This window comes from Malus domestica, chromosome 13 (genome assembly GCF_042453785.1).
Source record: "Malus domestica chromosome 13, GDT2T_hap1".
In the NCBI taxonomy this organism is placed as follows: Eukaryota; Viridiplantae; Streptophyta; class Magnoliopsida; order Rosales; family Rosaceae; genus Malus; species Malus domestica.
The window spans coordinates 21,009,928-21,081,553 of NC_091673.1; the positions used below are offsets into that span (position 1 = coordinate 21,009,928).

The following is a 71,626-nucleotide window of genomic DNA, read 5'->3' on the forward strand; positions in this document are numbered from 1 at the left end:
AGTTTGGATTGAGATAGCTTCAAAGATGTAGGCTTCGGCCGAACTGTGTCGCTCTAACCCTACTTTTCATTGTGTTGTATGAGTTTATGGTTGTGAGCTTTTGTGATTTGTTTCAGACGAGTTGTTGGAGGTCTGGGTGACCATTAGGGATTTTTAGTGACTTGATTATGATTCATAAAATATGATTTTATATTTAATGTTTATAAATCGAATCGATGGTTGGTTTTTTTATAGTATCATATACGTAGAATTATTGTCACTCACACGAGCTTCGCGACTTATCCTTGTTGTTGTTTGCCCAATGCAGCATTCCCATGGTGTAGGGCCATTGTGCAAGTATAAATAGTTACAAGGAGCTTTGGGGTAGTAGATAGAGTTCAAGGAGCATGGAGTGTTAGGTTACCCCTATACTTTCCTTAAACATATGTGATTATTGTTATTATTAGTTCAGTATTTCAGTTTGTATTTCTTGGCATCCCCCTATAGTTTATTGTCTTGTGTCGATCCTAGACGTATGTCGGGATCGGGGCGTGACATTTGCTGCCCAAGGAAAAAAGTTGATAGCTTAAGTGATGGATATTAGCCCCATTTTCTAGCTCATTGAGATGAAATTTCACATTAGGGTTTTAAATGTAGCAGTTTCATGGAAGATAAAGCCCCATTGGAGATGTTCTAACAAAATGTCTATCAGTTTTAAAAAACATTACAGATGAAATATGTATTTTAAATTCAAATCCATGATAACAAGGGTTTTGTAACTCATTGCTTGACATAGGTACAAGTCCAACACAAAGGCTCACGTTCACACCTCCATCTTGATGTTGTTTCCTCCATCAGTACATCGTCTTCTTCTCATCACCCCACCACCTATCTATTTCCCCCTTTCTGTCTTTGATCAGGGTTTTGCACTATCCAGGCTGCACATCATGGGATGTGGTGTGGTCAGTTCGTCGTTATGGGTCGATGCTTGATCATCGTTATGGGTCGCGATCGTTGTTGGTTGCAGGTTCTCTCTCTCGTTGTGAGCATCCCTGACGTCTTAAGGTCATCGGAATAACGTCGTGAGGTTATGGATCGTCAATGGGAGTTATGCACTTTGGTGAGTGGGCTGGTTGCGAACGTTGTAACATTGCGGGTTGCTGTTGGTTCTGTCGCCAGGGGTGATCGTTGCTTCTATTCAAGTGGATAGGGTATTGGGTTCTACCATGCATTCCGAGTTCGAAATTCCATTTTCTTTAAATAAACTCCCCTTCTCCTAAATAATTGTAATAGTTTCGAATTCTTCCCCCTCTTCTTAATAATAAAACTTCAAAAAAAAAAAAAAAAGATAAATCATATCCTAACCTATCCAATTGAATTGTTTACCGCAAACAAGACCAATATCCCAAGATTCCCAACTTATTCTTTTCAATCCTAGTCTAACCAACCCTAAATACAACAACTTATCTTCTCTGGCCCACCAAATTTGGTTCGATTTCAGTTTCAAATCACTCACTTAACCAATGTAATATTATGAAATCGATTTGTTCAGTTTAAGGATTAGAGAGTAGCATAATAGAACCAAACTAGTACGTTTAAGTGAACTATTTGGTTTAGTGACTAGAATGGTTTGATAATTTCCCTTCATAAACAATTACCCTAAATTTGTATACTCTCTAACATAAATTAAAGGCGACCTTTATGTGATGGATTGAATAATAACTGAGATAATTTCTTTCAAAATGAGAAATTTTTAGAAAGAAAAAGATTTTGTCAAATTTGTATGGTTTAAGAGTTTTAGTTTTCGATATTAAAGTGTAAAATTCAAACTAAACTGCTCAAATTAAATAGATTTGACCAGTTTGTACGGTTTTATGTTGATTCTACAATTACATTTATACTTATTTAAACAAAGGATCCTCTTCAGATCCTCTTTGTGGGGATCCAGAGGATCCATCAATTACAATTGTTCATCGCATATTGTGCAGTCAATTTTCGTTAGATACTATTTATATTTAACTTTAAATTTAAAATTTAAAATCATTTATGATCATACAATGTATGATGAACGGCCGTAATTGATTGATCCTCCAAATCCCCACAAAGAGGATCTAGAGAGGATCATTTTCCCTTATTTGAGACCCAACAATAAAATTACACTTTGCAATTATCACAAAGTCACAAATAATGACTTAACTCTATTTTGTTTTTTAAACGATAGATTTGATTAGGGAGCTGACGGGATTTGAACTCATGCTGACTTAATTGAAATATTATATTTAGAAAACTAGATTTTAATCCTTAAATAAGATGACGTTTAGAAACATGTCTCATACAAGATTAAAATTTGATTTTAGTCCCTAGATTTTATTTAATGCCATCATATTAAATGTCTCTCTTTTTTATTTATAATTTTATGGTGTTCATAAATTAAATTTCATAAAATATTATAAATTTTAATTCTCATTATGCTAAGTATCTTATATAAGAAAATATTTTCATAAAATATTTATGGTACACATGTTTTTGCATATTTTCTTATGTGTCACTAATTCATTACAATATATTTAGGTACAAACAGTTTAGTATACTAGGTTAGTATAATATGTTTAGGTACAAACATTTCGCTACACTAGTTTATTATAATATATTTAGGTACCGACATTTCGGTACACTAGTTTAGTATCATATATTTAGGTACGGAATTTTTCGGTACACTTATGTTTTTGTATATTTGCTTATGTGCCACTAATTCACTACAGTATATTTAGGTATGGACATTTCGGTACACTAATTTAGTAAAATATTTTATAGGGAAATTTTATTTGAACTCATCTAACCTCTTTCTACACCCAACTTACTCTCTACACCCATATTATTTTTAATTAAAGAATTAATATCTCTTTTAACCCAAATTTATTACCTAAAGTACCCTACCAAACCCAATTAAAAAGTGTGACAACCCGTTCCTAGTTCTACGATTTTATAAATTTCAAAATAATGAATTTACGAAAATGCCCTAAAGGTGAAGGTTTTGACTTTCATTGACCAACGTGTAGAGGAATGTATGACTTATTCACTTAGCGCATTTGTATAGTATTCGTTGGTACGAACGCATAGGCGAGAGCCATTTGCGAGTCCAAATTATATCAGTATAGTTACGGACATTTGAAGTTGTAAAACCTATAGATTGTGGGAATTATTTAATTTCCAAATGTGGGTTAAAGGTTAAATGAGTTAAAATAAAGGGGACCAATCAGTTTTTAGAAAGAAAAAAAAAAGAAAAAAAAAGGAAGGTTGCCTGATGGCAGTGAAGGAGAGGAGAGGAAGACAGCACAGGAGGGAGATGGACAAATTGGGAAAGGGGAGAGGAAGAAATTGCCCAATCAGAAAGAGAAGAAAGGAGGGAAATGAGGGGAATGGGTCAGGTTCCTTTGACTTGCGCGATGACCCGGTTCCCTTAGTGTTTTCCGCCCAAATTTCTGGCTATCTTCAACCCCCCATCACCACCAAACCTCATCACAACATCTTAGTAGCTAATTGTAACCAAAATCGATGAGTTTTAATCCCAATATTTTAGAAAACCCACCAACGGGTCCGAGTGATTCTCGGCTTCGAACCACCATTTGTGAAACAATTTCCTTAGATCACCACCACCAATAGACCCTCCATGAACCCAGAAACAAAACCCAATCAACCTTGGGGACGTCGGAGCTTGTATGGAGTCGAATCAATAACAACTCACTTCTAGGGTGCCAACGGTTTTTAACGAAATTGAATCTCTTCCTGGCCTAATTGGCCTTGGTCACATGTATGAAAGTTGCTCCCCTAATTGAGACCTACAATTCTATAAATTTTGCTAATTTTGGGAAATAGTTGGATTTTCTGGCGAGTCGGGGCGGCCAACCGCCACCCACGGCGGCGCGTGGCCAGGGGGCCGTTGATGTTATTCTTAGGCTAATTAGATGCCTTGAGTTCAGTTTTGGTAATTGTATGACATAGGTTGATTGTTGGAATCTAAATTCTCTACGTTACATTAATAGGTCATTGTATGAATCGACGATCCGACCGTTAGATCGTCACCAAACTTTAATACGTTATAGTACGTAATATTTGAGGACCATAGGAACTTACGGATCGGGAATCAGATATACGGATCTTCCCGAATTGGATTTGTAAGTTCATAAAATAAAACATTGACCGCCACTTGAATTTGTGATTGGCGGAGATCCAACCGTTGGATCGTAGTGGCATTTTAGGATGTTGCTTTAGAAGCACAGTGTGGATCTTTGGAAGTTACGGATTAGAAATCTAAGTTGCGGATCTTCTTGATCGAGTTATAGGGTCGTGGACCCTACCGTCGATCTTTGACCGACAGTTGACTTTTGATCAATGGGTCTTAAATCATTCTAGAACGTCCTTGGGGATGTTTTTTATGTAAGTTATGTGTTATATCGATAAGAATTCTGAGACATTATTTGATAATTGTTATAGGCGATGATGGTTCGTGACGTCTCGATATTCGTGCTAAGGAGTCGTAGCGCGAACCTCAGGTGAGTAGGTCTTTTCCTTTCTATCGTGTATATTATATATATATATATATATGATTGATAATTCCACAAACGTTTTTAAATTGATTATGCATATTACCTACATATAATTACTGTGAATGCTTTGAAGTACTAGTGCGAACTACGAATGGCTTGATTCCTGTTTAGGGTAAGTAGGCAATCTAACGAGACGCTAGATGTAGCCATACAATAAATGAGACTAAATAATTGCGACAATAGCCTTGTTTGGGGAATTGAGCAATGTGAAGGAGATTGGTGGAAAATGTGAGATTTAACCTTATGATTTGGTGATTAAATGTTGTTCATAAATCAATGTGTGAAGAATCAAGAAATTGAAGTAAGGAAATGTAAGTAATGATAGTTAATTAACTAGTGTCTAATTGGGTTTATCACCGATAATTATTTTCGAAAATAAATAGTTTGGGAATATGGCGTTACAGCTTATGCATTTTATGTCATATATATATATATATATGTATGTATGTATGTATATAATTGAAAATGCTATGACATGGTTGAGTATTAGATTGCATCATGGTATATCCATATGTATATTACTTGCACATAATCATTGTGAACGCTTTAAAGTCCAAAGGTGAACGCAGGAGAACCAGGTAAGTTCAGGTGAGTTTATTGTGTTAGTTGAAATGATGAACTTATGGCATGGCTACATGTATGTTTTAGGCAACTCCAACATTGTCGTACAAGTTGCAATGATAGGTAACTCCAACACTGTCGTACAAGTTATCCATGAGTCGTACATGTTATAATAGATGTAGTTAGAGCTCATTATCCTGTACCCCGGTGTTAGTGCTCCGCATGTGGCCAAGGCCTAGCCTTCATGTGATTATTCACCTCCTACACCTCACGCTCACCTTGGATCCAAGTAGGTGCAAGCCTATCGTACATACCACTTTAGGTGGTTCCGGCTCGTAGGTGACTTGCGATACTTCGCACAGCGTTCACGTGATCGTAGCAGTTGAGCGTATTTGTTTACACCCAGCCTGTCGTATAGACCACTTTAGGTGGTTCCGACTCATGTGCAGGAATTGGTAAATGAGCTATATAAGTGACTCCGATTTATGTGCTAGCATTGATTGATGAGATATAGATAAGTCGTACAGGTCACTGTAGGTGACTTCGACTTATGTGCTAGCATTGATTGATGAGATATGGATGAGTCGTACAGGTCACTATAGGTGACTCCGACTTATGTGCTAGTATTGATTGATGAGATATAAATGAGTCGTACTGGTCACTATAGGTGACTCCAACTTATGTGCTAGCATTGATTGATGAGATATGGATGAGTCATACAGGTCACTATAGGTGACTCCAACTTATGAGCTAGCATTGATTGATGAGATATGGGTGCAATCGTACAGGTCACCATAGGTGACTCCGACTTGTGTGCTAGTGTGGGTTATTACGCACATGTGTTATTTATATTGCTAATGAGATGTTATGTCGTGGTATACTTCTGGATTTACCGTTAGTATACCTTTGATTTCATACTTCTACGTAGTATAATTTTCTGGAGACTATACAGGTTTTACAGCGAGGGGTTACTACCCTTGATAATTGAAATGATTTTGAAATTCTTTGTTTGCCCACTCACACTTTCTATTTTGCACCCCTCCAGGTTCTAGTAGCAAAGTTCCGTATCGACGAGGACTTGTGGCACTCCTAGTTCAGGTGGTTCCTTATGATGGTATAGTTATTATCTTACCTCACTGTACTTTATTTATGCTATGTAGCACGTGTGAAGTGGGTTCATTCCTGCTCACCAGCGCACTCTAGTATTTAGGCACCTTTAGGTTCAAATTTATTCATATTTTTCCACATCATCACACTTTATGACTTCGTCACCTTCCAGGTGTCGGCCAACACAACTCGATTCGGAGTTGTTGATGCACAAAACAGAAGGTCCTGGAACAACGTAAATCCGACCGTGAATTTGCAAGAAATGTAAATAACACAAGATGTATCATGGTTCACCCCAAGGTTTGGGCTACGTCCACACTGATATGTATTTATCTGTTTGTGAGGGAGAGAGATAGAGAGAGCTTCTGAGGGTGAGAAAGCCCTTCCATGGCCTAAGAAATTGGCCTCTCCTAATTGTGAGGGTGAGGGGTCCTTTTATAGAATAAGGACTCATCACTTATTACATATTTGCCCCTTCCTTTATCACATAATTACATTTAAGTCTCTTGAGTATTTGTACAAGATCTAAATACGAGGCCCTAAATATGGTATAAACATGAGTCTTTGTGGACATTCCGGATCGAGGTGTGTCACTTTTATAGCACAAATACAACGCCACGTGGTTTCTTGTGTTAACAAAACAAGAATATATGAATAACAATACACACATAGTTTTTTTATTGACACAAGAAACCAACATGATATGGTATTATCATTCTCCCCATACGCATATAAATTTCTCCTTTATATAAAAAATCATGGCCAAAATTTGAAGCAACTAAACGAAAAACAAACAAAAATTACATCAACTTTTAATCCAATTGCCCCAAAAAGCAGTAGCTATCACGAAATAACATAAGAAAAACAGAGGCAATTTGGTGATGTGGCGTCTTCTTATTTGGTAAGGAGTAGTGGGGCCCACCATCACCAAAGAAGTGGAGTTCTCTTGCTTTCAGTACGATGCGCACCAGCTCACTCACTAAACGCCCTTTCCCCCTCTCTAATCTCTCTCTTTATTTTTGAACCATAACCAAATAGTAAGGAGAGCTTGTCCAAACTATTACAAACTCAAAATGTAATGTATCAAATTCAAATCTGCACAAAATGGGGTTTTTGAACTTTAATCTTTGAAGAAGATTAAATTTAATAAAAATTTGGTGTTAGATTGGATACTGATTTTAGTCCTATAATGTGTACTTAATTCAAATTTATATTTTAATAATTAATAGATATCTTATTTAACCGCAGAAGCCGTCAGGAACTCCCCCAAATGATTGCACATTATCACCCCAAAACCCCCATGTAGACCAACTCAACTCCATGCATTTCAATTTTTCTTAGGCCCCGTTTGGGATTGAGGTGATTTTAAAAAAAGCCACTGTGAAAAAAAGCTGAGGGTCATTTTTGTGTTTGGTAAACTGAAAAAAAAGGGCTTATTTTGGAAGCTGCTGTGAGAATAAGCTGAAAATCAAAGGAAAAGCTGAAGCTGCTATTTGCTGCTTTGAAAAAAAGTCAGTTTTTTCAAAGCACACGGAGCTACAGTGCTCCTTTAATGAAAAGACACACTATCATCCTGCTTTTTTTTCCAAAAGCACTTTCACAAAAAAATTTACCAAACACTCTACTGGCTTTATTTCACAGCCGCTTATTCTCACAGCACAGCCGCTTATTCTCACAGCAGCTTTTTTTCAAAGCACAGCAATACCAAACCAGCCCTTAGAATGTAGAAAGATGAGTATTTGGGTTTCAATTTTTTTCCGTCAACGTTCTACAACAGTTGTAATGAAAGTATTGATATATAAGACCCTTTCTATGGAAAGTATAAGTATTAGTAATTTGTTTGGCTTTGGCATATCAGAAAGCGAAAGCTGTTTTCATGCTACCCTATCCTCCTAAACGAAACCCTTCACTTCAACCTCATATTACAAATTTGTCGTAGTTCTTCTGATTGACATTTGTTTTCCTTCTAATAAATTGCTTGGGGTAGTGCATGTTAGTGAGTGCAGGTTAGATGAATTTATTTCATCAAATTAAATTAAATAATTGCAGCAAAAAAACAAATACACACACACACCGAAACACAAATACCATGGAAACTGCTATAATGTTGTACGCAGCTCCAGTAGAAATTTGAAACATTATCAAAAATCAAATAAGATGCAACAAAAAAATGCTGAGAAAATTTTGAAAAACAAAAAGCTCTGTTTCTACAGAGATCAAGGTGGGAGGGGAGACAAATGACTAAGAAGATTTTTTATTTTCGAGTTTCTTTGAGATTTTATTTTATAATGGGTGTAAAGATAAATATACTTTTTGTCACATCCCAGCCCGGACCCCCACTATATTTCGGGCTCGACTCCACCGTAGCACGATATTGTCCGCTTTGTCCCCGACCAAGCCCTCACAGTTTTGTTTCTGGGAACTCACACGAGAACTTCCCAGTAGGTCACCCATCATGGGATTGCTCTTGCGCGAACTCGCTTAACTTTGGAGTTCCGATGGAACCCGAAGCCAATGAGTTCTTAAAAGGCCTCGTGGTAGGTAGAGATGAGAATATACATATAAGTAGGGGTGGGTTCGGTACGGTTACCGTACCAAACCCCTTGTACCAATTACCATACCGAAATTTTGGTTTGGTAAAATCTATTACCATTACCGTACCAAACTTTCGGTATACCAAAGTTCGGTATTGCCAAAAGTTCGGTTGGCATGGTATGGCAATGGTAATTGCCATTTTGTTTTGGAACAAAATTTGTTTTTGTTTTTTTAACCCAATTCAAGGGCAAAACTTTTTTTTTGTACCTTTATCTCATACATTATAGATTAAATTCATCTATTATTCATCATTCACAATTCACACACATAATAATTCAAATGATGCATCAAGATTCATCATGAAAATTAAGCTTACAATCCAAATAGAAGTTACGAATCAAAACAAATAGAAGTTAACAATCCAAATATAAATTAAAGTTTCAAACCAAATGAAAATTGGAAGTAAACTTCAAAAAGGAGAATTCATTGATCAGTTCTTCAAGCTTAAGATGTCGAAGCTTTTTGGGGAAGTCATTGAACTTGTAGAAGATTGAGTTTGTGTCAAGTCTACATTACAAACAAAGAAAACATATTAATTAGTAGCAAGAAGAATTAAAGTTGAAAACCATTTAATAACAAATTTACTAAAAAAATTAAAGCATATCTTTCTTGTTTTCTCTTCTTCCATTTCCTTGTAAAATTGAAGCATATCTTCCTTTGGTTCCTTGTAGAAGTTTACTTCATCTGCCCTAAGCCAACCACTAGTACGCACTAGTGCCTCCATTATTTTAGGAGTCAAGGATACCCTAAAGGGTCCACAACCCTCCTCCCTAGGCTAAATGCATTTTCACTAGCAAAAGTAGAAGTGGGGGTTACAAAGATATTTTGGCTATTTGTGAAAGAATTAGGAACTCTTTTGTGTTTGATTTCCACAATTTCAAGAGATCAAAGTCACCAACAACAATGCTAATATAAGTAGGGTTTTATTTTCAAATTATTGTAATATTATAAATATGTGTTATATAATTATCTATTATATAATTTCTAAATTATATATTATATTGTATTTTCGGTATGGTACGGTAATATCGTGGTAATGGTATCCATTACCAATACCGTACCATGAAATTTCGGTACGGTACAATACCGTACCATTACCGATTGGTACAAAAAATTTGGCACAAAATCGGTATGGCACGGTTGGCAATTCGGTTGGCACGGCAATTTGGCAAAAAAATCCACCCCTACATATAAGGCTTCCAGGATCCACTCCCCTAGGCGATGTGGGATGTTAAAATCTACCCCCCTTAGGGGCCTGAAGTCCTCGTCGGCACACTTTCGGCCATGGATTGGCTCTGATACCAAATTGTCACATCCCGACTCGGGCCCCCACCACATCCCAGGTTTGACTCCACCGTAGCACGATATTGTCCGCTTTGGGCCTCGACCACACCCTTACGGTTTTGTTTCGGCACACTTTCGGCCATGGATTGGCTCTGATACCAAATTGTCACATCCCAACTCGGGCCCCCACCACATCCCAGGTTTGACTCTACCGTAGCACGATATTGTCCGCTTTGGACCTCGACCACACCCTTACGGTTTTGTTTCTGGGAACTCAGATGAGAACTTCCTAGTAGGTCACCCATCATGGGATTGCTCTCGCGCGAACTCACTTAACTTCAGAGTTCCGATGGAACCCGAAGCCAATAAGCTCCCAAAAGGCCTCGTGCTAGGTAGAGATGGGAATATACATATAAGGCTTGAATGATCAACTCCCATGGACGATGTGGGATATTACAAAAAGTCTCTATCATGTATTAGAGGAAGGATCTTTCTTAAACCGCTTACACTACGTGATCAACTGTATAACAAACATATGGTGTAATGTATAAATATACGACAATCATCTATGTTTCAATAGTACTTTTAAAATAATATATTAATTGGAAAAGAGTTTTTACAAGTATTGAAAACATCGTCGTATCGTGTTGAACAGAGATGAACGACATAATTAATAATTTTATAAACGGTGACAAGAGAGACAAAATGGGTATAACGTAGGAGATGGTATAAGTACATACATACCTCTAGGTTTTTATACTCAACCTTCCTTGTGCCTACCTACCTACCTTTACATTACTAAATTCTTCCCTATTATATTCTCTCTTTTTTTCTTTCTAATTTTCTATATTTGTGTATTTATTACTCATCTTAGTTTATTTAATGTGCTCATATTCTCCTTCCTTACTTATTTATTATGCAGGCGGCGGATAATATTTAAGAACATTTACACATATATTTAAGTTATAAAACTATATTTTAGGAAGAGACGAAGTTTTTTATTTATTTTAGAGAAGAACAAAATTTATTTATATGGTATGCAATGTCAAGGATATTTTTAGTTGTTTTTGCATTTTAAAAATTTTACTTCTCTATAATTAAAGGATGGGTCTTTATTTTCTTATTTGTACTATTTTTTTTTCCTCTCCTATCTTATTTGTCATTTTCTTTCTCTCTTTCTTTGGGCTAGTTTGGTATTATTATATTTTTTAGAAAAAAAAATTATTTCTGATGTACTATGAGAATAAACAGCTATAAAATAAACTTATTGAGTGTTTGGTAAACTTTTTTTTTGTAAAAATGCTTTAACAAAAAAAAAATAGTGTCCGAGTGTGTGGTAAACTTTTATATAAATTGCTGTGAATATGTTAAATGACTAAAAATGATATGGTGTTTAATGTGATATAAGAATTGTCAAAGAGAATAATGTAGGAGCAATGATTGTAATTTTGTAAAATGTGTGAGGGTATACTTGTCATTTGAAATTACTTAAATAGACACTAATTACTATGCTTTAAAAAAACATTTTTAGAAGCATGGTAGACCCTGTTTTTGTTTTTCTACCATCATTGGCAATAGTTTTTTTTTTTTAAACATTTTTTTTTGTTTTACCAAACATATTTGATGTTCCAGATATTTTAATAAGCTATTTTTTTAAAGCACCACAATTACAAACCAACCCTTCCTATCTTTCACTCTCTCTCTCTCTCTTCTCCCCCTTCTTCCTCCTTCTCTTTCTTATTTCTTCTTCATACTTCTCTCTCTCTCTCTCTCTCTCTCTCTCTCTCTCTCTCTCTCTCTCTCTCTCTCTCTCTCTCTCTCTCTCTCTCTCTCTCTCTCTCTCTCTCTCTCCTCATCTTTTTCTTCATTTTGTATCATAGATTTATGAGTGTTTTTCTCTTTCTTAAGAACGATTGAAATTTTAGGTTTTTTATTTTGTTTTTTATAGTAGTTGAATTTGAGGTTTGGATTGGTTTGGATGCATGAATTTTGAAACTAATTTTACAAAAATGTTGGAATTTTGAAACTAATTTTGCAGAAGTGCTAAAATTTTTGAAAACTGATCTTGCAAAAGTACGATTTTTTAAACTAAGTTTGCAAAGCGTTGAAAATTTTGAAAATGATCTTGCAGAAATACTTTGAAACTGATCTTGTAGATGTGTTGGAATTTTGAAACTGATCTTGCAGATGTGCTAGAATTTTGAAACTAATCTGGCAGAAATGCTGAAATTTTGAACTAATTTTTAGAAGTGCTAACAAATTTTAGATTGATCTTGCAGAAGTGCTGAAATTTTGAAATTGATCTTGTAGAAGGTCTTGCATGAATTAATTTTTACAAATCTAATATCAGTTTGAAGTTCTTACAGATGGTGTCAGTTTGTAGTTTTGGTTGGTTAAGTAACAAGTCTATTGGAGCATGATTGGAATTTTAAAATTTGATCTACTTGTTTTGGCTCCTTGAAATAATTCAAAACTAGTGGGGTCCTATGAATGTATTTTGTGTTTTTGTCTTTAGGTAAAGCTCCCTAATATTTATTAATCAAATTCTTGATCACACTTGCAGGAATAGATCAGCTATCACCTCAAAAGATTTCTTTCCAACATTCAATGGTTATGATGTTGCAATCATATATATAAATGATCTCGAATTTCTACAGTTGCATCGGCGCATTTATTCTCATTTAGAAAGATCTTAATCATTAGATTAATCTACTAAATGTCAATCATTCCACGTCAACATATTGTATAAATACAACATAATCATAGAACACAAGAGAACAGTTGCAGGAGATTGGGAAGGATTTGCAAACACAGAGAGAGAGAGAGAGAGAAATGGGCTATGATGCTGCGTAAATGGTTTGATACAATTACTTTGACGTGGACTAATTGAAATTCGGTAGATTAATATAATGGTTAAAATCTTGATAAATACAAATGAATACACTGATGCTAAATACAAAGACTCGTGATCCAAATATAAATGGTGGCCACTCAATTCCACCAATCTAATGTAATAGAAATGGGTGACGGCTACAGAATTAAATTGAGGAGTCAACCTTCTTGATTAGATTCAATCGGTGATAGGAAAGTTTGAGATTTCTTTTGTATAAAATGTTTTCATTATAACACATTTGTTAATATTATTTTGTTATTTCTCTAAACACCGTCTGAGGAGGATCAAACCTAGAATAATTTTTCAACACTAGAAAATGAAATGTCATTATTAGACTATCACCATTGTCAAATGTCTATACGCTCTAATTCTACGTAACTATGAGCTTAATCAAGTCGCAGAGAGCAGTATGCCCCATCACTTGCATCCAAGTTTAAATTTCTCTTGTCGTATTTTAGGGCTTCGTTTAGTATAGAATAGTGGGTAAATTACACTTTACACTCTCGTGTTTGGATACATTTACAAACTCATACATTATCTTTTTCCCGGTACAATAGTTGTCTTTCTCACATGCGCAATAGTAAGTTAGTAACTACCAACTACACAAAGAAAAAGTTGGAATTCACATAACAACCAAAGAAAAATTGAATTAAAAGCTAGGGAAGGGAAGGGAATCCGTAGCTTTAGGTTATGTAGCAATGGATGGATAGTTAGTGGTTGTTGGTCTCTATCTATGCCAAATTTCCCAAGTGGAATTGTGGGTAGAGTGAGTTATTGGCATGCCCACTAACACCATGATCACTAGTAAAATTGGATGAATGCTGTGATCCTACATATCCACTATCATGACAATTTGACCTAAGGCACCATCACTATGGGAATTCGGTTCAAAATTCCCTCCAATATATCATGATAACGAGTGTTTTAATTTGAATCGATTTAATCATCAAGACATTTTAGTTTGCGATAGGACTTATTAGAGGCGGATCCGCATAGGAACCTGGGTGGCCATAAGAGCCTCCGAAGGTTGGACAAAAGCTAATGAAGGTCCTTTGGGGACTTGTCGACATTTTTGTGTCCACTAAATGTTCGATAAAATGTACGTCCAGCATATCTTGATAGTAGTCCGCATGCATGATACATCGTCACATTCGGCAAGGGTCTCAACACCACTTGAAAAGTCGTCATCTGTCAGAATGCACGTAGTATGACTCGGCAAAAGATGACATGCGCGCTAAGTGCTCGACAAAATCTTTACACTTGCTCCCTCTGAGGTTAGATTTCTAGATCCGTGACTAAACCTCATCCAATGTACACTACCTTCCATTGCCACCTTAAAAACTCAAATACACATATTCCTCTCACTGGGAAACCATTATACATACATTTGAAGTAGCTATTTGTTAGTCTTATCCCAAGCCAATAATTCCTGCACTGTGAATATTCAAACATTCAAATTTTGGAGCACAGGGAGAGAGGAGTGGGACCAACCGAATCTTAAATTGGTACTATATAATTATGCATGTGCAGGCCAGAAATTAGGGATTGAAATGTTGTTTTAAAATTTTGGTCGACAAACGACAACCAAAGGCCTGTCTATTTTGGGGAGCCGTCTCACCAACAAACCCTGTTGAAAAATTAAAGGCATTTTGTCTGCGCTCTGTAGTTTTTCCATACCTAATAACTAACATAACACATTCTCGTTTCAAAACCTCTAGACTTCCCAAAAGTCATCGCATATGGGTTTTTGGTTTTGACCTTCAAAATTTTTGGTGCAGAAGAACCTAGGATAAACAAACATGTCCCTTTCGATTCCTTGTTATGGCGGTTTTATTTTTCTGATAATTATGAGACGGTGATTTAACTAGGTGTCATTTAAACTCAAGATTTATCGACATGTAGTTGTACTATAAAGTCAACAAGTTATAATGAGATGAGTATCTTTATAGATTATACTAAGTTAAATGAAGTTTTTTTTTTTTTTTTTTTTTTTTTTTGGTGTGTGTGTGTGTGTTGGAGATGATAATTTTTACAGGCATATAAGGACATGTTTGCCAGCAAGCAATTTGAACTGCAACTATTTTGATCCTAAGTTCTCGGCGTTTACTAAAATATGGAAAATAGAAGTATTTCACTCCTTAACTCTCCTCTGCGTCTACCTACACATGAGGAATTGGTAAGTGCAAGTTTTTTCTTAAAATCCGTGATCAAATACCCATAAATAAGTAATCGGATCAACAAGGACTTTCCAATTCATTCATTTTACTATTTCTGTGAAGTGAACCAGCCCTAAAAGAGGAAGTCCTCTTAAGTACATAAGCCCAAAATACGACCGAGCAAAGTTCCAAAACAAACCCAATAGAAAACCTAGACCCGGGTCCATCAAAATCAAAACCTTTTAAAAGGGGAATTGGACTCTTGAATTTAAGAAAAAGCATTATGATGGTCCATGTGGATGCTTATGCAGTCTAAATGTCAGAATTTGTATCAAAACACCATAAATTTGATAATATAATTGGTCTATTCTTTGTCAGCTTAAGCTTTTGGGATTCGTTGTTGTCTATCATGGTATCAAAGCATTGTTTGCAAGAGGTTACGAGTTTCAACACTGCATTCCCTACTTCTTTGTTGTTTGTAGTCTTCATTTGTCTGCTTCTCCATGTGCAAGATAAGAGCGCACGTGTGGTACAGTATCTCATTCCTTGACAAATTAAGCCTTTAGGGTTAGTTGCTCTCTAACAAGCACGACCACACGAACAAGAAGAGTGACAGCGAAAACACTAATAATGTGAGATGAGAATAATTCTTCTATGAGCAAAGGAGGAGGAACCGTGTAAAATTGAAAAATCAAGGGATTATAATCAAAATTTAGGGGTTCGTTTGATATCATTTAGTTTTAGGAAAACTAATGAAAATGACTTGAAAACTTTGAGTTTTAACGATAAGGACAAAATAAAGAGTAAAGTGAATAGTACCAGGATTGACTTTTTAGTGTAAAAATGTGGTTTTTCGTTAAAGTGAACAGTACCGAAAGTTTTTCATTAAAGTACCCTTTAGTTTTTGGGGTTTACATTTTGGGCTTCTGAGCTATGGGGAAAATATATGGTGGAAAGGAGCTACAAGGAAGAGTAGAGAATGATGGTGGGAGAGAAAAACTTGGGAAGAAGAGGAGAAAAGAGGCATAAGCCCCAGAGGAAAAATTACCATTGGCGCTCAAACGAGCTTAAGAAATGACGGCTAAAGGTGTAGGGTAGGAGAGAACTTGAGAGACGACAATCTCTCCCTCTATCTCTAACCCCATTCTGGGTCAGAGACTTTAAAATTGCAAGAAACTTTAGATTCGATTGTTAAAAAATGTGCTACAAAAACACTATCAATGAAATACTCAAGCACTACAAAGTAACTACTAAAAGTCCCGAGCTCTGTAGAACTTCAAAGTCCCTCCTCCAAACTCACTCTAAAAGTCTCTCGGGGTTCATAAGTGTGCAAAAAACATTCCCTTCGGTCCGAGGAAAAACTACAAACAAAGGTTCCACTAGTATTCAAGTAAGTAAGATGCCATGAAATGTACACCTTACAAGGTTTGAAGTCTGTACAAGAAATAGTATCACAAGACTTTACATAGTTATGCACTTTCTATAATTTCCTCCTGACTCAATTATTTATATGAATAATATATATAATGACCCAATTATTCATTTGTTTTTTTTTTATTAAACCAGGATATACAAATCACTGGTGGAAAGAGGGTCCTGCAAAATTGGTAGATTATTAGTCTAGTACTATATGCTGCTCAAATCCAGGACTGGATTGGGTAGCTGCATTTGAAAGAGTTCACTCCGCTGATATGAGCAAAGATATCTGAGGAATCAACCAAATCCTCTTCCTCTTTCACAACTACCTGTAACAATATTTACTAATGTGAGATGACCGGTATAAAATGGACAGTAAAATTTTGTAAGGTGACAAGACGCCGAAGATAATATAAATCATAACAGTTTGAGAATTGTTTCTTGCAAGAAAAGGTATGTGTTAAAAGTGTAAGAGGCATTACTTCATCGTCTTCATGACTGCTTCCCACAGGTCGATGGGTCTCTCCAAAGTCATCGTTCTTTGCAAATCTTCCTCGGACTCGAGGTCTGCTGTCAGCAAGTGTTTTGCGGCAGGCATACTGCATATTTGCTTGGACATTAGTGACAGTTTAAACCCTACTCCCTAGTATGAAGCACACGTAGTACCATATATGCACTCATGCAAATATTAGTAAAGGAACATGAACCTTGATTTTCTTGGTGAAGTTCCTCTCATTCCTTTTCTTCATGTACCTGTGGATCTTCTCTTTCCTCTCTTCAACAGAGAGCTTTCCTACTTTAAAATTTGGGTCTTCGGCTATCGAAATCTCAGTTGGTAAAGAAGTAGAGTTCCCAGCCCCACTCACCAGTTGCTGATTCTCAGCACCAAGTGCCTTTTATAGAGGAAAAAGGTGAAAATTACACCCAAAGAAAAATAACATTAGTCCCTTCTAGTGCACAAAAAGGAAAGTACTTCTGTCCTTATTTCGATGCTAAGCATGCTGATATTATTCGGTTAATTTGAATATGATACCGTATTTTCCAGTCTACATGCAGATGATGACAGTCTAAAGAGAACATATAAGCAAGATGGTACTTCGGTAGCTGTGGCCCATACAAGGGTTTACGACACTAAGTTCCCTTCGATGTCTCCTAAATCAGAATTCTAACTCTTTTTCAAATGACTTTAATGGAAAACTAGAGCTCATGAGAGAGACAGGACTAAAATGCAGAGTTTTTTTTTTTTTTTTTTTTTTTTTTTAAAGAGGGCAGGTTCTTCAAGATCTTCAATTTCAACAACTATTCACCACAATAGTTTGAAAACTCAAAAATCAACTTGATATAGCTAGTTTTAAAAGGATTTAATTTTTCTTTAAACAGACTTCGTTTTCATATAGAAGGAGAAGGGTAAAGAGGCTCCATATACCTCTGCTCTTTTTTCTATATGGTGTATCAAACTTCCTTCTTGATTTAAGTTTGAAACTTTGGAACCACCTTTTTTAATTCAAACATATTAAACTAAACTGTTTGATGTGTTTCTTGTGAGAAATAAAATAGTTATTTCTTAAATTATCTCCCAAGTATCTACCAAGTACTAAAATTTACTAGCAGTGATTAGTACCTGAAGCTCTTCGGGGTTAAAAACCCTCGATAATGAATCTAGACAGAAAAGTCCACCATTGTCTCCTTGATATTCCAAGTCTTGCTGTTGCAATTCAGAAGCCATAAGAATGCTGCTGGTGAAAATTCCAGTGTTGTCAGCAGATAGTGAAGCAGGATTTATAGGCCCAGTAGGCATGTATGGTCCCATAGGAGGACCGAGAAATGAACAAGGAGGAGCAGAAGGGTTCAAAGGAACATAAGAAGGCACTGAAGACAAGCAATCCTCTTCAAAAACTGATGCTAATGGAGCTGTCATAAGAGGTGGTACAGGTTCGTCAGGGTACTGTGAAAATCCCTCAACAACAGAATCTGCTAATGGCATTTGAGGTGGCAATTGAGAGAAATCAAATTGATCTTGCGGGGTTATGAGAAAGGGAGGTACAGAAAAGGATGGTGATGGAGAAAAATCGATGGAAGCTGATATATCATTATCAATTTCCTCTTGGGAATCAAATATTATGGAAAGGTTGCCATTATTGTTGTTGATGGCATCGGTGATAGTGGTTGTGGTGTTATTAACACTGGCGGCAGTGGTGGTGGTGTTGGTGCTTGTGGTGGTTGTTGTGGTGGTGGTGCTAGTAGTTGTGGGGGTTTGGGAAATGCTTGTGTCAGTATTGCCATTGTTATCCTGGTAGGTACTGAACTTGGTTTCTATATCTGGGGGCAGTGAAAGGTTTGTTACGAAGGATGAATTTTCTTCGTAGCAGCAATTTGGAGAAGAAGTGACCTCGGAATTTTGTAGGGTCTCTTGGAATAGTTCCGGGTCACAAAATTCGAATATTTGAGAGCTAATCTGCCTGGAAATTTCATTCTGCAAGCAAAACATAATAGAGCAATGTTAAAAATTATGATTATCTGACAAAAATCCATACAAAAAATAAAAAATAAAAATAAAAACCATGTCATAGTGCAATAATAAAACCTTTTGCTTAGGATCATCATTCTTCATATTTTTAATCCAATAATTTTAACTTATCTTAGTACAGTAAATATATATCAACCTGCATCAGAGTAGGACTTTTCCTCACCCCCTCACTCGGATTTTTTCTTTCGATATGCATGAAGCAAGCATGTAAAAAGTTAAAAATAAATAGAAAGAATCGGAGAGTTTTCCAAGTTTTTTTATATGGTTTCCACAGACCAACCTTCCATGTATATGTGTGATTCATTAAGCACATAAGTGCTCAAAAGAAGGATGGTTTGGTGGTGGATTTTTGTGTGCAAAGTAGAAAAAGATGTGCATTTGTACTCCATGTGACATGTAGGAAGAAAGTTACCCAATTGCAGCTAGAAACTAAAGGAGCAAACTAAGAAGGAAGCTCTTGGTATGTAAGTTTTGTTCAGTTTATAGAAACAACTCGGTCCGAACAAACAATTGGAATTTAAAAGCACTTGGAGGAAAAGAAGCAATTATGTTATCCATGTGAAATGCTTGTCACACTAAGGCAGTCCTTTAACCATCTAAATGCAAAAGAATCAAGATTAGAAAAGCTTTTAGGAGAAGCATAAAGAGCTAAATATTCCCATTCAACTCCAATAGGAAAGTGGGAAATAACTAGTAAGCAACCCTAAGACAATGACAATTTTGTGGGTATATTGGCAACAAAGGTTGAAATAACCATCTACAAAAAAAAAAACATGGTTGAAATGCCTTAACCCCACAAATTATTTGGGGAATAGAACTCTAGAAGCAAGTCCATATCGATAATATAAACGTATGGTATCAAAGTTTTGTATTTGCTTTGCTTGTATTCCAACTAGTTGCTGTAAAAGTCAGAGTACAAGAGATGGTGATGAATTCTGTGATTTTTGGAGATGTCGAAATCAAATACAAGACATTCAAATTTGAATAATCGAAAATGCATACGCGACTGGGGAAGATAGAGATGCGAAAGGGATTGAGCAAAATGATGGTTACAGCACATAGCAGAAATCCCAGAAAGAGGTGAAAGTGAAAGGGAAGGGATATGAAAATTCCTTGCTGCTTGACTCCTCAACCAATTGGACCAAGAAATTTTGACCCAAACCATCTAAGAACATCAACATTGAACCCAGCAAAGCATAAAAAAACATGTAAGGAATTAAAGAACAAATTGATTCGCATGCAATTATCTTATAATCTAGGACTAATTCTGAAAACCCCATTTGTAGAAACACACTAATTTGCAGATTAAATGTTAAAAATTTAAGAAATACTTAAATCTCTAACTAATTCCCAAGAACCCAATTGCAGAAACACACTAATTTTGAAGATGAAATGGTAAAATCTTAAGAAATATTTCATCTTTAGACTAATTCCCAAGAACGCATTTGCAGAAACACACCAATTTGCAGATTAAACACACACACATATATTTATGTATCACCATAAGACTAATTCTGAAGAATCCATTTCCGCAAACACATTAATATGCAGATTATACACAAAATACATGCATATGAACACCATTATGAATCAGAAATCACAATATGAATGCATGCATGCATGAACAGAGAATGAGATTAAAAAATGGGATTTGACCTGCTCCTGCTGCTGCTGCTGCTGCTGAATCACATGCTGCAACATGATTTCCAAATCTCTCTCTCTAGGCTTCGAAAGCTTAATCGATATTGGTTCGGTTGCTTAATTAAAAATTAGCAAGAATCAATGAGAGAAATACTGTAGTAATAGTAATGCATTAATCAATATTTACATGCATAATTTGCTCCTCCTCAGACGGACCCGCGTATTATTTTCTGTGATCTCGATGGGATCAAACTATATACAGAAGGAGGAGCCAATGCAAAAAAAGTGCAAAACACAAAACAGATTAATTAAAAATTAAATTATTTTTTTCTTTCAAAAAAGCTAATTAATCAGCTAACAATATCAAAAACCAATTTACAGACAGACAGACAGACAGGATAACGACAGAAGAAAAATTAATAGGGAAGGAAGGAAGAGAAAAACAGAGAGAAAGAGAGAGAGAGGAGGAGGAGGAGGTATAATGGAGAGAGAAATAGGAGAGAGAGAGTCAGCTAAGAAAATGGAGGGTGTGGGGTGGCTGGAAACTTAAGTTATAAACTGAAATATATAACGATAGGGATGTGTCCGTACTTAGCCGTCAAGGCTGGCACTGGTCAACCCGAGCGTCGCGGGGGATCGCAAGTTTCTGAGTCCATACGTGCCGTTGCACTCTGGGAGAACACAACTGAAGGAGACATGACACGTGGCCAATCGGACAATGCTTCGGAAACTAAATTTTATAAACAAATGATATGACTATTGATAATTAAATTATTGCTTAAATGCTGATTAACGTGCTTATTTTTATTAACGTCATATTTGCATATTTGATTCAGAAATTTGGTGTTCCTACAATTATCTTTTCGTTTTAGCAGGTTTTGGTTTTCTGAGAACTTCCTTATCTCGCAACAGTTAGAGCAGAATTTGGTTGACCAAGCCCTTTTGCCTTTTGCGCGATTCTTTGAAATGTTTTTTTGGTAAGTCCCGATTCTTTGAAAGATTTGTTGAGATAATGAAACGATGATGAAAATGGCAAACTTTGCTTCTCTTTTTGCTTTCTTTTCTGTTTTCTTTTTGGCGTATTTTATGGTTGAAATTCCTTGAATAACCCTTTATGGGTGGAATTGTTGTGTTGTGCAACTTTTGGGTTTAGATGCGAGCAAAGGGCTGATTTAGTAAAATAATAATATTGGATTAACTCGGATTTTGAAATGTTACTAACAGCTCCGTAATATAATGAAAGATTACACAATTTTATTGATGGGTGAGTTTTAGATGTAATTTTCTAGTTACGTTTGTGTGTTGGGTTACACAAACGTATCATGAGTTGTATGTTGATCTTATCAAATAATCAACTAGGAAGTTAGGATGAGGAAGATGACAAAATTAAATACAATATTGACGTTACTATGTGCTCAAGTAGCAAAATCATCACATATCGTGTTGGCTTGAATGAAAATATGAGTAGTATAATAAAACATTTGCTTCAATAAATGTTAAATAATCTAGAAGATGATTGATATTTGCCACAAGATCTGAATCTTTTTGTAAATTGTGTGTCAGCCTCCTTCAATATCAACGGAATCGGATCTCCTCTGGACTCAAAAAACTAAGCCTAAGGATTAAAAGATCCGAACCGTTAAAATTTGATCAAACGGCTACAATTATTATAATTTTTAAAAGGCCTGTTTGTAGCTGTTTGATCAAATTTCAATGGTTCGTATCCCTTGCTCAGAAAGCTCAGTTTACTTGGGTCTGGAGGGGATCTAGTTCCAATATCAACCTCATGAAATGACATAAAATTGTTTTCATTAGAATACAATACAGTAATTCCTCTATTGTATAGACAGTTAATCATGAGCAGAAGTTGGACCCTAAAGATTAAGAAAGACAATGAAAATGATTAGGAATATTAGTTAATCAATGGTGGATTATGGAATATAATGAATGGTAGATTATTGGAATTAAGACTAATAGTAATTTGGGAATTATACCCAATGGATAAGGATGAAAGTTAATTATGCCCAAATTTGTGAAAAACAGAAGAGTGTTCATTGAACTAGCTTGAAAGGAAATAAAAGTAACGCCTAGGGTGCTAGGCGGGTAATTAAGTCGGAGTGACTCACTTGATCGTTTCGAAGTGCTTTTAAATCTCATTTTATACTTGGGTAATGCTATTTATACTATGTTTTTATACTATATTTATATACCACCTTAGGTGGCATCTGATGTGGACAGAGCCACATCATTTGAAAAATTTGCAAAACCCAAAGGAAGGAAGGAGAAAGACTTCTCGTATACCACAATCATCATTTAATTAACTAGTTTTTCTTAAGTATTAGTTTATTAAATAATGAACTAAATTTAAAAATATGATTAATTCAAATGATGTGTTGTCCACATCAAACGTCATCTAAGGTGGTATGAAAATGTGGTACAAAAACATGGTATGAATAGGGAGAATATGCATTCATCTTAAATTTAAGGTTAGACAAGTTTAGGGTTTAGGAAATCAAGTAAGATGAGGCGCTTCAGAAAATTTGAGATCTTTTTAAGAACTAGGATTTTCTTCCCTCCTCTTTCCATCCCCTCCTCTCACATTCTCTTGCTATAAAAAAAAGTTAAAATAGGGTGTGGACGTGGCTTAACCGTAACCATTCAAATAGGAGGGGAAAGAAAAAAAAAGGGGAGAGAATTCTACTCCCTGTTTCAATGACACTAATTATTAGATGACTCTTAATTTGGTTCATTTTCTGTAAATTTTTTTTCTTTTCTCCTTGAGTGAACTAATCTAAAACTCATTTATGCTAACATAATATATGCAACTAAGAAAAAAACGTTTATAGCGCAAGAGATGAATTTATATATTACAAACCATATGTCCATATCATATGGACTTTTTGGCCCTCGCGTAATAAAGCATACCATTGACAATGTATGCACTTATATTTCTTATGCTAGACACAAAATTAACTCGTTTGTTGACACACTCTTTAATGTAAATGAACTCACATATGATATGGTGTATCTTTATTAGAAAGTGCATTAGCAAGTGCATATTATAATTATTGGTGTCCAAATAGTTTTGGGATTTTTTAAACCTTGAATATGGAATGAAGCATTTTCATTTTGGTCATGTCATCATCATATATATCATCACGAAACATACATATATAGAGCACAAAATTAACCATCTTATAAATGAAGAGTGAGTTATCCACACACATCTTTTTACTTCTCACACATTCCTTGTTAAATTTTATCTTTTGATCTTCTTATTCAGTTGATCTGACAGCCGCAAATTAAGAGGATGCGTATGAAGTAAAAAAACCTAAATGAACATAGCGAGCACTCTTGAAAGTAAAAGGTATGTGGTATCCACACCTCCACCTTTCTATTCCAAAGTCAGTGCAAAGGCCAAACCAACTCCACGAGCACCTAAAAATAGTCTTTATGTATACCAAGTTCATCAATTTAAATGTATAATTTTTCTCTTTTAAATTTCATACAAACAGGCACAAAACATGCCTCATGCACATGTTTAACAAAAGTGGGATCAATCCCCTTCCTCAATTTATCTTTTCATCACGTTAATGTGGGTCGACAATGAATGTTAATTATGCTGTTCTCTGTTTTTTTTTCATCCTCTAGAGCTCCCCATTTTCTGGATTTGGCAAAAATTCTACAGCATGAAGTGATTTGGTTGTCTCATATATTTTTGGATTGGTATAGATTTTCTTCGGAATCTAAGATTTTGTTTTTGATATTTTCACGATGCGTTACATACTGTCGCAACTCTCACCGGAAACATTTGAAATAAATTCTCTGTTGAAGGGATCGAAGGAGTACTGTGAGCACTCACTTCACTTTCACATTGTTTTGCAAATATTATGCAAAGATTCCACATACCATGGCCAGTTAGCAATAGCTATACCAGTCTATGTACCATAGCTTTGGAATGAAATGATTCACCAGCTCATCTGTTGGGATTGTGCGATTCGATCGTTATGAGCAAGCCGTGAGTGTAATGGAGTTCTATGAGCGTGCGCCGGTGTGCCTCACTCGGCCAGCATGTAAATGAATACTTGGATTGCGTATCACGTACTTTTCGTCGTGAAACATGCACGTCTCTTTCTTATACAGCTTTACAACGCTGCTCTTAATAATTGATCATGCAACCAAGCATGAGGCGGTTTAACATGTGTGAGGGTTCCTGTTTACAAACGGTGTGCCTAAGAATTTCTCCATTCGGCGTTCAGACTAACTAAAATACTAGCTATTTAATGACATCATTCCTGAACAGTTGGAGTGATTCTTACTCATCATCTTCATCATCCGACAAGCCAATACACTCAGAGTGATCGGCTAGTTTCACTCGAAGGGCTTTTTTATTAGTCAAGGTTCTAACGTGGAATCAATATCTTGTCATCTAACATATAATTTTGATTGTCCTCCAAAATTCCAAATCCGAGATATTAAGCATGCTGGAGCCATATTTCTTCACAAATCACTGAATGGTTCTACTTGTAAATTCTTATACTGATTATTCATCATGTCATGTTTCGGAGGAATCCTAACTACTAAAACTGGAAAACAAGGGCATCTATTTTTCACACCTTGGAATGACTTTGTTTATCTGTTCTGAGATAAATGGCCCTTCAAGTTCAAATTTGAAAAATTCCATGCAATTATTCTTGGAAGTGCAATATACTATCCCAGGAAGTTCTGAATTTTTATTTGGGAATCAATTTATCTGTCCTGTACCATTTTAGCCATACAATCTGCCATTTGGATCTTTGAAGCAAACACGAATACGATCACGATCATCATCAACCTTCGGACCCAATGTCTGAGTACTTGTCTCGCTTTTTGATGCAGACGATGTATACTTTTTGGTACCTAGCTACATTTCACATATTCTTGACATGTCTCTATAAATATTTTTCCAAACTTAAGCAAAGCCTACCTAGCTAGCTACTGATATAAAATAAAGCTGTTTCTGAAAGCGAATATACTCTATATTTCAGTCCCCCAAAGCAATAGGTTCCTCTATTTCCCCTTACACAACTTCAAATTTTATATCGTTATGGGCAGTAGGCGGTACATGAATCGAGTTATAATGCTAATCATCACAGATTGTATACTTTCAGAGGTTTAAAACTTTCATTAGCAACCTATATATTTCTCACTGATATTTTGGATGAATACCGATATTACATAACCTTTTATTTTCGTTTTTCGGTCTTTATTTAGACATTCTCCTTCAATCTTCTCATCTCTTTTAATAACTATTTTGCAATATTGTTTGACGCTCAAAATATTATATTTTACAGGCCACTATCAATTGCAAGAAATCAATCAAATCAAAAGTTGTTAAATCCTTCCATTAATGTTGTCATAATTTCAGTGTCTAATTGAAAAAAACAAATGGTTCTTAGCGATTTTAGTTTTAATTAATTTTTTGTAATAATAGTTTTAAAGGATGAGCTAGAAATTAGGTGATTTGAATCATCGCGCAATGTTGCAGAATGAAAAGCGAACCTAAAAGGATTACTAGCATTCCTCCTTTATTTTTATTTGAAATACACATTACATAAACTTATTTACTAAAATTGACGGGATTGGTATACTTACAACAAAAGAGTGACTGGTACTAGGGTTGGCACATATTTGGACCATATATTTAAATATCGTGTGACATATGATATATTCAATCAACATCCAATGTTCAACGAGAAAAAAACCGTTAATTAAAGTGGCGTTTATACATCACTGACCACATTATGTAGTATGAAAATGTGGTAGAGCAAATAGGATGAAATAATTAGAGTAAATTGTAGCAATGGTCCTTCAATTTTAATCAAATTGAAGCAATGATCCCTCAACTAAAAATCCATTACCATTGGTCCCTTAACTTATCAAAATGTGTAGCTATGGTCATTCTCGTCAACTTCGTTAGAATTTTGTCAAAATAAGTTATGTTGGAAGAACTATTGCTACAATTGGAGTCCCTTAACTAATCAAAACGTGTAGCTATGGTTATTTTCATCAACTTCGTTAGAATTTTGTCAAAATGAGTTATGTTGGAATGATCATTGCTACAATTTGGTTAAAGTTGATGGACCATTGCTCTAATTGAGTTATTAAAGTTGATGGACCATTTCCCCAGTTGGATTAAAGTTGAGGAACCAATGGTAATATATAGACTTTTAGTATAGATGCATGCTTTGATAAGTTGAGGGACCAATGGTAATGAATTTTTAGTTGAGGGACCATTGTTCCAATTGAGTTAAAATTAAGGGACCATTGCTACAATTTGCTCAAATAATTAATACACCAATCCCTATAGATGATGAGTTCAATATCAAATTATTATGTTTCACTCATTGTGTAGTTTAGCATAAATTCTTTACCCCTTAATTTTAATAATATCATTGTATTAGAAAAGTTAGTTTCTAAGTTATGTGGTACTCCAATTGTATTTAGGTTATCTACTCGAAAGAAGTCATTTATAAATTAATTTTTGTCTTTGTAACAATCATGCACGGATTAATACCTGGGTGCCCACTGGTGATTACTTGCCTTTTGGTTTTTGTACAATGATATCTTAACACATGTTTTATGTAATACCTTGAAAATTTAAATATATGAATTAGATATTCATAATTATGAATATGTGGATAAAATCGAAAATAAATCGATTTATGGTTATGAAAATAGAATTGGGAAATTTTAAAGTTTTGTTTCCGGAAGTTATTATAATTGACGTTGTAAATTTTATCGATAAGTGGGAAAAGACAAAAGTGCCCTAGTTGGTATAACGTAGTTATACGAGGACGTATTTTACCCTCACATATTTTATCATATTTCTTGGCATATTTGGATAGAGGTCGATCCCACGAGCATGTATGCAAAAAACCTTTCGTCAAACGGAATTATAACGAATAAAATAGCAACGAACGAAGGTGGGGGCAAAATTGTAAATTTGTCATTGGATTTGGAAAACTCCAGAATTTTTGGAGTTTGTTTTGCGGTAGAAGGAGGCCACGTGGGTGGCTAAGAAAGGGAAGGGGAGGGGCGCCGGATTGGGCAGCGAGAAAGAGGAGAGAACAGAGTTGCAGGAGGGAAAGGAGGAAAATGGGAGGACGAATCAGGAAGAAGGACAGGGAGGGAAAGGAGGGAGTGAGAAGATACACAAATTGGACTTGGCCACAGGTATAAAACTTGCTCTACTATTTGAGACCTTCATTTTTGTAAATTTTGAGACTTTTTAGAAATAGTTAAATTTTCCGGCGAGTCGGGGCGGCCTACCGCCTCCCGAGGCGGCGCACGGCCAGGGAGTCGACATTGTGTGTTTAGGTGCATTTTGCTATTTTAATTATGCTTTTGAGATCTAATTGATGTGGTTTGAATATTAACATAATTGTGGTATATGTTGAATTAAAGGAATATATTCGGATTTGGGTTGAATTTTTGGAAATTTGTACTACGAATGGTTTGATCCCTTCTTCAGGTACGTAAACAGTCTAACGAGACGGTTAGATGCAGCCATAAAACAAATGAGGTAAATTAATCGGAATTATATCTTTAGTTGAAGTTTTGATTTAAGAGAAGGAATTAATAATAAAATGCAAATCAATTGGAAATGTACTTGTATGTTATGATAAGAGAATTATGGGTGTAGAACATAATGGAACTAAATCATAGTTGGAAGCAAGGCTTGTAATAAAGGAATCACTATAAAGAGTAGTTAAATAATTGAGGCAACTCTTTGGATGTAGAATGGAGTTAAGTAAGGAATTCGATAAAATAACTTGAGATGTAACTTTTTGTTTTGGAATAAATGGTAGACAACTAAACAAGAGTTTAGTTTGGGCCTATCACTATTATTATTATTTCCCGAAATATAATAAATATTTCGAGGTTGGGGTGTTACATTTTATTGTTTTAAAAAATAATGCACATGTTATTAATTTTTCTTGGGCTCTAATAAAAAAAATAACATGTGCTATTTTTTAATCGGGTCAAATTAGAAAGTGAGTACTAAGTATTTTCCATCATGTAATGCATTTTAAATTGTCCTCGATACTTAAATCTCTCATCAACTAAGGGCCAGCTTGGGGTTGATCTCTGTGTGTGTTCTTTAACAGTTTTATGTTGTACTTTAAGAATAATCAGCTACAAAATAAAACAGTTAAGCGTTGGATAAATTGTATTTTTAAAGTGTTATGCGTATGAAAAATAGTGTGAAAGCGTTTGATTAATTTAAATGTAAAAGTGATATAATTGTATATAATGACAAAAATGAACATTATAATGTGGGCGATGACGATGACAACGACAATGGTGGCGAGGGCAATGGTTGTAGTGGTGGTGCCAATAAAGGGGTGTGGTGGTTGGGTTGTAGAGGTAAAAATGGTGATAGGGGTGGCGACAATAGCTATGGTGGCAGTTGCAGCTGTGGTAGTAGTGGTGGCGGGTATGGTTTTGGTGGTGGTGTGATGGTGGTGGCAACAATAGTGGTGTAAGAGGTTAGAGTTTGTAGTGGTAGGTGGTGATAGTCACTTTGTTCTCCAGGGATAAAATACGTCTAGAAGGATAAATAGTGTCTTTTTAAAAAATTAATGAGCTTATTACATGAATTAAAAATATTCATTAAAGGCTCAATTTGCTTTTTATTAAAGTAGCTTTTAAAAGCAATATACATGCTTTTAAAAGCTGTTGTCTGGAGCTCATTACTTTTAGAATGCAACTTCGAAGTGAAACAACTTTTGATGGGAAAAAAAACAATACTAAGCTGGGCCCAAGTAAACGAGAATTTATAAGGCAATCTCCCACAACTACGATTATTTAAGATTGTAAAGTGTTGTGTTAGTTGAAATGAGATCAATCTCCAAAATGAGTTGGGCTCCGGTCCATCTACTCAGGGCCAAATTATTGAAAGCCCAGCTAATGTGGGCCTGGTTGTGGATCGAATCACGAAATCATAAAATCTAACCCATCGACCTCATTTCGTTTCTTTCGTATTGCTCAGTGAGACAGCGCTTCCCTCTTCGCTTGGCCGAGTCAGTAGCAGCTCCACGCTCCGACGAAAACCCTAGCTCTCTGCCACAATGAACTGCGCACGTAAGCCTCTCTCTCTCTCTCTCTCTCTCTCTCTCTAAATTTCTCTCTCTAGCGCATTCGTTATCTTACGGCGTCGTTTGAACTGATGTCCCCCTTTCTTCCATCTCTTCTTCTTTGTCCGTACAGTATCCGGCGAGGTGCCGGAGGAGCCTGTGGTCTCCAAGAAGTCCGGGTTGCTCTTCGAGAAGCGTTTAATCGAACGACATATCTCGGTGCGTTCCTTTCGCTCGCTCTGTTCATTCTAGGGTTTTCTTTGGGTTTTAGCAATATTTACTGTTTGGTTGCTGAGAAAATTCTGGAAAATAAGAGATTAATAGCATGTGGAAATTTCTTAGTGCATTTAGTTTGTGCCATTTATTGCTGCTGTTATATTTATGATGTCTTAGTTTTGTTGGATAAGGTGCAATTTGAATCATATGACCAAGTAGTTATACTTGTTGAATTATCCCACTAGGAATATGGAAAATGCCCGGTAACCGGTGAACCACTTACCGCTGATGATATCATTCCAGTTCAAACGGGGAAGGTACTGAATTTCAATATATTTACTTATTTTATTTCATTTTTGGTACAATTTTTGGTATATCTGTCTATATATTTATGTAAGCGTATTTATGTGTTCACGCGGTATCTGGAAAATTACCTCGAATCATGGGTCCAAATGGGATGTCCTATAGTCTTTATCAGTAAGCTAGTTGGCTTCTGTAATTATTATAGCTTCTTATGTTGATTTGTTGTATATGTTCCTATGCAGATAGTGAGGCCCAGACCTGCACAAGCTGCTAGTATTCCTGGAATGCTTGGAATGTTCCAGCTTGTATGTCTTCTGATTATACTATTATTAACTTTGGCTTTCAATGTTGTTGTATACTCTGTGTTTTAACCAGTGTTTTATGCTAATACTACAATTGTCTCATTCAGTATGCAACTTTGAGTGCCATTAATATCTCATGGTCTATGAATTGTCCAAAGAAAAACCATCTTTATTATACATGTGTGCAATAGAGAGATCTGACTCCAGCCAACCAAGAGCAGCCGACGTTAAATGGGACATCCGTTAGCAATCCTAGCATTTGTTTTCAGATCTCGATGAGTCCAGTATCATCACCCAGTCTTGATGAGTCCATTAGCATCACCCAGTCAATGGACTCCTACCACATTACATAACCTATCTGTTGTTCATTCTGTTCATGGTAGCAGTTCAGGCTGTATTTCTAGTTGAATCTTCCTTTGAGAATTAAGAAATTTTTTTGGATAGCGCGTAATTTCTTTGGATTGATCTACCATTTTATTTTATTAACTATGATTGTCTTTGCTTACTGTTAGTATGTGGTTTCACTTTTTTGTTTTATCTCGAAGAAAGTTGTTTAATTGTTGGAAATATGTTTTATATGTAGTGTTAACAAAGTGATTTTTTTTCCTTGCTTACCTGTAGGAATGGGATAGTTTGATGCTAGCCAACTTTGCAATGGAGAAACAACTACATACAGCAAGGCAAGAGTTGAGTCATGCTTTGTATCAGGTAATGCAACTAGGATATCTTTCTTCTAACTGCATATTGTTCTTAGTCGAGTTCCTTTTTTTGTTTCATTCATTTCCTTCAAAACTACATATATAGCTTACATGTGTTTTGCATTTTGTTACTCATTTTCTTATTTTTAGTGTATTGAAATGGAATGACTTGGTTGAATGACCTAATTTGGTAATCTGTATTTTGGCAGCATGATGCCGCTTGCCGTGTTATTGCAAGACTCAAAAAAGAAAGGGATGAAGCAAGGTCATTACTTGCCCAGGCTGAGAGACAAATTCCCGCACAATCAACAGTTACGGCAAATGCTGCTGTCCATAGCAATGGAACACCAGGTTCTTACTCTATATGCTTCTCAGATAATATAACATATTTTCATAAATTTCTGTTTACTAATTTGAGCTCTATTTTTTATTTTAGTTGCTGATGACCAGCAAGGACCTGGTGCGAGCAATATACGACCTGGAATATCTGCCAGTATCCTAGAGAAGATGACCGAATGTAATGTAACTCTTTCACAGCAGCGGAAGATGCGGCAGGTACTGTTTATGCTCTGTTGCATTTCTCTGATTTGTCTGATGTCATGTGCCAAAGTTTTAACAGTTTACTGTCCATGTTTAGTTTATATAGTCTTTTGTTGAGAAAAGCTGCTTGTGAAGTTCAGCTGTTCTCACAGAGTTTATTTGTTAAGTTTTGATAGTTATGGCTTTTATCTTTATATGGTTTTTGTGCTCAGATATCCCCAACTTTGGCTCCAGTTGATGCGTTGGAGAGGTATACTCAGATATCTAGTCATCCTCTTCATAGAACAAGCAAACCAGGAATTTTATCAATTGACATTCAATCTAACAAGGTATGAGATTGTGTTTACCTTTATTATTATATGGTTTTGATTGAGCATCACTTCGATGGGTATTAGACTCAAGTTCATAATGATTGCTGCATGCTTTTGCTCTTCAATACCGCCTTCGAACAAATTGAAGTGCATTTGTGGTGCTTTAATCTTTCCATAAATCTTTAGGTTTAGGGATGATCCTAAACAAAATGTGCTGAAATGAAGAAATGAATTTAGAATGAACAAATCTAGGTATTTTGCATGCTTTTCCTACCTTGATCTGCTATTTACTCTGATTTTCACTTCATGCTTTATACGGGATTACGGACTCAAGGACAAAGTCATAAATCCTTGTGTGTCTGTTCTGTATACTTTATGTCATTCAACTCAGTTATGTTTCCATTTTGCTGATCAAATATAAATTTTGTCTTTCTTCTTGCAGAACCTCATTGCAACTGGAGGGGTTGATACAAATGCTGTAATCTTTGATCAAACATCAGCGCAAATCATATCTACTCTTAGTGGTCATTCGAAGAAGGTTTCACCTATTAATTCTGTAGCAAACAATTACTTGATTTCTTTCCATGAGATATGGAAGTTTATGCATGTTTTTCTTTGGTAGGTTACAAGCGTGAAATTTGTAGGTCAGGATGATCTGTTCATAAGTGGGTCAGCAGACAAGGTCAGCCGCAATAAATTTGTTTTCTTGTTTCTTTGTCATGGATATCTTTAATACCTCTCTTGATCTATTTATTTTTTCATTACCATTTTATCTTTTCTATTTACTGGACTTATCAATAGCTTTGCATGTCATTCGGTGTCAATTTTTACCTTCCTGCTCAACTCTGCCTACCTCACAATTGCAAGTTTATCCTTGGGACTTCTTATGTATACCTATGTGGACCAACACAGATTTAAATTGACATTCTAAATTTACTTGTAGTGCTTTACGTGTCGTAACTGGGGTGGTGATCAGCCTCCCCTGACCCAAACACAAAGGGAAGGAGTTCAGGAAAAAAGATAGGATAAATTGGAGTCAACTAGGGAACTTTACATGCATGCAATTTAGATGTTATTGAATAGGTTGTAAGGGTGTAACTTATCAGATATGGAACATAGTGTACTCTATCTTTTGATGTTATCTCATCATTTCTCTTTAATGTTGCAGACAGTTCGCATATGGCAAGGCACTGATGATGGGAACTATAACTGTAGGCACATTTTGAAGGACCATACTGCGGAGGTAAATGGTTCGGACCTAAGTTCACCAATATTTATTCTATATTAAAGCCCTTTTCGGTGGACAAAATATGTAATGTGCAGCAAATCCAAAAAAGGACCACAGTGAATCGTCCTTTTTATTTATCCTGTAGACACACTTATCTATTGGACTTAATCTGTTTTAGCAATGTGACTATACTTACTGTACTTCAATCACAAATTCTACTATTTGCGTCCACTTCTGTGATGTTTCCTTGTATTCAGGATTGGGGACTCTGCAGTTGATGTTATAGAATGTATGGTAACCAACTATATTTAACAATGTCCATAATAAAACAAACTTCTATTTGGAGATTTCACTTTATTTTGAAATTTGTTTGTGGGGTACTGCTTAACAACTGAGATTTATTATGCATTATTTTCTTCATTATACTAGTTATCTGCTATCTATATGAATTTATGTAGCGTGTATCATAATTTTCAGGTGCAAGCTGTCACTGTACATGCCACGGGTGACTACTTTGTGACTGCTTCTCTTGATAGTACATGGTGCTTTTACGATATTGCATCTGGGTTATGTCTAACACAGGTCTCTCTCTCTGTCTCTCTTTCTGTCTCTCTCTATTATCAACTAATATTATTTTTAAAGTCATCTTCTTGTATGAGGCAGTACATTACAAATGCATAAACTTGAAACTCCTGTAAACTGTTTAAATAGATGCACCTGTATAGGTGCATTTGTGCTTGTATATTTTTTTGAGTTATCTACAATAATGGAAAGTGAGGTGTAGAAATCTTCTTCATTTAAAAGATACTGCCAACTTTGGTTTTGGAGGAAGGAGGGAGGGGGGGTTGTGGGTTGTGGCATTTAAAAATGATTTTTTTTATTCTTTTGGAGAGAGTTGCGGGGGTTTAAAATAGCTATTTTAACTTATATTTACCTATACGTGACATGATGATATTGGTATAATGGAAGTTTCTTTGGCTCTTAAGGTTGAGGACGCTTCTGCTTCGGAAGGCGGCTATACATCTGTGGCATTTCATCCTGATGGTCTCATTCTTGGAACAGGCACCTCAGAGGCTCTTGTGAAAATTTGGGATGTAAAGGGTCAGGTATGTGGGGTTTATTTTCCTTCCATCCTCTTATTTTCAGTTTTCCTGATCTTACATTCATTACTTCTGCTGATTGACAGTCAAATGTTGCAACATTTGAGGGACATGTTGGCGCAATAACTGCAATCTCCTTCTCTGAGAATGGTTACTTTCTTGCGGTAGGTTTCTACTAAGAAAAACATGAAGCGGATAGAGAATTAAATAATACCGTGTTCTTATTTTACATTTGAATTTAACAGACCGCAGCTAGTGATGGCATTAAGTTGTGGGATCTACGCAAATTGAGGAACTTCAAGAAGTTTACTCCATACGGTGCTGAACCAACAAACTGTGGTACGTATACCTCCAAGCATTTTCATTGTTTCTTTCTAGGGGAAAAAAAAAAAAAAACTGACAAGCATTTCAGTGACGCTACCAGTACTTTGCAAAGTCAGTTAAATGACTGAAAATATTACTTAACTTCTTGCGTGTTCTTAGTTTAGATGGCGGATTCTTGGTTCACATCTTATGTGTATTTCTAATTCTTGGTAGATGAGAGATGTTTTCGAGTCATATTTCCATCCGGTTTACCTTTTATTTTAGGGAACTTTAACGAAAAGCACCCGGTACTGTTCACTTTAACGAAAAACCACATTTTTACACTAAAAAGTCAATCCTGGTACTATTCACTTTACCCTTTATTTTGTCCTTATCATTAAAACTCAAAGTTTTCAAGCCCTTTTCATTAATTTTCCTTTTATTTTAAGGAAAACTAATGAAAAGGGCTTGAAAACTTTGAGGTTTAACGATAAGGACAAAATAAAGGGTAAAGTGAATAGTATCAGGTTTGACTTTTTAGTGTAAAAATATGGTTTTTTGTTAAAATGAACAGTACCACGGGCATTTGGTTAAAACTCCCTTTATTTTATTTTTTCCAGCTTACTCTTAATTGTTAGCCGACCCCACTTAGTGGGAAAAGGCTTTGTTGCTGTTGTTGTTACTCTTAATTGTTATGTAATCTCTATCTCTTATTAGTAATAATAAATTGGCAAAGGTTTCCTACTTCAATGAATTTTAATATCGCAGAAGTTTTTCAAAGTAGAATGGAGTATAATGAAAAGCTCTTTTTGTGATCCTTGCAGTTGAATTTGACTACAGTGGAAATTACCTTGCTGCTGCAGGCTCTGATATAAGGTCAGTATTTAAATTTTAAACCTTGTTTGATTGGACACCCAAAAGAAAAAAAAAATTATATTAGCAAAATGCTGTATTTTCATTTTTCAAATCTGGTGTACAAGTATGCATTTTCATTTTATGTTAATAATGTCAAGAAGCTGAACAAATTTGTGGAGGCTGTATATAAGTTGCGATCGTCTAAAGACAATCATGGCATATCCATAGTTGCAGTATGGATTTTTTTGGTCAATAAGTTGCAGTATGGATAAATACCATACAATGTAATATTCCAAGGACAATTATGGAACACTCAAGGTGGCCCTCTCACGTATTTCTCGATTTAAGAAGATAATGAAATGAAATCATTTGCTTAGATATACTAGACCGTGGTGTGGTGGTCTGAGCAAAACTGAAATCCACCATAACAGTAAACTGCTGAAGTTGTCCCAAAGTATCCACATTTGGTTTATGAATGAATGTGTGAGAAATGACATCAAATATTTTGTCAGCCCTACAAAAACTTTTGACAAAATATTCATTTCCGCCTGTAATGCTTTCCATAAACTTTTGAGCACTGATTACCGACCTTGTGCATTTGCAGAATCATCCAAACTGGTAGCGTCAAAAGTGAATGGAACACTATAAAGACTTTCCCTGATATGTCTGGCACAGGTTAGATTAAATCTCTTCACATGCCTGTAAATTTGGTTGGAGACCTTGTGGCCTTAACTTGGGATGCTCATTATTTTCTTGTTTGGTTTTAGGTAAAACAACAAGCGTGAAGTTTGGACGAGATGCAAATTATATTGCAGTAGGATCAATGGACCGAAACCTTCGCATTTTTGGCCTGCCTGGCGACGATAGTGCAATGGAGTCGTGAAGCAGTGATAATACGACGACATTTATTTGAATGCATCTTGTTGGCCATTGAGTAGGGATTTGTAGCAAGTTTGTACCTTTCGGAATACTTGTGTAGTGTTGTATTTGTTTTTCGTGTGCAGTATCAGCTCTGAGGGGTGAACATTCGCGGAAAATAGGGGAGAAAAGGAAAAAAGAACCGAGATCGAAAATAGATGAATGCTGAAGAGATTTTTGATAATGTTGGCATATTGTGTTGGTACATTCAATTACTGACGACTGAAGTCCTATTTCAATTACTGACGACTGAAGTTGTAATGGTGTTACCTAAACGGACCATTGCTTTCACATTGCCACAAGTAAAATAGTCACAAGATCAATTCTGGTAACACTCGTGGTGGCTGGTGGTGTTCCAACTACATAACTAAAGGAAAATAACCCCACAAGATAAACTAGAGCTTCAAATCTAACAGCTTTTCAAGCGACGTTGATCAAAGCTCCTCTAGTGTTGAATGGTGGTGCAAACTATAACAAAGATACAAATGCATAATGTCGCCCTTGACTTGTATTATGTAAGGTACTGCGACGCATGTGTAAAACCCCAAAGCTGCATATATGAACGGAATATACGTAAGTATGCAGTCAAGCGTGAGCAGTACACGCAAGTTCACAGTCGATCTTAAAGACGAGGAGGTTGCTCAGATAGATTACCTCAACATTCTTCAACTCAAATTCTGCATTATGAGCCAAGCATGAGTTCCCAAATGTCTCACTTGGTCCGCTTGTTCCGCTTAACCTTTACCAAACAAAAGTTTACAATTACGACATAAGAATCTGCAAGCATTTTCCCATTGGACTGGTGGGGGAGTGAATTCAAAGCATAGCATTGGAAGAGTAACTTACAAATCTCCATCTAGGCTTAGAGCATAGTTACCACCTCCCCCAAGAGCAAGCATGTCATTCAAACACATGTAATAATACCGGTTGGCTCCTATATATACAACGGGATCAGCATAGACATTTTCTCTCTTACTGGACAAAAGGTAAACAAAATTCGGAAAAGTCCAGCTATGGCTTTTCATGCATCAAAAAGGCTAAATATTTTGTTACATATTGTTCGTCCACCATTCAAATTTAAAGGTACCATTTTTATATGTTGTGAGAGAAGATGTCAAAGAGCCTGTCCTTATGAAGGACGAATTGACATGTTAATGCAGCAAGGTATTAGGTATCATTTAGCATCTCTATCTTAAGCTCTACAACCTACCCAAGTGTTTAGTGTTCTTGGCATCCCCACCACCAGTTATCTTTTCTCTATACCCAAATTACGTATCACCAATTATTCGACTGCCAGATCCTCCAAAAGGAAACATGCATCTGCAAATAAATAAGAGAAAATTCTTACCAGTCGGTCTAAATAGCCTTGGTTCTCCATATATGGTCGTGAAAACAAATGTTTGGTTTGTTCCCTATAACCAAAAGGCAGGCATAAGAAGGTGCTTATATTAGACTGATAAAGAGAGAGAAGGTTCAGACATAAATAACCAGAGTCAAGGGAAGAACTTCTGATTATTCGTATTCATCAATTAAAAAGCAAAAAGTAACATATGTTCATTAAGGTGAAAGCATGTTTACTTGATACTTTCTCTTTGCCGTAGGTTTCAAGGGGCCCTCTAGAAGTCCACCAAATACAGCACCTTGCCTATCTCCAACAATCTAGAAAGTGTACAGACGGTCCACATTATCCTCACATTACTACGAATGATTCAATTTATCAATTTTCAAATCTCATTGGCAGATTCATTAACATACCAGCAGGCAAGGACCAGAAAGCTCGGCGCTTTGGCGGATAAGTGTGCGGAGTGATATACCATGTTTCGAAGTACTGCCCTTCATTCAAAAGAATTAATGCTGAATTGAAATCCAAATGCAACAATAGCAGAGTACTTCTAATGCAGGGAAAACTCCTCAAGAAGCTTACCTATACAGCAAAACCCATTGGCACCCCTTCACTATATTAGGAAGAGATGACAGCAAGAATTCATGCAGGTCTGAGGAGATAAAGACAGAGTCATCCATAAGAAGCGGTAGTTGCTTCTGTAGACTGTGCTGGTCCGCTGCTTCTTCAAATACCTCAGAACCACTGGTGCTCCCTCCAGAAGCACAGTCATCATCGTTTTCAGGATTGTTTTCCTTTTCATTGTTCTCACCTGGTGGGGAACGACACTCTACACATCTATGCACGGATTCATCTTGGGATTCAAAGTCTCCATTACTAACAATTATTGATTGATGCTTGTTTGATCGGGATACACCAAAGACTACCCATGGTAACGAAAAGTATGAAGACAAAGATTTACCTCCTTTAGAATATGGCCTGGCCTACACATTGAAAGACCTAATGTGAAAAATCATGATACATAACGAAAATAAATCAACTGAACTAAACCGTAATGGAGCTAAACTTTTCGAACTCAGCAAGGGCACAAATTTACAAATGGAGCTAAACTTTTGCCCTTAGAAACCGTAATTATATAATTTCAGGGTAAAAATAAAGATAAAAAAAAAGGTCATAAAACTCGGTTTCCCAAGTTTCCAGGAAGATTACCATCACATTAACTGCATGTTTTGGCAGTAAAATATGAATTGTATCAATATAATTAGCATCTGGTCACTCGTACAATCGTATGAGATCACAAGTCCTTCAACTAGACAAAATCCAAGCAAAACCAAATTACACAAAAAACCCAACTCCAAAATTACGTTATCTAAGAAACCCAGATCTCAAAATTCTTGAACAACAAGGACCACACCGACATTGCAAGCAAAACCCATAAAGCCCAATCATTCAATCCAACGAAACAGATAAACAAAAACGAAAAAGATAAAAACTTGGACCAGGAAATTACCTCAGGACGATGATTGTTGTCGTCGAGAGGGGAAGGAAGAGAAGAGGAGGAGGGTGAGGTGGGCGCATCGGCAAAGAGATGTGAGAGCTTCTCTGTAACTTTGTCTTTCAATGTGAACATTGTGTGATTGTTGCCGTGACGAAGGAGAGCTGCAAGGCGTATGAATCTCAGGCCTTTTGTTCTCTCATATGTTTAATTTTTTTGGGTTTTGATTTTTATTATTTTGTGATGGGAGGAAGGAAGAAGATGGACGCGTGACGTCGGAGTCAAGGACAGCAATCAACGAGGAGAAGGAAAAGGTTACGTCCAGAGGTGGGGCAATGTGACTTGGATTATATGCCTGTTGGTCGATATTTCCTCCCTGTGACTCTCCTGCTATGTTTGGAATATTCATTGGACTTTTTTTTGTCAATTGCATATTCATTGTTTGGTGGTTTGGCTATGGTAATTTTGTTCCTAGGGAAGGCAGGTTTTACAAGATCTATTGCTCATTGTGCATAGAATTTCTTGATTTCATAAGCCTACTAAAACATGAATTTCATAATTATTCTATTTTTTTTAGGGATCTTTTGATATAGGCGCCTCAGTTTTGAATTTTCTAGATCAAACATCCATGCTTTTTAGTGATTTGATTAAACTTTTTTTGTCATAATTTTAGTGCTATATGCACATTATATTGTAACAAATTTCCTACAATCTAGCATTTTGATTACATTCTCCTCTATTAGAGGTAATTGTAAAAAAAAAAAAAAGTTGGTTAGATTCAATTTATTTTCACAACAATGCTACAATTTAGCAATAATTATCTATGATTTAAGATATTTTCTTTCCAAAATAGTTTAAAAAATTTTAAATTCCCAAAATCAAACGACCGAAATAAGTTTTTCTTTTAGTATGTTACAAGAAAATAGGATTGAGATTAATATAAACGTACCAATATTAACAATATGTATCAAATCAAACGTACCAAAATTGCAAATAAACGTCCAAATTAATGATTTTTGTAAATTCAAATGTACCCACAGATAATATATATGTGATGTATTGTACCTAATAATAATTCGTCAACAACTATACTTAAAAAAAATATATATAATTTCACAAAAAAATTGAAAAAAATTACATTGAGCTTTTATGTTGATCACCAACCATTTGAAAAAGAAAAAACCATTTGGAAAAATAAATAATATTAAATGTTTGTATAACAAACAAAAAAATTGTGATAAAAAAAAACATGTTTGGAAGAAGAGAAAATATAGTTTAATTACTAATATCTTCACTAAATAAGGAAAAATGCATCATGCAGATAAAAAGATAAATTCAAAAAATATTTTAATTTAAAAAAATAAAGGGAAGTATTGGTCAAAGCACTTTAATCAAATTTTAAAAAGGTACAGATATTTAATCTAAATGATATAAAAAAACTGTAGGGGAAACTAATTTTCCCTTTTTTTTATTGGAGAAGAAAGCACCAGTGGAAGCAATCGACGGATGTCAAGAACCAACGCGCAAGCGTGACTAGCTATGTGATAGCAATCATAATTTCCATCATAACAACTAACGAGATCAAATCGTCTGCACCAAAAAAGGATGTCACCTTTTTGTGGCCCTTCTAAAAACGCCAATTACTAACTTATTTAATTGGCTCCAAAATTGTTGTTAGACCGAAACCTATCTGCACAAGAAGGGATGATTCCAAAGCTCCACCACATGTACACCCTTCTTTGGCCAATAAGTAAAAGATAGAAAAAAATGGAGGAATAAAGATTGTAGTGGTAAAGGAAATTGGTAGTGAGATCATAAATAAAAAGATGTTCGTAAAGAATGCTAAAAATTATATGTTTATTGTTACCCTTAGTGAATAGGGTAATAAACACAAATTAACAAGGAAAAAAGGTTATAAGAGCTACAAAAGATGAAGGGCTAAAGACTCCATCTTGCAAGTGACCTTTTATCACAGTGGTGGAAAGGAGTTGAGCCCATGCATGACGGCGTGGGTTCGAACCCGGTTGGTGACTAATCTAACATCTAATCTAACAAAATCTATCATTTGACAAAAAAAAAAAAAAAAAGACTCCATCTTAATTTCCCACTAACCACAAATAATGATAAATAAGCTTACTTTCTCACTAACAACCAAATAATGACAATTTTAATTAGAAATAAACCAACACATACTACTGAATATGACATAAATCGGCCTCTGCGGCTGTTCGATAGTCTTTTCGATCATCTTATGGCTAGAAACATAATTTAGACTTAAGATCCGTAGGATACGTATCTTAGGATTGAAACATCTGCAATCGATAGTCTTTTCGATCATCTTATGGCTAGAAACATAATTTAGACTTAAGATCCGTAGGATACGTATCTCAGGATTGAAACATCTGCAATCTCGTCCCTACGACATCAATTGCTTTTCGAGCATACTCTAACAATCTCTCGCTTCCACGATGGGTAATTGACGCGCACAACAATTCATAATATTACAAATCTCGTTCCAGATATATGCAATAATCAATCACTCATTTGAACAATGGTGTCCACGACGCTTATTTCGATTATCACCTCTGAGAATGCTTATGCTCATACCTCACTTGGATATGAACTAGAAGTTGACAAAAATAACTCCATGGAACCTATAATTTCATATGGCCTAAGTCACCGCCCCATCAAGTTCGCAATTAAGGGAAACTCGACACTCTTGATTGATTTAAAACTTCAAATTAAATTCTGGAATATCCATATAGTACGTTTAGACCACTTTTTAAATTTAGGGCCAATTTTTAGTATTTTTTTATTCTGAAAATTGAAAACTAAAATTTTATTTGACATTTTTGAAAAGTGAAAGCTAAACAAGTGTCTTATGAAAAAACAAGTTTGAAGTAAATTTCTCGAATAAAAAAAATGAAAACTAATGAAAAGGGTTTCAATACTTTGAATTTTAATCATAAACCATGTATCAACTTTATTTAATGGTTAGTACAAAACCCAATATCAACTAAGCCCAATAAGACTAGCCCAAAAAAAAATATGACTTATCGAGCTTCCGATTTTACCCTTGATGTCAAATCTTGTCCGTTAGTTCGTTTCACTTCAAATGGAGAGATGAAAGGTTTACAAATCTCTGATTCAGATCTTTTCATTTCATCACAATTCCAACAGATGCATCGACAACCCCAACAACTTTAAAAAATGCAATTGAAATCCTGATGCATGTGAACAATTGATAAAGATCTCACTTCGGAAAGAAGTAGAGGATGGGGAGGTTGGGGCTTTTCGTTCGTCTTCTTAAATCTCCAGAAAGCCGTTGAAGAGATCTCTCGCAATGTAAGTGTTTCCAGCGTTTGATAAATGTATTTGAATATGCAACCTAATTTGGTGTATATTGGTGTTTGGGCCCAAAATACTGGTTTGGGCCGAGTTTAGAATTATTCTCGGCCCAGAGGCCTTGCCCAGGAGTCACTAGGGGTCATCCGGCTCTTGGGTCGCATAGTCAAGGCTGGCCGTGTCCTATTGGGAATCCATGGGATGTGGGTAAGTCCTATTGCGAGATGGACGGATAGGGTAGTTGAATCTTGATACAAGAAGGAGTTTCGGCAGGATAAGGATGCTGAAGCTTGGGATTGAATGCGGCCTGATAAGGGGTTGAGTTCAAAGTCCTAGTAGGAGTAGGACTGGCTGAGATAAGGTTGGATCGAGGGAAGGAGTCCTAATCCGAGTATGGTTTTGATTTGATCAGAAGCATGTTGACTACTATAAATAGAGGGAGGAGTGCATCATTCAAGCCATTCCAATTCAACACACAAACTACCCTGCGCAAACCCTCGCTCTACGCGAAACCTCTCAATAACCTTGAGATTTTTAGTTTCTTTTTCGCCAACACATCTTCAGTTTGGATAAATAGCACTGTGAAGGCAATTGGCGAACATCTTCAGTTTGGATAAACAGCACTGTTGCCGTAGAATCAGCCGACCACGGAGCACCTTCAGTTTGGATAAACAGCACTGCGTCGAGGCCGACTGGTTATCTATCCAAGTCTTGGTCGAGAAGGATTTTTGAATCCTTATTGGTAGAGGTCATCTCATTAACCTTCTCGGCGAATTGAGGTGTTACAGTTTACTAAGGCTTGGCACATTGAACGCCGAGTTGTTTTATGTTTGGATACTCACGAGTAGGCTTCAGAGTTCGGCATTCTGACGGCCGAACAACGTTTACCATCAAGACATATATTTGTTTTGAGTATATGTGCCCCTATACTCTGGTGTCGATTTGACGTGCTTATACTCTTACGAATATAATCACTGTGACCGAATCAGGCGCCGACAACCAAAAGACGTAGTTAACTCATTAGTTACTCGGCCTTTAGCACGCCCAGTGGGACACTGTGCTAAAACTACGAAGTTCATGACCATCGAGACATGATCAGTAAAAAAGAAAACAACCATGGGAAAATCAACGGCCGATCTGCCAGTTTAGAGTCCTGGACAAGAAGTGTCACACGCGCGAAATCCTCTCGTTGCTGTGACCCTGAGGTTGCAAGTGTGACACACTAAGAAAATGAAGTTTGTCTCGGTACCCAGCCTTAAAACACAGAAGTACCCAACTGAACCGCAAGTGTTTTCATTTAAGGAATAATGGAGAACTGCAATGAAGATGCTGGTGAAGGCTCTGACCCTCCAACTAGGTCGTTTCTTCGAAGACGACTTGACGAGCAATCTCGGCAAGTTGAACAGACAGTTATCCAAAAAATGAACAATTTGCTCGAGGTAATACAAAGTAATGGTGAGACCTACACCAAATTGCTCGAATTATTAGTTAGCAGAGTCTTCGAAGGGGGACCTGCGGATTAGGCTCGACAGCTTCCACTTAAAAGTAATCTGCTACAGGCCGAAGTAGTGTGTACTCGGCTCAAAACGATTGACTTGGAAAAATGGGAGGATCAAGTAGTAGGTTAGATGGATCCGACCAGAGAGTGGAAGCAGCATCCGTTGATATGATCGATGTCCAACGGATGATCGATTCGGCCATGAAAAAGGGGCCGAAGTTCCCGAAATTCATCCATCCATATCCAGTTTATGTGGAGAAGTTCGAATATCCTAAAGGCTTCAAGATTCCAGATTTCAGCCTTTTTGTTGGAGAGTCGTCTTTATCATCGTTAGAACATGTGGCCCGGTTCACTGCGCAATGCGGAGATGTCAATAGTGATTTCCATAAACTACAATTGTTCAACTTTTCGTTGACAGGCTCAGCATTCGCATGGTATATCAACCTTCCACCTAATTCCATCCAAAGTTGGGAAGAGCTGGTCGAGAAGTTTCACAAACAGTTCTATAGGCCGGGGATGGAAATGTCAGTTTCTTCATTGGCTAGGATGACTCAAACATCTAATGAGTCACCAATGAACTATCTTACAAGGTTTAAATCAGCCAGGAATTGGTGCCGAGTACTTCTGCCCGAAGTCGAATTTGTTAGGCTCGCTCTGAATGGGCTAGACGTGGAGTACAAAAAGAAATTCTTGGGGGCAAACTCCTAAGATATGTACGAATTAGCCCAACATGTCGAGCAATATGATTATTTGCTCTGAGAGGAAAAGATCTTGAAGTCCCCATCCCGGGGAACTATTTACAAAAATCCCACGGTCAGCTACGCATCGCCCGAGGGTGAAGATTCCCAATACGTCAGTGTGGACGCAGCCGAGATAGTAATAGATAAACCATATGTCTGCAAAGCTTTGACTCAAATTAAGTCCAAGGATGCCAAAACCCGCTCGGCCACTGAAGAGACGGTGAAAACGAAAGTTTACACTTTTGATATCACTAAGGCCGATGCAATTTTCGACCAATTGTTGCTAGCAAAGATTATTAAATTTCGGCAAGGACATAACATTCCCAAGGCCGAAGAGCTTAAAGGCAAGATGTATTGCAAGTACCATAACTCGAATAAGCATACCACGAACAACTGCGTCATGTTCCGTGATGATATTCAAAGCTGGATTGATAAAGGCACGCTAAAGTTTCTTGAAAAACAAATGACGATTGATGTTGATCCATTCCCTTCGGCTATAGTCGGTATGGTAGATGCCCACTTGCCCAAGAACAAAGGGAAAAGGAAGGCCGAGTTTGTCCCAATACAACACATCCCAAAGCAGAACTCTCGGCCACGGATCAAAATTGATCTATTTTCCAACGAACCACCCACAGAGATTTCGGGACCAGCCATAGTCGAATCTATGTTAGACTCTAGTGCAGAAGAGACCAATGGGCCGATGGTTTTATGTAGCAATTGCAAGGCACGCGTCGTATTAACCGAACCAAAAGAGAAACCGCCTTAGACTCCAACACCACGACAACCATTTAAGGCCGTGGTGACACTTCCAAAGGAACTTGGTGAAGGCCAGCGCCAGAAAGTGTTCGATAGGCTCACCCCAGAAACGGACGGACGACCCTACCTCGGTCAGACGGCGTCTTGATTTCGATGCACCGTTTTATAATGAGGATTATTACTCACGTAATTCCAGCAGCTCAAGTTTATCGGCGAACCAAAAAACCTTCAGGCTGCCTGAACCACACGACTAACGTTAGTACAGTTACAATTCTCCCACTGGAATGTATACTGCACTATCAAAATCTTAGAAACATCGATGTCAGCGTATAGACCGCATAGCTCGACGACAGGCGGCCCATACCGTTTCGATCGTTAAATGGCAGTCGAAAGAAGCGATATGAAGCGGAGATGACCGGCCAACCCCAACAATCATGGTTGAATTACAGGGGCAGAAGGGAACCAATCACGAATTCGAAACTACCATTGAAGAGTCCGAGAAGCGCATCAAACTCATCCATCGGCCCGGGGAGATAAAAGCTCGCTTCGAGCAGTTTAGGAAAGAAGCCGACATCAAACTTTCCCCGTTACTCCTGTATGAGCTGCTAATAAGAGTTCAGCGGAATCTACACCCTCAATTCCTTGTCGAATCCTTGGAATACATAAGGGAGTTTCATAAGAAATATTCTGCCAACGATTTGTACGGACTACCCAATGCGTGTCAAAAAGCTCTCGACCTGGCAATAACTTGCCCCGATGCTGAACATATCATCCAAAAAACCACTGATCTAGCAATGAAGGCTAGATTCCAGCACATACCAAAGGCTAGGGTTCTTGTCTTTGAGGTCGACCTATACACGGACATTGATATGGTCGAGCTCCCTTTTTTTCTTGAAGACCTTCAATACTTACGATATCACTTCGAAGTCTTCTCGGCCGTGTCCTTATTCGGTCTAACGGTCGATGAAAAAGATCGGGTGGCACATTTGGATGCCTACCTAGAGACAAGGGACGCCCGGATCGCCTATGAAGAACGAGCCTGTAAAGCATTGCAGGGACAAAGTCAAACACCAGAAATGGACGGGCTCGAGGGCGACAGTCAGAAGGAAACAAGGTTAGGTTGCATACCACAAGAGCAAGTACCTGTTGAGGCACACGATGATCAGGCCGATGATGCTTTAACGCACGATGCTGCAGTCCTCGATAACCCGGAAGATGATGACCAAGATCTAATGGGCCCTTCAGTCCTCGATAATATGGAAATCAGCATGGTTCACGTTTTACTTGCTGAATTTCAGTTGACTGCACACCAACCAAATTTCTTGGATGGCGATGTGGTTGCTGAGGAAGCAATGCAAGTCGACTTCGTCGCCACCACCAAAGATGGGCAAGCAAGTAACGACGACAAACTTAAAGCAGCTTTGGCCATATTGTTTCCTCGCTTATCCTCTGTTAATCTTCAACATTTAAAGCCGTTGTATGTCACGACCCACATTGAAGGTTATCTAATCTCTAAGATTTTCGTCGATTGTGGGGCGACGATTAATATCATGCCTATATCCGTCATTACGACGATCTAATGACGAACTCATCCCATCAAGAATAACCATGAGCAGCTTCGTCGGTGACAAATCCCAAACCAAATGAGTGCTCCCTTTAGAGGTAAACGTCATAGGTCACAATCTGATGTGAAATATATAAGCACACAAATTAAACCCTCTTTTTATCAATTGTAGCAAAGTATGTAAGTAGGGATCGTTCTAGGCCGGGGATTAGGAGGGATTGCCAAATCACTTGAAACTGACTCAAAACGTAAAAACAAAGTTTAAAACACTAAACTAGACTCAAAGAATGCAAAACTAAACTATAAAACACCAAAACAAACCAAAAGACTCAAAACAGCAAATAAACACTCAAAACTGCCTTAAAAACACTTTCTGGGCAGTTTTGAACACCTAACACTAAATTGGACGAAATTGGGTTATGACTTGACTCAAGACACTTAAAAACACAAACTAAATTGATTTCTAACTAATCTAACACTTCAAAATAAATGGGGATTGAGTTTTGACGAAAATTGAAAACAAGAACAAACTTTGTAAATTGAACAGATTCTAAAACGAATTTGATAAAAGTGAATGGATGGAAAGCTATCTAAGGGGTTCTTCTCCACACATGTCACACTTGCATACAAAACGATTTCCAATTGCTTTTCGATAAACCATGAATTCCCAACACCCCAGATTAACTGTGAATTGCACTAATTAACCCTCAGATTTTCCTTAAGTTATTGAATTGGATGAATTGCATACGACAACCCAAAGCATTCCCCACAAGTTCCCTACATGAATTGCATAATAGAGATACAAGCAAGAATCATTAAGTTCTATGAAAATCATAAGCATTGGCGAAGCACTCGTTACTATGAATTGCATGAAACTTATGCCAAGAATTTACTTAACACGATTGTGATCAACAACCTTTACTACTTTTGAATATAAGTTCATAACGATTAGGTGAAATTCCCTTATATCCTAGCATCAAACTTATGCATGAAAAATTAAGCGTGCACTCTCAACCAACACACACAAATCAGTTTTAATTCATGTAGATAAGTAAATTGAATTCACAACTTATGAAACGCAATTTAAAGTAATCAAATCATATAGCAAGCATAAACATGGTTTCGAATCCCCCTAGCCAAGGGGGGTTTAGTTCCTCATACTCACAAAGCAAAGATACATAAATTTAGACATTAAAATCCAAAGAAAGAAAACACCTAGATGATCCAACTTAGACAGCAGGTGCATCCACGAATTTTCCTTCCTCCTTGCTACGGCACAGAGACTTTGGATAGGTTTTTGGGTGGTATTTGTATGGGAGAATGGGTAGGGAATGGTATGGAAGGGTTTAGGATTGATGAGGGGTACGGCTAGGGTAAAAAGAATCAGAAAAATATGGAAGATTGGTGAAGGAAGGCTGTGGCAAAGAGAGGGAATGATTTCTGGCGAAAATTCTGAATATGGAGGGGTGGTTGATGTGTTTTTGATGTAGTGTCATGTGTAGTGTTCTTCCCTTCACTCCCTATTTATAGAAGCTCCAAAGCAAAGAATCACTCAAGTGGCTTCAATAAACAATACAAACAAAGACCAAAATGATGCAAAAACAGCTAGTTTACATGCTCTTTTATCATTGTGTCTTGCCTTTAACAAAAGGCAATCATTCCTCTTTTGCTAATTCAACTCCTTTGTAGCTGTCCATGTGCATTCATTCTTCAATTTCTGATGCATTTGCCTTGTATTCCATCCCTTTTCCACATGTACTAGCTGTTAGACAACTTTCACACACATGTTTTGCATCATTTCATCTTGCAAACATCAACTTTCGGCCACTTTACACCTCTACACACATGCTATGCATCATTTCAGCTTGCAATTATGTTTGTAGTTGCTGAAAATGTGAATACATCTTGTAAAGCAATCCAACAAATGGCATCTTTCACTTCTTTTCCTTTCAAATTGTTCCTTAAGTGTATGTATCTGCACACTTCAACACTTCAACTTCATTATTCAGATTTTTGCATGTGTTGAAACCCTTTTTAAAACACCAAAAACGTCCATCCCACTTGCTCCATATGCATGCAATCCATTTTGGCCCAAAATTGCTCCAAATTGCACCAAAATGCACTTTTTTCCAACTTTGTTATTAGGACCTACAAACATACGAAAATAGCTTAAAACACTCTTATAAGCAATAACTAACTAAGTAAATGCAAGAAAAAACATGTTAACTAAGTCGCATAAATATGCTCCTATCAAATTCCCCCACACTTAGCTTTTGCTAGTCCTCGAGCAAAACGAAACAAACAAACAAAACAAAGTAAACAAAGCACATTCTAATCCTTCCAACATTTGCCTCAGGGATTTCCAATGCACATGACATGTTAAAAATCATTATTCCCACAGATTTTAGTTATCTTCACACTTGAGCACATACTTAATCACAGTCACCACTTACTAGTTCTCATTTAACCAATTAAAATGATGTTTTGAATGTAGTAACATGCCTTACAGAATTTGCTCAATTCCTTACAAGATACTCTCTATTTTCACACATTTTCTGACTACACACCCTACACTAGTTATATGTGAGAAGATTGATGTAAACATGAAAACGAACACTCACATATATGTGTTACAAAGAAAGCAATTTCTGGAGTTATTAAGCATGTTTAGATATGATCTCATGAATGGAATGCTACTACTTAGATGCGAGAACCAGTGACACCATATGCTCATACCAAATTCAAACTCCACAAATTGAAACACATAACACTCAAGATAGAAGTCAAGGGTTGTAACGAGGCTTGGGGTAATGGTTAACAAAGGAAAGATAGGGATAACAAACGTTCCTAAGGCAATAGCAAGCAAAGTAATGAAATCGAAACTTAGAATTCACTTTAGAATGCAGAAATCAACTTTTAACACAAAGGGAAGATTTGAGCAATACTTAGGGCCGAATTCAATGTTTTGGACCCTTTCTTCAACAAACAACACTTTAGAACTCTTTTTCATACATTTTCACAACTTTTTTTTTTTTCGACCCGTGCCTTATTAAGGACTTTGGCACACACACACACACAAGAATCACTTCCCCCACACTTGTTTTCTGCAATACATTAATCAAAAGGAATTCAATTTGAGTCATGCTTTACTATGCTTCAAGAACAAGGGTATGGATGGTCCTAATCTAGGCTAGGTGAGGATAGTGTGGGTTAACAAAGAACGTAGGCTAAACAAGGCTCAACGGGGTTAAACTTAAACATATAATGAATGGGATAGGCTTTTTGACTCTCGGCTCACTAAACATCTTCATCTTGAATATGTGTTATGCAAATCAATAACATGCTTTGAATGAAATAGGCATGAGTTCTAGCATTTGGAACTAAATGATGAAACGCCTTCTAAGTAGCAACCAAGCAAAGAATAAAATCGCTTTTCGTTGCTCGGGGGCACTCGGCACATCCGAATGGGTCGGCATGCCATTCGGCCTCAAGAATGCTGGTGCCATATATCAACGAGCCATGAACACTATTTTCCATGATTTGATTGGTACCATCGTCGAAGTCTACATCGACGATGTTGTAATCAAATCATAACGTCGGTATACACATTTGGATGACCTCTGTCGGGCTTTTTTGCGTATGCGCCGACACAATCTTAAGATGAATCCTGCTAAATGTGTTTTCGGCGTATCAGCCGGTAATTTTTTAGGATTCCTCGTACATCATCGTGGTATTGAGGTAGACGAAAACAAGGCTCGCGCAATCATCAACGCTCCATTTTTGACGACTAAGAAACAACTACAGTCGTTGATCGAGAAGATTAACTTTCTTCATTGATTTATTGCTAATTCGGCCGGGAAAATGAAAGCCTTCTCCACGCTTTTGAAGCTCAAAGATTCCGACAACTTCGAATGATGTGACGAACACCAAGAGGCATTTACGCAGATCAAGGTCTCCTTAACAACTATACTCGTCCTGGTCCCACCACGACGTGGTTGACCTCTTAAGCTATATTTCTCGACGGTTGAAGAATCCATCGGATGCCTTCTTGCACAGGACAATGACGCCGGGCGAGAACATGCCATTTTTTTTATCTTAGCTGAAACCTTAACCCACTAAAGATTAATTACTCAGTCGTCGAGAAGCTTTGTCTCGCCCTATTTTTTGATGCATCAAAACTCCGACATTACATGCTCCTGTCAGTCACTCAGGTCATCACCCAAACCGATGTCATTCGTTACATGCTCACTCGGCCAATCGTAAAGGGCCAAATCGGCAAGTGGACGATGGCCCTATCGGAGTTCAGATTGCAATATGTGCCCCAGAAAGCTGTCAAAGGCCAAACGTTGGCCGATTTCTTGGCCCAACACCCTTTCCCGTACGAGTTCGGAAGCAGTGACGTTGAAATCGGCATGGTAGAAACACGTGATAATTACTGGACAATGTACTTTGATGGTTCTAACACTTCGGTCTCGGCTGGCGTTGAGATTGTTATCCAATCCCCAACTCATAGCCGCTGGTATTTTTCTCTCAAGCTCGACTTTGATTGTACGAATAATCAGGCCGAATATGAAGCCATTGTCATCGACCTCGGTGTCCTACACGATTTATGGGCGACTCATGTCCTTGTTCTTGGTGACTCCGAACTTGTAATTAATAAACTCAATGGGACTTTTCGTTGCATGAGTTGTACTCTGGCGCCCTACCACATGGTTGCCAGCTATTTGGTCAAATCTTTCGATGGCGTTACTTTCAAACACATTTCACGAGTTCATAACATTGACGCCGACGAATTAGCTCAAATATCCTCCGGAACACAACACTTGGGGGGCAAATTAGGCCGAGAAATACCTGTGTCACGACAAGCACATTCGGCCTTGATTAATCAGCAAGTTCTCCAACGTGATTACGTGATCCGTACACGGGTCATGTCTTTGCCTTCGTTGTTAGAACGGAAGGACACTATTGAGGTTTGTGCTGTTGAGGCATTACCAGACGATTGGAAAAGGACGATTATGCGATATATTGATAACCCCAACGAAAAACACGACCAACGGACAAGGGTCCATGCCACAAACTACGTATTATACCATAATGAGTTGTATTGAAAATGTGAGGATATGTTACTGTTGCTGTGCCTTGGCCTGCATGAAGCTGCTCAAGCAATGGCAGAAGTACAAGAAGGAATTTGTAGAGCTCACCAATCTGGATGAAAAATGCGTTGGCTGCTTAGGCGGCACGTCTATTTCTGGCCGAGTATTTTGAATGGGCCTATATAGAGAGTTCCGACCGAATCACTACATTCGGTCACCAAACCAGGGTCGTTCTGAGGATGGGCCATGGATGTAATCGGTAAAATCACACCGTCTTCTGGTGCAGCCAAACATGCGTGGATACTGGTTGGAACAAACTACTTCACCAAATGGGTCGAAGCCAAGTCATATGCCGAGTTAACGTCTAAAGAAGTTTGTAATTTCGTAGAAGATAACATTGTGACTAGATTCGGCGTGCTAGAAACAACCATAACAGATAACGGTACGATCTTTACATCCGACATGTTTAAGGAATATACGGCAAATCTAAATATTCGACTCGAGCAATCTACGCCGTATTATCCGCAGGCGAATGGACAGGCCGAAACAAGTAATAAGGTTTTAATCGGTATTCTTGATAAGATGATAAAAGAAGGGCCGGCTATGTGGCATTTAAAGATAAACGAAACGTTATGGGCTTATCGAACTTCTCTACGGACAGCCACTGGAACGACTCCATACGCGTTGACTTATGGACACGATGCAATGTTGCCAGTCGAGCTAAGTATAAACTCGTTACGAGTAATTGAACAAAATAGTTTGTTCAGTGTCGAGTACAGTTGGGCCATGAGACAAGAGCTAGAAGATTTAGAAGAAGCTCGGCTTGATGCTTATAACTTATTAGTGGCACAAAAGAAGATTTCCGAGCGAGCTTATAATCAACGAGTCAGACAAAAAACATTCTGCGAAGGAGAGTTGGTTTGAAAAACCGTACTACCCGTAGGAATTAAAGACCCCAGGTTCGGCAAGTGGTCGCCGAATTGGTAAGGGCCATTTATTATTCATAAAGTTCTCGGCAAGGGAGCATACCATCTTAGGGATCGAACTGGTGTCGTTCACAAGTTGCCAATCAACGGGAGGTCTTTAAAGAAATACTATCCAGTCACATGGGAGATGCGGGAATAAAAGTTCATTTCATTAAGTTCGTAAAAAGGTGTACAAATAGAGTTGGTCGATCAGTTACAATTAAATAATTCTAAGGTGATGAAGGTAGGGGAAATTCAAGAACGGCCTTCAACTCCAACCACCTCACCTCGCCCATCGTGACCTTAGCTTGCCGATTCCTCTTATCCATCTTCAGCTGCTCGACCTGCTTCACGTTAACCGTGTATTTGGTTAAGCAAGATTTTCCACTCGACTCAAAATCCTTTGCAAGCTCAGAAGCAACTGCCGACCTTCGATTTTTGAGTTCAATAATTTGACGATCAAGGTCGGCCAAGGTTTCTTTTTTCACCTTTAAAACTTCGACCTTTGGACGAAGAACGTCTCGAACAACTGTTGCAGCTTTCAAGTCGTCTTCAGCCCGAAGAGCTTTCTCGAAAATATCAAAATATTCTCGGGTTCATTCTAAGGTAGAATACGTTTGAGTGATAGCTTCAATGCTCAATTGACCATAAGCTGCGAGATCGTTCAGACATGCACCCACTGAATCGAGGCCTTGACGTTCGAGAACTTGTGAAGCTGAGAGAGACAAGAGCTCCTGCAACCTAACAAGAGTATTCGATTCAGCCGTTGATACGGAAGGCCTGATTGTAATTGCTGAAGGGTCAGCTGCTCCCGAAGTACTCGATAGGAAAACATTAAACTCAACTTCTCATAAAGGTTACACACGAAAAGAATTTAGGCGAAAGAAAAATCATAAAAGAATATAGCAGAGAGAATTTGTTTTAGACCAGCCGAAAAAAGACTTTGGCCATGTCTCTTGATTCATTGCTCGAACCAAGAGAGCTTAATGGCCGAGCCCAGTGTTTTGGACTGCTTTTTAATTCACGTGGCCGATGAAGGTTATCTATGTTCGACGGCCACTAAGGTGGCCAGGAAATATAGATAACACCCTTCGGTGCATAGAATTTTTGGTGAAATGAATAACTGGGCACCTGACATTTAATAATTTTCTTTGTTCAGACTCATTATAGCAAAATTAACAAGATAAAGTAATCAAGCCTTACAAAAGCCGAAGTCGCTTCTTGAGAGGGAATGTCGAGGTCTTGATCATGCAGGTGAATTGGGGTTTTTGATGTCGCTTCAGGCTCAACGTAAGGCCTTTTTCCCTGATCGGCTGCAGGAGAATCGACCTGATCAGTTGCCTCAACCACAGGGGGAAGATCGATGGAAGGAGGTTCGGTTGGTCAAGGGTGACTCGCCAGCAGAATCTCGTTAATCTCGTCATCCTGAAACAAAAGAGCTGTTAATACTTTTGAATTTAATGAGAGAAGGGAGTTACCAACAACATAATCATACCTCTTCTAAGATGATCGCTGATTGTTATGGATTCTTAAAGAGATTTTTCCTGGCAGAAGGGGTTGCCTCCTTCAGGATGGGTGCTACGGTCAGCCCCTGAGCTGCAGGCGTTTCGACTAGTGATACAACAACTGGTTCGACCACGACCTCGGAGACCTCAGAAGCCTGGTGAACTTGGGGTGCTGGGCTAGTTAGAGTTGGCTGTTTCTCCATTGAGGCTTGGACAACAGGAGCAGGAGAAGAGGCACTAGGAGTGGTCGCTCCGGTGGTCTGGCTGGAGATAACGTGAATCTCCCGTGCTCATTTCTTCACCAATTTCTTGACGCGTTTTGTGGGACGAGGGGCTTCACCTGCCGTATCAGTGTCTGGGCAAGGCCGTTTGTTCAGTGTGTTTTGCGCGATGATTTTAGATTTCTTGGAGGAAGGGGCCAATTTTTTCCTGGCTGCAGCCGTAACGAGCATGTCTTGCTGTTTCAATACTTAACCTCCTGAGAAAGTGAAATCTAGTTAGTAAAATCGGTTAAGTGTTTGAAGAATAAAGGTAGAGATAACAGTATACCTTGGGGCATCTCTTTGGATTGAGGGGCAGAAGCTTTTTTGGGTCGGTCGCCAAAAATTTTGTTGACCATGTTTTCGATCGAAACGCCAAAAAAGTCGTGGGTATATTCTTTCCACCAATCGCCGAATGTGTCGGTGTCGAGATATTCAGGAATAGTTGGTCGAAGGTGGAATTTTTTGCATCGTTCCTGAAACTCTTTCTCGGTGTCTGTGCACTCCCTTTCTGAGGAACTAGAGAGGCGTCCTCGGCTTAGAAGGGAGGGGGAAGTAAGTAGAGGCACCGAGCAACCTTGGGGGTAGCCAAGCTGTCGGGCAGCAAAGTAGGAGTGGTAGACTTCCCATCTTGTTAGGCGAGGATCGCAACCAAGGGGAAGGTCGCGAGTTAACACGAACGACCCCCAGTTTTGACGAAAACTAGCATCTTCACTTTCACTCTAGGTTGATGTGGGAAACCTGATGGAGTGGGGGTACTCTTGATGGTGGCATATCAAAAATTCGTTGTTAGAAAGGATGTCTAGGCCAAAGAAGACTTCTTCAGCTCGATGAGGAGGTGCTGGTCGAGAAGCCAATTGAAGGCCGAGCGCTGCAGTGGACTGGAGGTTAGGGATTTCTAGACGAAGTGTGGAAAAATACATCTGCAGCCAGAGTTGGAATACCCAGAGAGGTCTGTTCTGGTACGGGTCGATCTTGTTGATGGTCGTTTAAGCCAGGTAGCGCAGAAGGTTAGCAAGGATAGCTGGATTGAGCGCCAGAGAATGACCACTAGCCAGGGCTTCAGCCACCAGCATATTTTTGACCAAACACTTATTTGACTTGGTACAACAGATAAACTTGTTGTACCAGTAAAATAGGAATGCCTCGTGTTCTCCCCTCCGTAGACTCGCTTCCCCTCGGTCAGCAAAATGGAAGATGAGGGTGTTGTAGTTGAGAAAATTCTTGTGCAACTTTTGAACTTCCTCTTTGAAGGCTCTTGACCTTCTTGGCTCAACATCTCGACGGCCCGTTCGTCGAATAGTACCTTGAGGTCGAGGTTCGACTGGCATCCAATAAGGGCGGCATCTAGTGGAATGCCAGAAGGAGAAGTCCCGAGGATAGTTGAGATGTCGATGATGGTGGGGGTGATAAGGCCGAAAGGAATGATCATGGTGTTGGTGGCCGAGCACTAGAGGCTTAGAGCTGCCATAAGGAGTTCTTTATCCATGGCAATCTCCATGGTCGAAAGCTTAATGGTGTCGTGGATGTCGAGAACCTATCATTCTTTACCAAAGAATTTTTCCATCCGTACTACCCAGGCCACCCGGTTCGCGTTGGTCGAAGGCCAGGCTCCTTGAGGCTTTATCAGGCACCACTTCGACCAATCAAATCCTTGTAGCAAATGTGCTAAGCAGTGTTCTTTGAAGAGGTTGGTGATGGACGATGGCACTGCATCTTTAAAGAGTGGTCCCAGGATTTGATGAGTAGTGTTTAAATCACTCTCGAAGCGCAAAGTCTTGACGGCGTTCCGATCGATGAAGTCCTTGCACTTGTTGCACTCGTTGGAGAGCTGGAAGATGAAGGAGGCCATTGATGAAGGCTCGAGGATTTCTGGGTTAAGAGTTTGGGGTTTTCTGGGATTTTGGATTTTAGGTTTTCTGAGATTTTAAAAGCAAAATGGCGAGAAGGTCTCAAGGATTTTGGAAAGCATAATGTACGAATGGAAATGGTTCAGGTATTTATAGGCATTTTGGAAGGAAGGTTAAACGTTTGATTTTCAAAGTTGGAGGAAGGATCGAGCGGGAAAGTTGTTAATCATTGTGGATATTCAGAGAATCCAGTTGAAAAGATCGAGGTTTTCACGGTTTCAGGATGCACAATTGCATGTTACGGCATATTTAATGTAGAAGAGATGTTTTGGCTGTCGCACGTTTTCGAGGGTTATGATTGAAGGCTACTAGGTTAACCAAAGGATCGACACGTGGCAAGACGGTTGGGAGAATCGAGGTTGTAAGATCATGTCTCATAAGTACGCGTGGTGGTATTTTTTGAGGGCGTTTAATGTTTGTTTTAGGTCGGTTTTGCTTCTTCAAGGCCGAGGCTCGACCAAGGAATGTAGATCAACCTCAGAAGCGAGAGGGCAATGTTTAGGCCGAGTTTAGAATTATTCTTGGCCTAGAGGCCTTGCTTAGGAGTCACTGGGGGTCATCCGGCTCGTGGGCTGCATAGTCAAGGCCTGCCGTGTCCCATTGGGAATCCATGGGATGTGGGTTAGTCCTATTGCGAGATGGACGGATAGGGTAGTTGAATCCTGATACAAGAAGGAGTTTCAGCAGGATAAGGATGCTGAAGCTTGGGATTGAATGCGGCCTGATAAGGGGTTGAGTTCAAAGTCCTAGTAGGGGTAGGACTGGCCGAGATAAGGTTAGATCGAGGGAAAGAGTCCTAATCCGAGTATGGTTTTGATTCGATCAAAAACAGGTTGGCTACTATAAATAGAGGGAGAAGTGCATCATTCAAGCCCCTCCAATTCAACACACAAACTGCCTTGCGCAAACCCTCGCTCTACGCGAAACCTCTCAATAACCTTGAGATTTTTAGTTTCTTTTTCGCCAGCACATCTTCAGTTTGGATAAACAGCACTGTGAAGGCAATTGGCGAACATCTTCAGTTTGGATAAACAACACTGTTGTCGTAGAATCAGCCGACCATGGAGCACCTTCAGTTTAGATAAATAGCACTGCGTTGAGGCCAACTAGTTATCTATCCAAGTCTTGGTCAAGAAGGATTTTTTAATCCCTATTGGCAGATGTCATCTCATTAGCCTTCTCAGCGAAGTAAGGTGTTACAGTTTATTAGGGCTCGGCACATTGAACGCCGAGTTGTTTTATGATTGGATACTCACGAGTAGGCTTTAGAGTTCGGCATTCTGAACTCTGGTGTCGATTCGGCGTGCTTATACTCTTACGATTACCATCACATTTACCATCAAGACATATATCTATTTTGATTATCTGTGCCTCTATATTCTGGTGTCGATTCGGCGTGCTTATACTTTTACGAATATAATCACTGTGACAGAATCCGGCGCCGACGATTTGTGAAGTTCGCAGAACTAGTAGCCTTGTCTTCAGGCTCTAGAACCCGAAGGCAGAGGTGTGTTCCTTCCTCGGCCGCAATCGCGAGATTCAGAAGTTAGCAGTGCACCCAATGCAACATCAACACATTTTACTCCTCGGTCGAGCTCGGCCGACGAGTTGGCACGCCCGCATACAACCAAAGGACATAGTTAGCTCATTAGTTACTCGGCCTGCGCACCACGTAGGCTTGGTAGTTTTTAGGGTCAACAATTGGAAATTGGGGTTTATAAGTTTGGGAAATGTTGATTAGTGGATGATTTTTTTTGTGGTTTTTGATAATTGCGGAGTTAATTAACCATTTTAGATTGCGAATCTCAAAGTAGGTTTAAGTTATTAAGAGTTTGGTGTCATAATCTGATTACAAGTATATGTTTTTATTTGTTTGTGGCAGTTTATTTATAAATTATGTAAAGATATATGTTTTTAGTCCAAATGGAAGTGTAGATTTACTGCATATTGTGGTTCGGTTTGTGAAGTGGCGATTTTTGGATGCAGGAAGCTGTGGTTGCTCAAACGGTAGCGAAGAGCCTTGCCGACATGCAAGCTATTGAGGACTTAGAAGAATCTTCGAAGGACGAGGAAGGGGATATTGAAAAGGAAAAGCCAAGATGGCACTGATGCCATCTCCAACCTAATGAGAGCCATATGGCTCTCTTTGGCCTTATAGCCCTCTAAGAAATTAATATTTTAATGAACAATGCAGGGTTATAGGTATATTTTAATGAGCATGAAAAGCAAAGAAATGATGCTCTTGATTTATTTGCATTTCAGATTTGTGATTAATGATTATTCACTTGATTTATTTGCACATAGGTAGATTTTTATCTTTCAATATACTTTTGGTTTTTTGAACTTGCAGGTTGTTGCTGAGTGAAGGTAAAAAAACTGGAGAATGCACTATATTTAAAACTGAACCAAGAAAGAGACACTATTTATGAAATTGGACCAAGAAATAGACATATTTATGAAACTGTACCATTTACTATATACAATTTTTATGAAACTGGACCAAGAAAGAGACATTATTTATGAAATTGTATCGTTTACAATACATTATTTATGGAACTGGACCAAGAACTAGATACTATTTATGAAACATGACCAAGAACTAAGCACTATATATGAAAGTAGACAAAAAACTAGACACTATTTATGAAACTGGACCAAGAATGAGGCACTATTTCTGAAACTGTATCAATTACTATACACTGTTTATGAAACATGATTCAATAACTAGGTATTATTTATGAAAGTGAACCAAGAAGTATACACTATTTATGAATCTAGACCAATAAATAGTGTAATACTGTTCATTTTTATAAATAGTATAGTGTCGTTCAGATTCATAAATAGTGTAGTACCTGTCAGTTTCATAAATGTTGTTCAGTTTCATAAATAGTATAGTACCGTTCAGTTTCATAAATAGTGTAGTACCGTTAAGTTTTATAAACAATGTAGTACTGTTGAGTTTCATAAATAGTATCTGTGGACGCGCGAATCCCGCGCGTCAGTTTATATATTTAAGTTGTTTTTTTTTTTTTTTTGATAGAAACTAAACATGGATACTACACTATTTCTTAAACAAATTATTTCTAAAATTGAACATGGATACTATACTATTTCTGAAATTAAACAAATTATTTTTGTATCACAATTGTATACCACCTTAGATGGCATTTGATGTGGATAGCCACATCATCTAAATTAATTAGCATTTAATTTCAAAATGTTAATCAATAATTAATTAAATGATGATTGTGGTATATGATGAGTCTTCTTCTGTCACCTAAGATTATTTAAGTGTTTTAATTAATAAAAATATTGAAATTAAATGTTGTATGTCACATCCCGGCCTGGGGCCACCATATCCTGGGTCCGTTCCACCACCGTAGCACGTTATTGTTCTCTTTGGGCTTACCATTCATTCACGGTTTTGTTTTTGGGAACTCATGAGCAACTTCCCAGTGGGTCACCCATCATGGGAGTGCTCTGACCTCCTTCTCGCTTAACTTCGGAGTTCCTACGAAACTCGAAGCTAGGGAGCTCCCAAAATGCCTCGTGCTAGGTAGGGATGAGAATCTACATTTAAGGATCACTCCCCTGGGTGATGTGGGATGTTACAATCCACCCCCCTTAGGGGCCCGACGTCCTCGTCGGCACACTTCTGGCCAGGGATTGGCTATGATACCATTTGTCACATCCCAGGCCCGTTCCACCACCGTAGCATGATATTGTCCGCTTTGGGCTTACCATTCCCTTACGGTTTTGTTTTTGGGAACTCATGAGCAACTTCCCAGTGGGTCACCCATCCTGGGAGTGCTCTGGTCTCCTTCTCACTTAACTTCGGAGTTCCTACGGAACCCGAAGCCAATGAGCTCCCAAAAGGCCTCGTTCTAGGTAGGGATAGGAAACTACATTTAAGGATCACTCCCCTGGGCGATGTGGGATGTTACAATAAGTCAGTGAGCTCCCAAAAGGTCTCGTGCTAGGTAAGGATGAGAATATACATTTAAGGATCACTCCCATAGGCGATGTGGGATGTTACAATGTAGCTTGTCAAACTCATCTGCCACCTAAGATGGTAAAAAAATGTGGTATAAAATTGTGGTAAAATAACATTACTCTATATATAAACATCAAACAAGTAACAAGCGCTTTCAAGGAAACTTGGATAAATGGCTTACAAGCAAGGTCTAAAATATCGCCGATAATATCATTTTTTAAAGAGGGCGATGTTTTCACACTTATCCATTTAATTATCGTCAATATATCGCGATATTATCGATAATATCGCCAAGGCTCCGTCGTCGCAACTGCCAAGATCTGCGTCTCTCTTTGCAATCCACGCTCAGACCCATCAAAATGAGCAATTCCTTAAACACACCAGTTAGGGTTTCGGCGTTGGTGTCCCATCCGAGACCATGGACGAAGATCTTGTGGTGGATTGGGTCCTCATCCGCAACCTTTCGGATTCGATCCGCCACGTCGCCGTGGTTATCGGCAGCGTAGAAGAGGAGGGCGACAACATAAAATCTGAAAGAGAGATAGAGCGAGAGAGTGTGAGGGAAGAAAGAGCGAGAGAGAGACCATTAGAAGGAATAACAATGCAGTTGCTGGAAAAAAAAAAGGAAAATTTTGACCTGGACTCTTCGGATTTCTTCACCAGAGCCATCAACGTTTTCGAGGATCTTTGCTGCGTTAGACTAGGTTTTGGGAAATTTTGTAGGGCAAGAAGATGGGGAATTAGGCGGAGAAGACGATGGAGAACAATGATAATCCTTTCATCATGCAATTGATATTGAAGTATAGAGAGAGATAGAGAGAGATAAACATTTCAAATGTAGTGGATGAGAGAGAGAAGCTGTGAAGAAAGTGGTGCGGACTGGGACGTCTGGGAGAGAGTGCGAATAGAAAGAGAGAGAGAGATAAACATTTCAAATGTAGTGGTGCGGACTGGGATATCAAATCCAAGGTCAAAAGCTGATGGTTTTTAATTATGAAAACCATGGACTCTATGGTTTTAATAATGAAAACCACCCAAGGTGGACATTTGATGTGAAAGAGCAAAGGTGTGGTGGATGGGTTGATGGTTTTAATAATAAAAACCACCACATAGTGTGCTTTTTATAGTTTTAAAAGTTTGTTATATATATATATATATTGTGTGTGTGTGTGTATAAATTTTATATAAATTATAAATTATTTAGATAATTTTTTTTTCTTAGGCAAGCATATCATATATGTACATAAAACATTTACATATGTATGTTTTTATAAAAGAAATAACATATTAGTCAATAATTATTTACATTTGATATAGTAAATTTAATTAATTCATAAAATATATAAGAAATTTACCAAAATCCGCCTAGGCCGCCTAGACACCCGCCTAGACCCCGCCTAGGCGCTAGCGCACCGCCTAACTAGCGCCTAGCGTTTTTTAGAACCTTGCCTCAACTACGACTTGTTGCTTTTTGGTGGGTTTGGAGGGCTCAGAGGAGCTAAGCTTCCGTTTTTTCGCCATTAGAGGAGGGGTGCATGCGTCGTGGATAGAGAGATTTGGGGGTTAGGGTTAGGGTTTCTTTGAGGAGCTGCTGCCGGCGCTCAAGTGAAAACGCAGGAACTGATTGGGAATCGAGAAAGATGCAGGGTAAAAGTATCCTCATATGTTTAGGTTAGGGGTACTTTTGTATTTCAACCTAACATTTTACACTTACTCTACACCAAGGGGATTCGAACCCCTCCCATTTTACACTTACTCTACACAGAGATGATGAAGATAGTGAAAATTTTGAACCTCATAGGAACTCTATGTGGTACTAAGTCACTCATGTATCTTACCATGCAATGTATAAAGTGTAAAATATTGTACTAATTCATTATATATAAATGATTATGGTGTGTTTAAACTTCTTTAATTAATTACTACATATTTTCTACACTCACAATGTTTGCCAGCTCGTTATATAATCAACTTAAATTAGTTAAATCCATCATGCAATGCATTTCCTTCCAATTTTTTGTGAGAAACTAATAGATAATTGACTAAATAAACATCATGCAAAGTTTCAATAAAAATTTCCAAGTTTTTCTTACAATTTCCGTGGTTTTTATTCAATTTTTATCGATATCGATAATATCCCGATATTTCCATCGAAATTTCCGTGTTTTTGGACTACCGATATTTTAGATATCATCGATATTTTAGACCTTGCTTACAAGTACTATAGCAATGCACTAGTACTACTAGTGTTTGCCAGCATTGTGGCGCAAGAAGGAATGTTAATGGTGGCTGTTGCTCAACGAGATCTTTTATTATGGTCTCGTTTCTTTGAAACTTTGCTTTATATATATATAGAACAACATCCAAACCAGGCTTTTCATAGTACAACATCCTCATGTGGATTTTCTTCCTTGGAACGAGTTGCTTCTTCTCAGCCCTCATCGATGCATCTGATTGGAATTGAGACAAGCCATTTCTCATCTTCTTCGTCGCACCATCAACCAGCTTATTGCCAGATGATGCGGCCTCCTCCCTTCCCCTTTTTCGTTCCATATACATGTACTTTTCGAAGTTGCTAGAGGCTTGGCTCTATCCAAAACGAAATGCGGCTTCTTTCTCACACACACTTTTTTAAGAGATTAGCACGGTGAAACGCAAATCACCGTCGTATCTAAAAATCAACAAGTCCCAGCATGCCTATCACAAATGTCGGCCACCCATGATGCAAGAACTAAACTCTAAAACCCCGAGTCGTTAAAAACCACCGAAGAGGGGCGGGCTGTTTTTCACTACCTACGGCCATGTGGCGCAGAGCTGGATTGAGCTCGGGACTCAACATCCGGAAGCTCTCTACGCCTCGGAGTGGTGGGGGGAAAAATCCGAAGGCCACACCGTCCTCCGCTCCACATCCGACAAGGGCAACGGTGTCGTCTCCGTCGTCACCTACCCTTCCTCAAAACCCAGCGTGCTTCACTGGGCGTCGACGGAGAGATGGCTGCAGCAAAGGTACGAAGAGATACACGAGTGCCGTCAGCACAACGAGAGATTCAGAGTGCTAGGATATCAATGGCGCGCTCTCCGCTTCAACGACGACACCCGCCAGAGCACTGCCAAGGTTTTGGCTGCCTTCAGGCGATCGGAACCCGAGTCGATCGCCCTTATGCAGCAGCCCCATTGCTTGGCTGTTCCATTTAAGCAAAACCCATTTCCCCTTTTCAATTTTAGTTCCCATTCAGTTTCCATCTGACATTTGGTTACAAATGCATGAAATTTGATGTGGGTTTTGCGTTAAGTTAATACGCAGTTGAATTTCTAATTAGCATTTGGTCATGTTGAATGAAATTTGAAACTAATGATTGCACACATTTGGTTACTTTGATTTTTCGAAAAGATTAATGCTTTTGTGTGATGGTCCTGCTTTTTCAGCTCTTAAGAGTATGGTGGCAGCTGGGTTGGCTACCATAGCATCCTGTAATTACAATCTCATGGACACGGTGAGTGGGACTGAAAATATGCGTATATTGTGCATTGGTCAGGGTGGCGGAAGCTTACCATTGTTTTTGGCTAGTAAAATGCAAGGTAGGTTACATTGCTAGTTTTCTGTTAATGGCACTGTGAATGGTTGTGGGAAATAGAAGGAATGAAGGATATGCCTTTTTTGTAAGTTGTTTCGTAATTGCTGATTCTTTTTTACCTCCAAATTCAATGTGTTTTCGGACATCCTATCAGAAGTCCTGAGCTGAACAATTGGGTATTGAACCTAACTTAGAATGTTCTGCTCCTTTTCAGGTGCTGTTGTTGACGTAGTTGAAATCGACCCTCTTGTTATCTCAGCCTCGGTTCGAGCCATGGGATTTCCGGCTTTCTCAATTATGACTCCATCAGGCAAGCATGCTGTGTCACCCAATACCATGGATAAGGTAATGTGGTAAGGCATCCACGAGAGGCTGTTCCTCTATGAATCCGGTGCTGAGGATTTCATTCTCAACACCACCAATCAGTATGATATGGTCTTCGTTGATGCTTGTGATGGGGAGGCTATCTTCCCTCGCAAGTGATGGGATCCACATTCCCCATTTCTAAAAGCCCTCAGCAGCCGGCTTCACCCGGGATCATGGCACAGTTGTGGTGAACCTTCATTCAGATTCTGATATCTTGGACCCTGACGGCTCTGCTCCATCCGTTCTGCAGCAAACTTTGCCGATGGGGAAGTACGTGTTGAGGGTTTGCCGGGCATACAAGAATGTGGTAGTGGGAGGGAAAGATTCTGGTTTGGGGTTTACAGTTTCAGTCCCGTGGGTGTGCAATTCGTCTCTGGTCGTATGCAGAGGTTTTAGGGTTAAGGGTGGGGATAGCAACAGCGATGTGATCATGGACGCTCTGATATCCAAATGCTTTGAATTGGAAAATGTACTAAACTTACCATTCTCTTGTTTTTTTTTTTTTGGCAAACAGATTTTTCATAATCGGGCAAAGATGCCAAACAGGAACACGAAAGCCAACAAAGAGGCTAACAAACAAACTACACAACAGCAGAAAGGAGAATAAGAAGGTACAAGGAAACCATATTCTCTTGTTTTGAATATATAAAGAGAGGTTTCATACTTGTGGATTAATTTCATGACAAGTTTATTATACCCTGAGCCTAAGGTAAGTTTCTTCGCAGTTTTATTTACTGAGAATTTTTTTGAGTCACTGAATAAAATCTTCCCCAACATCATTGTTCTCTACCCTCCTGAACGTAGCCAAACTTAGGGTGAACTACGTATATCTTGTGTTTGTTTTACTATCTCTATTTATCTATATATTTGTTTTCACTTAAATCACCGGAGCAACCACGTGAAGAGCACAACTTTGACATTTTATGTTCCAAAATTTACCCAATTTTATGCATAAACAAATATCATTGTTTATAAAAGCGGTTTTTTTTTTGGTTCTTAATTGAATTTTTCCATAAACATTGATAGTTGTGAATATCATGAAATCGTAATTTTATTTTTCAATTTATCTTATTTTTTATACAACGATGTTTGTTAGGATTTTAAGGGGTGGGACTAAACTTGTCATTCACTTCTCATTTATAGTTACAAGTACACTTACTAGTGCAAAAAAATTGTCTTTCATGAGATTTGGACTTACTTTCCCGTATTATTAGAGTAGAATATTCTTGTATAAAAAGGAAAGGGATTTTCATATGCTATTTTTAGCATTTTAGACACTCTTGTTCAATCATAACCGTTAATGCCATTTGATTTATTCAATATGATGACAATAAATAAACATTAATCCGTGAAAAACTAACCGCTCGCATAGCGAATTACTTCCCTTGAAACGAAAACAAAACAAAATTACTAAATTTTAATGGGCCTTTGTTGGCCTTTTGTCATTGACAAACTCCATATATTGGGTCTTATGCCCGCTTGAAATATAAGGCCCGTTAATATTGATTGGTCGATCGCCAATTGCAACGCTTCCAAAACCCTAAAAACTCCGAACCTAAAACCTCCTTCTCACAAACACACAAGCACACAGCACAAGGAAATCAAAGAATGGCGTCAGAGGGGAGAAAGCGACTGTCGCTCCGAAGCAACGGCGAAGAACAGAGCATGCTTTCGAGGGTGTCGCAATCGGAGATCGTGCAGCAGACGAAGCGCGTGGCGATCGACGCGTCGTCGGTGACGAAGAAGCTGGCGAAGAGCACGGGGAAGGCGGCGTGGATATTGGGAACGACGTTCCTGATCTTGGGGGTGCCACTCATCATCGCCATGGATCGCGAGCAGCAGTTCAACGAGTTGGAGTTGCAGCAGGCCAGCATCCTCGGTTCTCCTCCCCCTCCACCCGCCTTCAACTGAAAACGTAAACCCTGACCTCCGCCCTCCCTCAGCTCCTCACGGAGGCTCTTCCTATCCGTTGGTCGCCTTTTCTTTTTCACTTTTTGTTTGTGTTAAATTGTAGTTTTTATGGATGTTAGTTTTGTTTATGGATGTTAATTTTTATTGATGAACGGATTTGTTCGATGAATCTGTGACCGCACATCTAACCGTCATTTGTTCGGCATGCTTAGTGGAATGTTGCAAGTTAAAACAGAGAGATGAATGTATAGGCAAATAAGGTGAAGAAGTTAGGTTACGTTTTCAAGGCTCGATTGAGATTGCTTTTGTAGGAAGCACTTCTACTACGGGTTAACCAAGTCCTCGTGGCATAGGCCATCACAAAGGACCCTTCACGGAAATAACTTAGATGAAACGGGTGTATGTCGCTCGCCTGCGTCTTTTTGCTATTTTTTTGCAGACTGCCATCTTAAACCATCAAATAGTACAAAATGTTTCATCTCTGTGAAACACATTTATTTCCTTTGTGTTTTATTCATCCTTTGTCTTGCCAAAAATTTTTGAGAGAAAAACAAAACACGAGAAAACATAATTTTCCGTTCAGTCGCTCTGCTGTTTAACAAGGAATATCCCTTCCCTTAATGCCTATGACCGGAAGCCTCCTCGCAACTCCTTGCATTTCGAGAAGAGGCCGCTGCACCGACATTATCCTTTTCCCTTCCGACTCCTACCTTCTCAAAGTAAAAACTTCATCCTATTGGCATGCTAGCAGTAACTTCATCCTGCATCATTTGAGGCAGTATGACAGTTCTACACAAGTTTCCCTCCACCTTGAGTGGCTGAGTTTCTGTCCAGCAGAAACTTTGGGAGCATTATATTAATCGGCATAAACCAAGCTACCATATGTCGCCACAAGTACAACTACCATTTACAAATCTATGGTACCTGTTTAAATCCCTCACAATAATCTCCCTCTCCAACACTCTGCAGAAATACTTGAAGGCCTCATGGCAATCCCTGCAGATCCTTAAATTCTTAACAATCCTTAATGGCTTTCCTGGTGGTGCCGCACCACTCACCACTGCAAATGCTACTGCCAACTTCTCACTGTGGTACCAAAGGGATTCCTTTTTCTCCCTTTCCCCGACTTCATGCAACATCTCATCGCAGAATGGCACATATCCTAACTTCTCTATCTCCTTCATCAATTCTACCAATTTAGCACGAATCTCATCCCTTCTCTCATGCCTTCTGTCCCCAGCAAAAAACACATGAACTTTCCCTCGTACCTCGATCCAACTCCTCCCACCTTCCTTCGTTACCCTCCTATCTTTCATCATCTTCCTCACTTCTGCAACTTCATCCCATTTTCCAGCATTCGATAACACATTTGCAGCAATTACATAAGCTGAATCATCATGTGGGTCAATTTCCAATAACCGTTTAGCCATGGACCTAGCCAAATCAGGCGCTTTATGATACGCTGAACTTGCTAGCAATGATCGCCACACAGCAGCGTCTGGCACAAATGGCATTGTCAGTGCAGCCTTTTCTGCCTCTTCCAGTTGCCCAGCCCGTCCCATTGCACCAACTAAACATGTATGATGCTCAAGCGCTGGTTCCAACCCATAATATTCCTTCATCCGGTTCAGCCACCTGTGAGTCTCAGAAACCAAACCTGCATTGCAAAATGAAGTTAAGATTGCCAAAAAGCTATATTCATCCGGCGCAAGCCCCTGAGCTTCCATTGCATTGAAAATCTCAAGCGTTGAGTTCCAATCCCCCTGTTGTGCGTATGCCGCCATCAGCACATTCCACCCCACTACGTTCATGCTCGGAAAATTCTCATCAAAAACCTGTCTAGCATCAGATACAAGCCCAGCTTTCCCATACGCATCAACCAAAGCACTCGCCACAATCACATTCCAATCAAGTCCAGTAACAACAGCATAAGCATGTATGATCCTACATTGCTCCAACACAGCAAGCTCCCCTGTAGCACGAAGTGCACCCGAAACACTATACATAGTAGACCTAACATCAGAACATTTCATGTCAGCAAAAGCAGACAGCGCATCAATGGGTTTCGAGTTCTGCGCCAACCCAACCACCACCGCCCCATAACAAACCTTGTCTTTCTGAGGAATTTCATCAAGCACCTTGCGGGCATCAACAGGCAAGCGGCATTTGCAGTAAAAATTAATAAGGGCGGACCCGGAAAAGGGCTGCGCAGAGACGCCGAGCTTCACCGAAAGGGAGTGGAGGGCAAGGCCGAAGGAGAGAGAAGGGAGAGAAGCACAGGTTTTGAAGAGGGAAGCGAAGGTGCGCTGGTTGGGGAAGGTGGGGTGGCGGAGCATGGAAACGAAGTGCTGGAGGGCGAAGAGGGTGTTGGTGTGGGCGGAGATCACGGCGGTCCATGAGACCACATTGGGAGATGGGATTTGGTGGAAGAGGCGAAGAGAGTAAGAGAGGAGATTGGACTTGGAGTATAGAGTGATGAGGTTGTTGAGAACAGAGCGGTCGACGTTTGCGGTGGTAATGAAACGAGCGTGGAATATGCGGGGGTCGGAGTTGGATGGTGGTTGCGAAGGGGGTGGTGGTATCGAGTTTTGGTTCATTTTGGAGAGGAGCTTGGCGGTGGAGGGGGTGGTTCTCTCGAGTTTTGGCGGTGGAGGGGTGGTTTTTTTCTTTCTTTCTTTGAATTGGGGTTTTGGAGGGGTTTAGCTGTGCATGCTCATTGCACGTGAGTTATCTCATTTTTATTATTTTTCAATGCAAGTGACAACTTTTTACGCAACACATATTAATTTTATCGAAACTAATACGCAATTAATTAGAATTTCTAATCCCATATAATATATTGGTTTAGCCGTTTAGGCATGTTATTAGGTATTGGAATTATTTTGATTATTGGGTTTTTTGTGTTCACTAAATAATTTTTTTATGTATTTACTAACATATATAAAATTGGAAAAGCATAGTATTTAGTTGATTCTATTCAACTTTTATTTACTAAGTTTTTTCGTTCATTGCTGATCATAAATAAGATGAGGGAAAAATGACTATCGAACTCTTCTTCGTGAAATTTGAACTTACCTCTTATTTAATTTTGATAAGTTGATCAATTGAAATGTAAATTGTGATCATTTAAGCCAATTTCCATGCTTTCCATCTGTTTGGTTAAGATTGAAATGAAAAGTAGAGATTTTACTTAGTAAATGGAAAAGCATAGTATTTAGTTGTGCATTTCTGCTTGGTCCTTTGGCCACAGGATTGGTTGGACAAGGGAAAGTTCGTTTCAGTGTTGCTATTGATTCCGTAAGTATGCATCCTTTCAATGTGAATGTGATTTATGAAAACTTCAATATGAGAAGCCTGCTGGTGCTGTGCCAAGACTGTTGTTACAGAACAAGTACGGATTTATATGGTACTATTTTGTCTCATTTTTAGACAAGGCAAGAAACCTTGGTGCCTTGTTCATGTACTGCTCTTGGTTGATAGCCGTTGGATGTCTCGACGTAGCATGCTTAATGTTTCTAAAAGATTTTACAGGACACTTGGTTTCATCTTAGCATGGCATAAACATTCCAAACTTGTACTGCAATGGTAATTGTAGCACTTGAGTGAAAAACCACGCTAAATGTAGTAATCCTTTTAAATGATAAGCATTTGCTGTTTTTATAAATTTAGTGCACCTAAGAAATATTTGTGTGCTGCATCAATCTCTTTTGCCCCAAGCTTTTAGATGCTACCATAAAAACTGTATAATAATGCCTATGGATGTTGTAATACTTAATATTGAGAAAACACTTCAAACTCAATATTGAGAAACTGAACTTTCTTTGTCCAGAGGAATTCCACAAATAAGAATCAATTATAGCATGACAAGTGGATAGATGAGGGATCCTCCCCATCCAATTGAGCTGTTAGTGTTTTTCTATAAAACTCATAGTTCTCCGGGTGTTGATGAACCTTAGAGATTCACTTGACCAAGATCCCCGACTTCAGTGCAGTCCCAAATATCGAGAGGCTAATCCGTGAAGGTTGTAAATGGTTAAACGAGTTTTCACTCGTCAATTGGAGATCTCCAACAGCTCATTTTGTTGAATCTAAGGGATTGTGAAAGTCTTGGTCGTCTGTCCAACACCATCAACTTGAAATCCCTCACAACTTTAATTCTTTCTAGATGTTCCAACTTTAAAGTGTTCGGATACTGGAACTTCATCTAGATGGGACAGCTATAAAAAGAGCTACCAAAGCATTTGACTGGCCTTATAGTGCAGAATCTAAGAGACTGCAAGAATTTTTTGAATCTCCGAGGAGCATTTTGTTCTTCTTTGAATCAATCACAGGCTGCTGTAAGCTTAACGAGTTGCCCGAGAACTTGGTGAGCTTAGAATGTCTGCAGCACCTTGAAGGAAGCAGAAGCGCAATAAGACAATAACTTCCTCCATCCTACTCCTGAAACACTCCTTATTCTGGATGTAGAGCTCCAGATCCTTGAAGGAAGCAGAATGTCTGCAGCACCTTTTAGCTGTTGCTTGTTGCATCAGCATCTTCCATAATATCGGATTGCAATCAGTCTGAAAGCGCAATCCCTGATGAATCCCGGAGGCATCTCTCAAATTTCTCAGCTTAGTTACCCTTTTTGAAAAATTGTAGCAAGCTC

At 38.2% G+C, this 71,626-nt stretch overlaps 5 protein-coding genes, 1 long non-coding RNA gene and 1 pseudogene across 8 annotated transcripts; 3 read left to right on the forward strand and 4 right to left on the reverse strand.

Annotated features, from left to right (window-relative positions):
• Nucleotides 1-16,544: 16,544 nt before the first annotated feature.
• LOC114820731 (uncharacterized) lies at nt 16,545-21,302 on the reverse strand. 2 transcript variants are annotated; one of them, XM_029091967.2, is made up of 5 exons: nt 20,782-21,302; nt 18,220-19,071; nt 17,306-17,491; nt 17,081-17,197; nt 16,545-16,927 (listed from the first exon to the last, which is right to left on the reverse strand). In XM_029091967.2, exons 1-5 carry the CDS (start codon nt 20,824-20,826, stop codon nt 16,820-16,822), a joined length of 1,308 nt encoding a protein of 435 aa, XP_028947800.2. In that variant the 5' UTR covers nt 20,827-21,302; the 3' UTR covers nt 16,545-16,819. The 2 variants fall into 2 exon arrangements, with proteins under 2 accessions (XP_028947800.2, XP_070667213.1); XM_070811112.1 differs by lacking the exon at nt 20,782-21,302 and adding an exon at nt 19,262-19,373.
• Nucleotides 21,303-29,758: 8,456 nt separating this feature from the next.
• LOC103426028 (pre-mRNA-processing factor 19-like) lies at nt 29,759-36,843 on the forward strand. The gene is made up of 18 exons (XM_008364117.4): nt 29,759-29,892; nt 30,019-30,104; nt 30,347-30,418; nt 30,647-30,709; nt 31,328-31,414; nt 31,614-31,755; nt 31,841-31,959; nt 32,157-32,273; nt 32,698-32,793; nt 32,878-32,937; nt 33,424-33,498; nt 33,961-34,065; nt 34,470-34,589; nt 34,670-34,747; nt 34,829-34,922; nt 35,711-35,762; nt 36,346-36,416; nt 36,509-36,843. The coding sequence occupies exons 1-18, from the start codon at nt 29,880-29,882 to the stop codon at nt 36,622-36,624; spliced, it is 1,566 nt and encodes a 521-aa protein (XP_008362339.3). The 5' UTR covers nt 29,759-29,879; the 3' UTR covers nt 36,625-36,843.
• An 82-nt stretch (nt 36,844-36,925) lies between these two features.
• On the reverse strand, nt 36,926-39,890 carry LOC103426027 (uncharacterized). Of its 2 annotated transcripts, none has more exons than XM_008364116.4 (8): nt 39,512-39,890; nt 38,584-38,984; nt 38,415-38,487; nt 38,238-38,318; nt 38,008-38,071; nt 37,506-37,593; nt 37,314-37,398; nt 36,926-37,209 (listed from the first exon to the last, which is right to left on the reverse strand). In XM_008364116.4, the coding sequence occupies exons 1-8, from the start codon at nt 39,629-39,631 to the stop codon at nt 37,171-37,173; spliced, it is 951 nt and encodes a 316-aa protein (XP_008362338.3). In that variant the 5' UTR covers nt 39,632-39,890; the 3' UTR covers nt 36,926-37,170. The 2 variants fall into 2 exon arrangements, with proteins under 2 accessions (XP_008362338.3, XP_028946947.2); XM_029091114.2 differs by having other exon boundaries at nt 38,584-38,979; nt 39,512-39,815.
• Nucleotides 39,891-61,225: 21,335 nt separating this feature from the next.
• Nucleotides 61,226-62,128, reverse strand: LOC114820553 (uncharacterized). Its single transcript, XR_011575007.1, has 2 exons — nt 61,764-62,128; nt 61,226-61,656 (listed from the first exon to the last, which is right to left on the reverse strand). It is a non-coding gene; the product is annotated as an uncharacterized lncRNA (long non-coding RNA).
• Nucleotides 62,129-63,405: 1,277 nt separating this feature from the next.
• LOC114820541 (uncharacterized) lies at nt 63,406-67,147 on the forward strand (annotated as a pseudogene).
• On the forward strand, nt 66,576-67,147 carry LOC114820542 (mitochondrial import receptor subunit TOM9-2-like). Its single transcript, XM_029091491.2, has one exon. It carries the CDS (start codon nt 66,676-66,678, stop codon nt 66,976-66,978), a length of 303 nt encoding a protein of 100 aa, XP_028947324.1. The 5' UTR covers nt 66,576-66,675; the 3' UTR covers nt 66,979-67,147.
• Nucleotides 67,148-67,439: 292 nt separating this feature from the next.
• LOC114820540 (putative pentatricopeptide repeat-containing protein At5g52630) lies at nt 67,440-69,682 on the reverse strand. Its single transcript, XM_029091490.2, has one exon. It carries the CDS (start codon nt 69,573-69,575, stop codon nt 67,854-67,856), a length of 1,722 nt encoding a protein of 573 aa, XP_028947323.2. The 5' UTR covers nt 69,576-69,682; the 3' UTR covers nt 67,440-67,853.
• Nucleotides 69,683-71,626: the final 1,944 nt, after the last annotated feature.

Excerpts from the sequence above, each read along its gene's own strand:
- LOC114820540 (XM_029091490.2), bottom strand. The coding sequence starts at position 69,575 with ATGAACCAAAACTCGATACCACCACCCCCTTCGCAACCACCATCCAAC.
- LOC103426028 (XM_008364117.4), top strand. Across the intron at positions 34,066-34,469 it reads CTGGGTTATGTCTAACACAG|GTTGAGGACGCTTCTGCTTC; the intron begins GTCTCTCTCTCT and ends TTGGCTCTTAAG. Across the intron at positions 34,590-34,669 it reads TTTGGGATGTAAAGGGTCAG|TCAAATGTTGCAACATTTGA; the intron begins GTATGTGGGGTT and ends GCTGATTGACAG.
- LOC114820731 (XM_070811112.1), bottom strand. The coding sequence starts at position 19,321 with ATGCATATCGAAAGAAAAAATCCGAGTGAGGGGGTGAGGAAAAGTCCT. Across the intron at positions 19,072-19,261 it reads AAAGTCCTACTCTGATGCAG|AATGAAATTTCCAGGCAGAT; the intron begins GTTGATATATAT and ends TTTTGCTTGCAG. Across the intron at positions 17,198-17,305 it reads ACTTCACCAAGAAAATCAAG|TATGCCTGCCGCAAAACACT; the intron begins GTTCATGTTCCT and ends GCAAATATGCAG.
- LOC114820542 (XM_029091491.2), top strand. The coding sequence starts at position 66,676 with ATGGCGTCAGAGGGGAGAAAGCGACTGTCGCTCCGAAGCAACGGCGAA.
- LOC103426027 (XM_008364116.4), bottom strand. The coding sequence starts at position 39,631 with ATGTTCACATTGAAAGACAAAGTTACAGAGAAGCTCTCACATCTCTTT. Across the intron at positions 38,072-38,237 it reads CGGCAAAGAGAAAGTATCAA|GGAACAAACCAAACATTTGT; the intron begins GTAAACATGCTT and ends TTTTGGTTATAG. Across the intron at positions 37,399-37,505 it reads CTAAGCCTAGATGGAGATTT|GTTAAGCGGAACAAGCGGAC; the intron begins GTAAGTTACTCT and ends TGTTTGGTAAAG.